At 40.5% G+C, this 72,089-nt stretch overlaps 2 protein-coding genes, 1 long non-coding RNA gene and 2 pseudogenes across 4 annotated transcripts; 2 read left to right on the forward strand and 3 right to left on the reverse strand.

The window, feature by feature from the left end:
* Positions 1 to 614: 614 nt before the first annotated feature.
* Positions 615 to 5,388, reverse strand: LOC143621771 (conserved oligomeric Golgi complex subunit 4-like). Its single transcript, XM_077093094.1, has 3 exons — positions 4,693 to 5,388; positions 2,196 to 3,113; positions 615 to 1,412 (listed from the first exon to the last, which is right to left on the reverse strand). The coding sequence occupies exons 1-3, from the start codon at positions 5,338 to 5,340 to the stop codon at positions 783 to 785; spliced, it is 2,196 nt and encodes a 731-aa protein (XP_076949209.1). The 5' UTR covers positions 5,341 to 5,388; the 3' UTR covers positions 615 to 782.
* A 1,414-nt stretch (positions 5,389 to 6,802) lies between these two features.
* On the forward strand, positions 6,803 to 7,432 carry LOC143621730 (uncharacterized). The gene is made up of 3 exons (XR_013151589.1): positions 6,803 to 6,968; positions 7,074 to 7,197; positions 7,290 to 7,432. It is a non-coding gene; the product is annotated as an uncharacterized LOC143621730 (long non-coding RNA).
* Positions 7,433 to 8,939: 1,507 nt separating this feature from the next.
* LOC143621773 (transcription termination factor MTERF4, chloroplastic-like) lies at positions 8,940 to 10,605 on the reverse strand (annotated as a pseudogene).
* Positions 10,606 to 13,357: 2,752 nt separating this feature from the next.
* On the reverse strand, positions 13,358 to 54,014 carry LOC143621688 (ent-kaurenoic acid oxidase 2-like; annotated as a pseudogene).
* A 1,577-nt stretch (positions 54,015 to 55,591) lies between these two features.
* Positions 55,592 to 60,618, forward strand: LOC143621774 (serine/threonine-protein kinase BSK2-like). Of its 2 annotated transcripts, none has more exons than XM_077093095.1 (10): positions 55,592 to 55,742; positions 55,842 to 56,107; positions 57,521 to 57,656; positions 57,748 to 57,881; positions 57,976 to 58,081; positions 58,162 to 58,247; positions 58,382 to 58,570; positions 59,071 to 59,229; positions 60,066 to 60,179; positions 60,254 to 60,618. In XM_077093095.1, exons 1-10 carry the CDS (start codon positions 55,670 to 55,672, stop codon positions 60,506 to 60,508), a joined length of 1,518 nt encoding a protein of 505 aa, XP_076949210.1. In that variant the 5' UTR covers positions 55,592 to 55,669; the 3' UTR covers positions 60,509 to 60,618. The 2 variants fall into 2 exon arrangements, with proteins under 2 accessions (XP_076949210.1, XP_076949211.1); XM_077093096.1 differs by having other exon boundaries at positions 60,249 to 60,442.
* Positions 60,619 to 72,089: the final 11,471 nt, after the last annotated feature.

Consider the following 72,089-nt stretch of genomic DNA (forward strand, 5'->3'; position numbering starts at 1 on the left):
TATAATAATTAATATAAACAAAAACAAAAACGAAAAACATAAACAATTGTAAATGAAATAAGGAATAATATGATAATCGAACATTAGAGTAGCAAATAAAACCTTACCAGAAAATCGTAATAACTTCAAAATAGCAATTCAATCTTGGATTTTGATATACAACCTAAGAGACTATAACAAAATCATATAATAATTAAAATAAATATAAAATCTTACCGGAAAAAGATATAACATTACCGGAAAATCATATAACACTGTTGGCCATTAGAGTATAAAATATAACATTACCGGAAAACGATTAATCCTCATCTACATTACCGGAATATAGGAGATGGTGGAGGTAATAAGTCGAGAGAGAGAGAGAGATTAAAATGATTATGGTTGGAAAATCTTAAGGTTTAAATAAGGTGTATAAGATGATTTGACAATAATAGAAAAGGAAATTGGTGAGTTGACAATAATATGGCATTGATGTGGACACCCTAGCTGAACGACATGTGGAGCAAATTAAATGCTTTAATAGTATTGTTAGATTAATCGAGACAGGAAGATTAATAAACGAACGTTTTGAAAGCCGTTTAACTGCTTAGGCTGCCGGCATGGAGACTGGTCCGGGTTTCAAAACACTAAAATGTAGCCAAGAGATGTAAACTAGCTACATAAGGTAAAACAAAGTACAAGTAAGGTTTATCATAGTAAAACGTACTACAAGCATAGATAATGGCATATGAACAATGTACTTGTTACAAATTGAATAGAATCTCTTTTTAAGAAACCGAAAATCACAACTTAATAGCAGCAATGGCCTCGGGTTTAAAATCAACCCGCATACCTAAAACCCGCCTCACCTCTGCTGGAGTCAGTCTCCAAGTCATGGGCCCCGCATTCTCACCCCAGAAGTCCAAAATCTCAGACACCTTCTCCAAGTTAAGAATCGTTGCCATTTGGGTTAGCCGAGCAAACTTATCTCTAACAGTCCGTTGAGTCATGCTTGAAAAATGGCTAACCAGCGCCCTCACGTCTCGGTCCAGTTGCAGACCACCAAGCTGACTGAACCGTTTTTGCATCATGATAACTTCGAGCCGTTTTACAATGAAGTCGATAACCAGATGAACAAACGAGTCATAGTTGTTGGCGGTCATTAACGGTTGGAGCCAGCCTGTGTTGGTTTCAACAGTGTGAAGAAGCCTCTGGACCCACGGGTCGTTTACCTCGTTTTCTGCGTATTCTGTTTCTGAAAGCTCGTAACTGACGGTTGCAACGCTGTCTAACATGGGTCGGATTCGGTGCGTGACGGTTCCTACAAGCTGTTCTAACCCGGAAACTAACGCTTTCTTGAACGTGTTGCTCATTTCTCCTAATTCAGATAAACATGACTTGATTCTTTCTCTATCGGCTGGAGCAGGAAATACCTGATACAAAGTAATTTTGTTGAAATTATCAAATATATTAATTGTATAATTTAACATCTAATAGGTTATCAACATCAAGATGATTCAATGGGCCAGTAAACGAACAGAACGACACGAAAGGTGCATGTTTATGTTCAACCGTTACCAAACAAAAAAAAAATAAACTAACAGGTTTCTTGTTCGTGTTCGTTCCTTAAGAAAACGCATGTGTTCATGTTAGTTAATGTCCGTTCATTGACGGTATTAAACGAACGGTTCATGAATGTAAACAAACGAACATGAGTGAACATATATGAGCGAACATAACTGAACTAAAAGTAAATGCGAGTGTGTTAGACCTAAATAGTTATTAGAACTATACTAAATTGTAGCAGGCATAAAAAGTTTAAATGAATATATTAGCAAACTTTAACAAATGTAAACTAATGAACAAAATGAGCATAAACGCACGAACTTGTAAATGAACGAACGAGACATGTGGTCATGTTGGTTTGTTTAACTAAATGCTTTTTTGGTCATGCTCGTTCATTTATTAAATAAACAAACATAAACGACTTTCCCACCGAACAGTTCAATGAACGTTCAGTTCGTTTGCAGGCCTACAATTCAACATTGGATTCCAACATGTCAACTCTAAATAAACAAACTAATGAAAAATTCATTAGCTAATCTTTTAACTATTTTCAGTAAATGAAAGCGTTTTCTTATCAAGAAATAACAAATGAAAACCTATATTTCTTAAACGGACATTTATGAGAGACAAAAAAAAACAATACTACTAACCTCAGCACACTGTTCTTCAATTTCATGTCTCAACTTAAGAGCATACTCACTGCTAACATCCATATTATTCAAAGCAGTAGCAATATCAACCCCTGTTTTCTGCACAACGCCACCCAAAAACAGCTTTCCCGCAAGATTTGGCTCCCTCATTTTCTGCGGCAAAGCATCAGTATACTCACCACCAAGCAAACTTACAGCACTGCTCAACGCTGCAATAACCGAATTAATATTGGACGTCGATATCGACCTGCGGCAACAGCTCTGTAACACATAAAACACATCATCAACCATGGAAGTTGTAAGGCTGTCCATCACATGCTCGTCAATCTTTATCGCCTTCCTAACATTTTCAACCATAAAGAAACCCTCCAAGATCACATAATAACTAGTAATATCTTGAACAACTTTGCTGAAATTACCGCTCCTAAAAGCTTTAGTGGCTCGTGGAGTCAACTCGGGGTCAACATGACTCAGCCCTTTGATCTTCGAAACCATGTAACCAGTATAATCCTCGCCTAATTGCGTAAGCGACAATATTTCCTCAAGAAACAACTCAATTTCCCGAGGGTCCGGTCCTTCTTCTTCACCGGAAGAAAGCAGATCATTCTTGTAAGAATTGATTTCCGACGTCAACTTCGACAACTTCCTAAACTCCATATACTTTTTCAATATCAGCGAGCCTCGAGAATCACACTCCTCTTGAAGCTCACAGATTGCATACACAATTCCATCCTCTCCACACAAACTTTTCAAAATCTCTTCATTCTCTTCAATTGCTAACACAATATCTTTAAACAAATTGGTCAAACACGCAACAAAATTAACCTGACTCTGATTCTGTTCCATAAACTCCACTAACTGCTCAAATTCAAGCTTCGACCTTACAGATATCACCTTCTTTAAATAACTAACATATGCCTGCAAACAGGGTGAACAAAAACTGAACCGTTAACCAAACTGAATTGAAAACACAAAACCGAACCGAAATTAACCGAAGACCAAATCAACCAGAAGTCGGTTTCGGTTATTTTTTGTACCCTTGGCTAACCAAATTAACCAAAACTGAACCATTCGTATTTTCATATATTCATAGCATTTAGACCTTAACTTCATGTATTTATGCATCCATTTAACAAAACTGAATAAAAAACCGAAAAATTAACAGAAAACCAAACTAGCCACAAATTTGTTATCGGTTACTCTTTGTACCCACGATTCACCAAACCAAAAACCGACGAAACCAAGTTGAAATTAACGAAATCGAATTAACCAAAAATCGGTTTTCGGTTACTTTTATACCCTTAATTAAACAAACTAACCGAAACTGAACTGTTCGCATTTTCATATATTTATATCCCCATTTCATCATCATCGTACTCAGTATATCCCACCAATAGCAATGCTATGGTAGGGTCTGAGGAGGGTAAGATGTAGACAGCCTTACCTCTATCCCATAGGGATAGAGAGGCTGCTTCCGGTGAGACCCCCGGCTCGATAGTAGTTTTGCATCAAGCCTTGGACATAAGGCACATAGCACTCAATCATCGGGACACCGGCTGATCGGTGCATGTGCCCTTGTCTTTCGGCTATCAACGCCACCACATGATGCCTGATTAACCTTCCGCCACTTTTAACGTTATTTTCACGAGATTAGTAAAATAACGTCAAAATTAGTGCAATTTTACTTTTGCCCACCCGAGGGTTCACACATATATACATTATAATGGTATTTCCCTTACATATTATATTATTATTATTAGCTTTTATATTGCGGTTAAACTGTGACCTTATTATTAATATTATTATAATTAGTAGTAGTTTTTTATATAACTGTTAAACTTTGATTTCCTTCTTTTGCTTCATACACATGTTCTTAGAGCCGAGGGTCTCTCTGGAAGCCACCTCTTTATTCCTTTGGATAGAGGTACGGTGTGCCTACATCCCACCCTCCCAAGACCCTACCTATAGCTCTGCTGTCGGTGGGATTTTACTGGGTATGATTGATTGATTGATTGATATATCCCCATTTCATGCATTTACACATCCATTTGCCCGAACTGAACCGAAAACCAAATTAACCACAAATCAGTTATTGGTTAGCTTTTGTACACTCAATTAACCGAACCGAAAACCGACGAAACCAAATTGAATCTAAACGAAACCGAATTAACCAAAATATCAGTTTTCAGTTACTTTTTGTGCCCTTGATTAACCAAATTAATCGAACCATTCGTATTTTCATATATTTGCATCTCCATTTCATGTATTAGACCTTAATCTCATGTACTTATGCATACATTTAACCGAACTGAACCATAAACCAAAACCCAAATTAACCACAAATTGGTTATCAGTTACTTTCTGTACCCTCGATAAACCAAATCAACCGACCCGAATCATTCATATTTTCATATATTTACATCTCTCCATTTCATGTACTTAAACCTTAATTCTATGCATTTACACACCGAACTAAAAACAAACCGAATAACCTGACCTGCAATCCTTCTTCCTCCAAACCCAACGGGGAGTAAATCCGAATAAACCTAATAACCGCCCCATGATCCCTCTGATCCACCGCAGCCGCCAACCGCCTCCTAACGATCGACTCAAGCTGCCTCTTGGCCGCAACCAGCATCTCCCTTTGATCCGATCCCGAATCCTTATACTTGGCATCAATCTGCAGAAACCTCTGGACACAATCCGCAGCCGACTCAAAATCCTCAGTCTCCAGCGCCTTCTGGACGCCCGAGATACAATCGGAGCGTTCGACAATGGCATCGATGCGGTTCAGCGTCTCGTGGACCCTGGACTGGGCGAGATCGAGTTCCCGGACCTTTCCGGAGACCTGGTCGGCGAGGAGGCAGGTGGAGGTGACGTTGGAGAGCATGAGGTTGGATTCGGATTTGACGAGGTCGAGGACGTCGGAGGATTTCTGGAGGGAGATGAGGTGTCTGTCGAGATCTGGTCGGAGTACGAGGATGTTTTCGAGTTGGAGGTCGAGGTTGCGTTGGTAGGCGATGCATTCGTGGAGGAGGCGGGTCATCGTGCTCACGTCGGTCAGGGTTTGGACCAGGGTTAGGGATTCGTGTGACCCGAATTTTATGGGTTGGTGGTGTGAGTCGTCTGGTGGTGATGACGTCATCGGAGGTGGTTGTGTTACCGCCGGGAAGTGGAGATCGGAAATGATAATAATAATCGGAGTTGGAGAAGAGAAGATTATTATTATTATTATTATTATTATTATTATTATTATTATTATTATTATTATTATTATTGTTATTGGTATCAAGTGTCAAGTTAAGTTTTAGTGAGTATAAGTTTAGAATTGAAAAATTAACAAAGGAATATCGAGTAGTATCTTGTTGTATAGTTACTCCGCTTCTAACGTTTCGAAATGAACCGAGGTTATATCCAACTGTTTACGAGTCGAGCTCAAACTTGAATTACGCTCGGCTACACAAATGAATCAATTCGGCATATGTTGTTTCAAATCAAGTGTTTTTAGTTAATTTTATTCGAGCTTTTATCGAGCGAGTCACAAGTTTTTTAAACAACCCTATATATATTCAAGCTACAAAACATAGATAAACTCGTTAAAGAGGACCACGGCCGAAGCATGAGGAATGTTCTATGATAGCCAAGTTAATAATGTATAACAGTATAAATAAATAGAATATGTATAATGTAATGTCGTGTAAGTAAATAAGTATATGATTTGAGGTGGTGAGTGAGAGAGTTGATCCCGCCTTAATGTGCAAGTCGGTAGTAGGTTAGGTTCGGTTCGACGGAGTTAACATTGTATTATCAGGTCTAAGTATTAATATAATTAATGATCTTAAAATGTCATATAAATTAGCTTTTAACAAAATTTGTGTTAGATGGTGAACGACGAAATTGAATGAGCGTGAACCTTTTGTTTTGTTGCCTCTGTCTTATCTCATATTAAGTTGGAAGCGTGAATTTTTATTATCCGGGTAACAAACAATTGTCTAACTATGTTTATGAGTGAAACTTGTTGTTTAAACAACTATTTAGAATTCCTAGAGCTCCTTGTAAGGCTTGTTGGAAAACTTGTATTTAGACTTGATTCGGAATGTGATATGGTTCTGAATGATAACCAAATGTAAAAATCCCAACAAGAGTTCATTCTTGCTCAAAATCTTATGCTAAAGAGCAAGAAGGTTCTAAAAGTAAAACATCAACGATGCTCATTGAATCAATAATTCAACAAGACAGCTCGGTTAGCAATATAGATTCAATTCTAGCTTTAGTCAGAGCTTAAACGTGCTCTAGTCAGAGCTCAAGCTTAAAAATAATCTTGCTTAATAAACAAGCCCGAGTTTCACTTATCCCCCACAAGCCTATTATTTTTATAAATGTTATCATAAAATTATCATTGTTATATATAAAATTATCATAAAAACACTAAATAATACTATATATTGTGTTATAGTTAGATAGTTATATTAAAATAATTATAAATATATATAATTTAATTAACAAATAGTAAACGGCCTGAGCACGAGCTTGAAAAATTACTCACGTGCCGAGCTCGAGCTCTCTATAAGTTAAACGAGCCGAGTTCGAGCCTAGTCGAGCTCAGGCTTAGCTCGGCTCATTTGCAGCCCTTGCCAAGATCATTTAGTTATGAAATGTGTCAAATTTACAGCTTGTTCATCTTAAGTGGGAAGACGAAAAACCAGTGGTTGGTGCTTCACTTACATTGTATGACTCAGATACTTGCATTATCAGTGATCATCAAGCACTCAGGTTTGAAGTGACAGTTGTCATTTTTTTAATTTTGAGCTCTGTAAACTTAATGAGTACTTACTTATGGCTGCCCTTTAACTTATTGGAATATATGTTTGTAAACAGCATAATAAACACAGAACAGAAGAAATTATTGGCAGATGACATAAACCAAGTGGGATGGTTACAGGGTCTAACAAACGAAGACTACATGGAGAAGATAATGGAGGTCAATGATAAACTTGATATGGTATAAACATTAATCACTATGTAATTTTATTCCAAACAAATTAAAATTATTTTAAATGTAACACAAAATACTTAATTTTCTGTTATTTGCAGGTGAAGGATATAGTGAGACCAGGTTGTTCTTATGAGGTATTGAACACCGCCTTACGTTGCATGTCATCGATTGCCACAATTCTCTCCAAAATGCCACAAAAACTTCAAGCGTCACTTTGATCGTGTTCTGGTGTGTTTTGATTCACTGTGTGATATGTAAAGACATAACCCTGGTTGATTTGTTGTACCATGTGTAATTTTAAAGTTGAGGTAGCTGTTTCAAATGGTCAATATAGTGTGTTGACATTGACTTTTACTGATTGTTCATAGTTTGTTGACTTTTTCCAAACAAATTATGACCCAACCTTTTTCCATGTGTAGTCTGCTAAAAAGTAATAGTTCATACCAGTATACCAATACAATGGTTGACTAATATCTGACCAATCCGACACGAACCCAAATATTTGCCCAGAACCTAGACATATGAACCATATACGTCATGGATATTCACATGTTGACACAAACATGACTCGTTTAACCTTATTTTCCATTGATAACCAAAGGAGATGAGTGAGATAGATAGATACCTGAGCGTCACCACCGATGGACCCCAAATATCCACCGTCAATCGATCCTTTCTGTCACATACCATCGTCTTCGCTATGTGTTTTCCTCCACCCACCGCCATCATTTGATTGCTTTACTCTGCTACAGTTAAAATTTATTTATTGTCAGCTTATAACAAGTTCGGTTAGGTACTCTAACAGATTTGGTTAACTATTCATCAATAAGTATGTTTTACGTGAGAACAGCTTAAAGTGTAGTGTTGAACGAAAGTGATACGCATTCGCAATAATCACTTTCGAAATTTATAATAGGTACGTTCTCATGTGGATGCAGGAATGGCAACCGATGAAGATACATATATATCGTCTCAGGTCAACAAGGCCTGCAATGTCGAACCCCTCCCGCAGTCAAAACATTTGTGCTCGATACACAAACAAGAAATTGACAATTATTTACCCCATTGCTAGAACCAAGATGTACATTTTGCTTTTATAATATTGCTTATAAAAGAATAAAAATGAACAAATGAAACAATTCAAAATGTATAGACTGTACGTTTCTTTATTTTCATATATTTAGTACACTTTATGTTTGTTGGTGCTTCAAGTTTTTTATAATTATCCTCATCTGTAGTCAACAGTCAATATAATACCATCTTCAGAATTATTTAATAGTTTTACATTAATGCAAGATTTTGCAGGTTGCTTGTGATATATGGCTATTTTGATTTATTACCAAATATAGTGAATGTACATCAATTGTTGCAGCTTATTGAGCTACAACTAGGTGCCAGACGAATAATAAACTTTACGTAACTACTTCTTTAACAACACTTTTGTTGCGGCAGGGTATATAAACTAGTTACATATAATTTCATAATAAAACACATTTTACAAAAAATAAAGAACAAACCTGCAAGTGTGCTAGATTGTAATGGACCCGATTCATATACCTAAATGTGTTCGCAGTCTCGACCTGAAACTGACCTGAAACCGTTAATACTACCCAAACTCACGAATTCCATATTAATTCCATACATAATCAACCCAGAAAAAAAAACAAAGAACATATCATATCTCAAAATTAATAACTTTAAAAGAAACACTTAACAAAATCTCAATACAATTGTATATCAGTTACACATATAACTAAAGAGAAACAGTTCGCCTATAAAGTATTTCATCATCACTTTCATCTTCATCATCCGACACCATTTGACCACCCGGTAAATCCAAGTTCCCGCCCATAACAAACCTCGGCCCGTCAAGCTCACTTTCAACATAATCCGCATACAATCTTTCTTCAAATCTTTGATCACTACAATTAAGAAACCAAGATAAAGAACATCTAATCCCCTTATGCTGCAATCTTTGATACCGCGGTTTAATTCTTGATTCAAGCCCGTAAGTAAAATACTCAGGAAACTCAACCAACTCCTTCAATGGTCTTCCCATTTCACTTTTAAAAAGGTAAAAACTATTCTTCATCAAACTAACTTGCAAAGCAAGTAACTGCGGGCACTTAACTACCATCTAAGCAACATCTTCACCCGACAAACCTCGTGCAACAAGAAAGTCAACGGGCTTCATTATCACATTTTGACCAAGAGAAACCACTTGCGGCATTCTTTCGATCACACGCGCGAACCCTTCTGGGTCGATCTTTAACTTCAAGTTAAAAAAATATTGTTGTGTCGATAACTTAGCTTTCAAAGGAAGCCCTAGCATTTGTGGATATTGAGCGATAACAGAACCTAACACCTCTTTTCGCACACCAAAACTAACTAAACAGTCAACATTCGGTTTGACCAACTCGTCAAGGTCGTAACCAATAACATACGCGCGCTTTTCAAACATTCTAGCCAAACACCTTTTTTGGTAAACCTAACGAAACTAAATACTCAACCAACGGTTTTATCATCGTCCCGACTCGCATCCCCAAAAAGTACGGATATTGTGTCACCATGGGCCCGATATCTCTCGGGTTAACACCAATACTAACCAAATACGCAACCGAAGTACTCATCGTTCCTTCCAACTTAAACCCTAACAACTCGGGATACTTCATCAACACATACCCGATATCTTGTTTCTCAACATCTAACCCGCGAAGGAACCTAATAACCGGCACGAGCTCAACAACGACACTAGCATGAAGCACTTGCGGGTACTTTTTCACAAACTCTCCCATTTTCGACCGTTGAATCCCAACTTTTTCCAAATATCCCAATACCGGAATAATATTCTTCCTCACACTGCACCCGAGCATTAACGGGTACTCATTAATATCGTCAATCGTCAACCCGATTTTCTGCAAAAACTCTACGCGTTCACGCATCACATCGATCGTCGAGGGTAACTCGACTTCCTCTAACTCATCCGGAATAATTCCTATCGATTTCAAGTAATCGGAAACAATTACCCGCGAAACGAGCTTTTCTTTTCGGCCGTGGACGACGCCCCAGGTGACCGTTGGCATTTCATATTCTGGGAATTTTGAAGTGGAATAGGGGTTAACTGATAAAACCCTAAAGAGGCTAAATTGGGGGTTTTTGATAGGGTTTAAGGGGATCAAATGGAATAAAGTTAACACCTTTGGATTGATTGGATAAAAACTGAAGTGGGTTTATGATAAAAGATTGAATTGGGTGTTTTCTTCGGAAAAGAAAGATCATTTTGAATGAAGTAAATGGAAATTAGGGTTTGTAATTAGAAATTTGGGGGGTGATTGAATTAGAAATAGAATTAGTGTGTGTAATTGGTGTAATTAGAGTTGTGAACAGAGGCTTACCGGCGTGAAGAGGTTTCACAATGGCTGCTATCGAATCTGTGAAGACTTCACAGAATTGGAGTGTGTGTTTGTGAATTAAAATGGGAAGACAACTAAAATTATTTTTCTTTTTTATTTTTATTAAAGTATTTTTTTTTTCTTAACAACAATTAAAATCACTGATCCAGAGTGTCCGGTACGGTTCGATGCGGTTTTAGGCTTAAACCAAAATATCGGTTTTTGGATTTTTGAAATCGTTTGGTTTCAGTTTTACGATTTCGTTTTGGGTTCGGTTTTTGGCATTTAATCTTGAAAATTTTAAGCCGAAAAGAAAGTTGGCCGAAAATAATGAATTTATGTGTAAATAGTTTTGTTAAATGTTAACTAATAAACTATTATTGATTTGGACAAAAATATTTGACTTACATATTTATTAATTACTTATAAATTACTTTAAATAAAAATAAAAATCTAGAAATTCAGTTTGGTTCGGTTTTTATCACATGCAAAACCAAACATGCAAGTCGTCAATTTTTGTTTCGGTTCGGATTTTTGATTTTTCAGTTTCGGATCTGTTTTTTCGGTTTCTTGCACATCCCTGAATCCACATGGTCATCTAAACCAAAAAAGTAATGAGGTTTAAAAATGAGACACAACGCGTAAAAACGTACAGTTTTTCAAATACGAGATGCAATATGGCTATATAATTTTTTGTATATATCTTTTGCGCATCATACCCAACTAGGTATAAACAATCTTTGTATGTTATTTGATAGATAAATTACCTAACTATGCAACCTAAAAAGTTGTATATAAAAAATTCATCATGTATAAAAGGCGCGTGTCTCGGGCCGCTTTTTTGTGAACCACGCCTCAACCTGCACCTGATGGATAGAGCTTGCCTTTTTTAGCCTGAAGGGCAAGCCCTTGCGCCTTGTGTCGCCTCATGTCTAGATTTGCTTTCTTAAAAGCCAATGTTGTTTACATGTTGTGGTCTTCTACTTAAAAAGTTAATGACGAGGCAGATAGAAGTAAAACTAAAAAAGAAAAAACTATTGAAAGAAATTTGATTATTTATTTCCTAAACTATTACACCAAGCATGATTTATAAGTAAAATATAAAAATTTTATGTGTAGTCAAATTTTGAAAAATTAAAATTGCTTGCATAATAATCAAATTTACTATCTAAAGACGGCATTGGTGGTGGAAGGCTTTTATGTTGGTGGATGGTTGATTTGGACGTGGCGGACGACGGTTGTGATGGTGGATAGTCAATTGGTGGTTCATTCTAGGGCTGTGCAACGGTTCGGAACCGCGAGAACCGAACCGAACCGGAACCGAAAATGAGTGAAAAATAGAACCGGAACCTATTATAGTAAACCGGTTCGGTTCCAGAACCGCTAAAGCCGGTTCTCGCTAAGCGGTTCTGGCTAGAACCGGTTCGATCATTTATTTATCAAATGAGTTATGGAAACTTTGCAAATTACAAAACAAGTTTATACAATTGTATGTCTTCTTTCACGGTAAAACTAATTTAGATTACAACATGAACATCTGTTATTAAAACCTAAGTGTTGAAGTTAAAAAAAATCATTAGCAACGATAGATTAATAGAAGATCATATCATTTTATATTAAATTACCTTGATAGCTTAAATAAAAATTGATCATGGTTGTTAGTTCTTGAACGTAAAGAAAGAAGATTTGAATTAAAAATGATTGAATGGATGCCGGTTAATAAGTTACTCTATAAAAATGGTGATTGGTAAACTTATTTAAAACGTTTTGAATATTCCGGTTATTCGGTTCTAAGTTTAGAACCGCCGGTTTTACCCGGAATCGAACCGGGAACCGTTTAATGCAAATTCTGAGAACCGAGAACCGAACCGGTACACACATTAGCGGTTCTGAGGCACCGGTTCGGTTCCGGTTCCTCGGTTCTGACGGTTCCGAACAGTTTTTTGCTTACCCCTAGTTCATTCCATATATAAATGAGTTTACTGTATTTGGTTACTTTGTTAACAATAGAACGTAAACCTTTTTTGAAACGAAACACGTACAAACCTTTTTTGGTTTTTTAAAATAAAAATCTTTATTTTGATTTTTTTAGTTTTCGACTTCTTTCATAGCGGGTCTGGTTTAGTTTTTGTTTTTTTGGTTTTGCCATTTATGCTTAGAATTTTTGAAAAAAAAAATGAACCAAAATAATGTATTTGTCTCTAAAACTTCTATTCTATTTTTTTTTTGTTAAATAATGATTAATTAATTATCACACATTTTGGGTCTAAAGAGTTTGGGCTACACCATCTATATATCATAAATTCAATAACAAAAGTCGGTTTTGTTTATTTTTATAGGTTCTGTTCGATTCGGTTTTTTGGGTACATGCAAAATCAAAACTGATAACAAAATTCGGTTTTTGGAATATCATTACCAAACCATCTGTTTTTATTATGTTCAGTGTTTTCAATTTTATCATGTTGATCATTTTGGTTTCGGATCGGTTTTTTCGATTTCATGCATGCACACCCGAGATATGCATCACTATTCGAAACCTTAACACACCATGTTTCATCGGATTACCAATAATTTAGATACAGATTTTATGGTACTAAAATAGAATGTAAAAACAACCATGCATAATGTTCTTTATCTTGCAATTGGTTTAACAAATAGCAGGATAGCAAATGAAGCGGAAACAAAGCATGTTGTACACACGACATTATCCAAGTCCGTCATGCATACAACGTTATTTATATATATAGTCTCCAAACCTAGTGATCTACTCTCCTTCAGTTGGATGCTTTAACTACCATTCCCACACAGTTGTCTTTGGGCCTTGGATGAGGCAGGTACCTCACTGGACAGCTTGGATTCTCCATTTCAAGTCTACAATACAAATCAAATATATTTATCAATATTTCATCATAAATATATATAACAAAAAGAGACGGTCATTTATGAACCAATAATATGTTAAGAAACGAGAGCACAGCATAATGAATTTGAATGTGACGAATAAGGCACCAGTGTAACTACATGTTTTTCTTTCACACTAGCTCTGGTTTATATAAATGCACTATCTACTTCTCAGTTTATTATTGGTTCTGAAAATAACACATCCATGTAAATTTAAATAAATATATGAAGAAACGTGGATCTACTCACTAGTAGCAGATCTACTTTCCTCGGGTGTGATTAAACTATTTCACCGATGGTTCTTCTGGATCCGAGTTCTTCCACCTACAAAATGAACAGCGCCGTTACTTACCCCTCAGAAAGGGACAGAGGGGTCCTCTTTGGGGTAACCCTCCGGCGTGAGAATCAGTATCTTTTTGAGAAGATAATAATGTTGTATGTAAGTGAATCTCAAGAGTATTGCTGAATCGCTGAATACCCTTGATGATGTGACTGTGTGTCTTTCTGTAACTGACTGTGAGTGAGTATGATTCAATATGATTGAATGTGATATCACTGCTTGTAACTGTCAATGATTGAGTGTGAATGAATGTGTCATCAAAGTGGAGTTGATGCTGTATTTATAGTGCTAGGGTTTCCACTGGTTGGGCTCAGCCTCGTTGGCCTCCTCCAACCGCACTGCGCCATGTGTCCTCTGGGACACCTGGCGCTTTCTCGTTGGTTGTAATCATGTGGTAGCACATGTGTCATGCTGAGTTGTCGACCTTTCATTTGGCAGCTGTCAACATCAGCATATTCTTACTCCTTAAAAAGATGCCTTCTAGAAGATTGTCTGACGTGCACAATCAAGGTTGCCCTAACCCTGATTTGGATAAGGACGAGGTTGATTATGTGCACGTGTGATATGCGCCCATCCTGAGGATGCGCGAAGTCTTCTTTTTATTCTCACGCGCAGATATTTCATGCGCAGGTGTGATATGCACGAGCGTGTGATATGCGCCGCGCGCTGGTGCGCCACGCGCATATGTGACGCGCGAGCATATGTGATGTGCAAGAGCATGCGATATGCGCCGCGCGCATATGTGATGCGCGAGCATATGATGCCTGAGCATGTTTTGTATGCGCCATGCGCCTGGGTTTTGGCTTTGTGCCTTCATAATGTCTTTATCTTGCGGGTTGACCCGCCTTGATTGGTGTTGAGGCGGGTACATACCTCTTCAAGCCCCCCCAGTCTAATGTGTGTCTTATCTCGCGCGAGCGCGGTAAGATAGATATTAGACTCACTGAATTGTCCTTTTGTAGGGGGTTTTGTCGTTTTCTTGGTTGTTTCCATCGTCGCGCGAAGTTCTATCCATTTGGTTGAAAACGAAAGGTCCAAACACGTGGTTGGTTGGTGATGACGTGCGCCGTAAACGTGTCAGACTTTTCGTGTGCTCGAGGTGCTACAGTTGCCTTTCACGTCCCCTCACAGCTGTCTTGAACACGTGTCGCACTCGCATTGGTTTGTACCTGCGAGTGAGGGCGCGTGTCTGTTCCGTGGCAGGTCGGTTACATCTTTTTGTTCCCTCACACAGCTGTTAGGGACACGTGTCGCGCCTTCCTTGGGTTGCCCCTGCGAGTGGGGGCGCGTGGAATCCGATCAGCTGCCACTTTTCTCTCTCCTGGTCCTATAAAAGCAGGCCCTTAGGAAATTTTTATCTTCATCTTCATTGTTTCTAAAATTCAAATTTCTGCTTTCAATTTCTGATTTGAGTGTTTACATCGATTGGAATCCTCGATTATCGGCTATTATAGTTGTATGTCTGATAGTTCATACTCGTCTAGCCCTTCAATCACCTCCGTTGCCTCTCGAAGACGCCGTGTGAAATCTGTGGTGATGTCGACATTGAAGCAAAAAGGAAAGGGGAAGAAGGTTGTTGAAACCACATCGGAGGAAGTAGGGAGGACCAAGGCCACCAAAAGGTGGAATGAAATCCCCTGCAAATTGAAGCAGGCCGATCTCGACAACCTCATCGCCTCTCAGGGGTTTCCCACCCTGTTTGGCTGCATGTTGCCTAGGTCCGGGCAAACGGCGGCGGACCCGCCTGCCGGCTATATATCCCTATATAGCCACTTTTTCACCCACTGCAACCTTCGTCTCCCGATGACAAGGTTTGTGGGTGCACTGTTGAAGTTCTATGGGATTCACATATCCCAAGTCCATCCGTTTGGACTCGTGCGCGTGACTCACTTTGAGTTCATGTGCAAATCCCAGCGCGAGGAACCCACTCCTCGGCGCTTTCAATATTTTTATAAGGCCAAGATCCAAGACAATTGGATCTCTTTTATTCCTCGCAGTCAGAAGGTGAAGTGCTCCACTGTTTCATTCAAGAGCCTTCATGACTGGTCTGAGAGGTTTTTTTACATTAAGGCCGGTGTGATCCCCATCCGTATGACCATGCGCTCTATCACTTCTGCGCCTGCGGATGAGGATGTCCTCAAGAACCCAACTGGCGCATGGGTTAAAAAGCTGACCGCCGAACCATCCCCCGCGAAGAAAATTTGCGAGGAGGCGCTGGTTGGGGTCGGGATGAGCAGGCTCTGGGCCGACAGCGCGCTTGAGCCCGTTATCCAAGTCGACGGGTTGTGTAAGTGTTTTTGTTATTTTTTTTTTTTTTTTTTTTTGTTTTTTGTTGTTGCGCGAACATCGTTCTTTTGCTGATATCATTTAACTTGTCTTTGCGCAGTCACCAAGGATTACATCCTTGCCGCTTATGATGAACATGTGGAGGGCGGCTCCGTCGAACTTGGCGTTGGGGAGGTTGGTTTCCCGGATCGCTTCGATGACATGTTCATCCCAGTGGATCTGGATTTTGACTTTGACGGTGACGCGCCTGGTAAGCCTTCGCAATCCTGCTCATTCCTTTAGAATACCCAAGTTTATTAACAGTTCTGTCGCTTGTTTTTGTAGATGCGCTTGAAAACTACGAGCTAGAGCTCGCGGAAGAGGAGGAGGAGGAAGAGGAGGTGCCTCTACTAAAGCGCAAAGCTAAGGGGAAATCTGGCGCAGGGGCCAGTAAGAAACAGAAGAAAGAGGACACCCCTGTCGCTCATCCCCATGCTCAAACGAAAAGACCTAAGGAAACCACAAAGGTTTCTTTAAGTTCTCTGCCTGTGAGAGTGGGCAGACCTCCTGTCCACTTGAGGTATGGTGCCGTCGCCTCCTCCGTTCGCGCTGCTGAAGAGAGAAGCCGCGCCGCGCCTGCAACAGGTATACTTTGCTTATCTTCATCTGACTGAGTTATTATTAAACCGTTGGTTATTTGAATGATTGCAGAGCCGGCGACGGTAACAGATCAGCCGCAGGCGCCACAAGGTGCTACGGCTGCGCCGGGGACTCCATCGAAGTCCCCTGTTCTACCCTCTGAAAAGGGTAGGATGAATTTTATGGCGATGTTCGACGCGCGAACAGAGTTGCGCCAAGGTAAGTGTTGCACATTTGTCTTCTGAATTTTTCCTTTTGGACTTAGTCATAAACCCTTCCTTGTTTATTTGTTCATAGGAGTTGTAGCTGGTACAACAGTTGCTGATGATACTCCTGGCGCAGCTGCCGGCGCCGCTGGTTCTGGTCCTGCTCCTGCTAGTGCTGAGTCTCCCCTTGTTGGGATAACCAAGGAGCAGGAAACGGTGTTGCGCGCCGAACTGGCGGCGTCGAGACCTCCTTCGCCTCCTCCTGCACGTAGCCCTCCCCGCGAGGCTGGTTTGGAGCCTTCCAGGTCGCAGCAGAAGAGGCCTGTTGAAGGAGACGAGGAGGACGAGGGGGTTCAAGGTGAAGACTCCTTAGGAGATCGCGCCAGCCCTGCGATGCCGCAAGTGTTCGCAGCGCAGACCTCTGGTGGGGCTGGCGCTGACTTTCCTGCTTCATCCCCGCAGGTATGTATTGATTTGTTGGTCCGCTGCGCGTATCTCCCTATAAGTATGTTTTATGACTTAGAACTTTTCTTACATTTTTGCAGGAAGGTGACCACGTTTACCGCCCGAGATGGAATATTAATGAAGAAAGTTCCTTTCAATCCATGGGCGTATGCGAGGACTTCTGGGCTCATGCCGTGCCTCCTACTGAAAGGAGGTATCAAGAGGAGCGCACTCGCGCGGACTTGCTGAACGACCATGTTTTCGCTGGGTCGGCTTTTTTCGCTGCTTCCCAAGAGCTTCGTCGTGATTATATTAAAGTACGCGACGCTCTTGTGGAAGCCCAGCGAGAGGCTAAGGTGGCCGCCTGGAACCTGTCTGATGCTCGCGCGCGAGCTGAGAAACTCCAGGCGGAACTCAGTGAAAACCGAGCAAGTGCCAACACCGCATACATCAAGCGCGGGCATGAGCTCCAGGCTGCGCGGGAGAAGCAGCAGTTGGCGGAGGCCGAAGTTGCCAAGTACGCGCGCAGAGTGCGTGTCTTGGAACAGCAGGCCGAGGCGCGTGACCAAGCTATCATCAAGAGTATTACTGAGAAATCATCGTTGGAGAGCGAGGTTGCGCGCCTGAAAAGGGATTTGGCGGCCGCGCAGGCCGATAGAGATGAGGCCTTGGCCACGGCGGCGTCCAGCCAGGAAGCACTTGGTGCTGCGCAGGCGGAGAAAGAAAAATTTTTGGCAGCAGCAGCGTCTGACAAGGAGGAACTAAAAAAGGCTAAGGAAACTGTTGAGTTATTAAACTCTCAGGTTCCTGCCCTCGAGACGTCTGTTGCTGGCCTCGCGCAGGATCGCCAATGGCTGGTGTCACAGGGCATGGCTCGCTGCGCTTTGGCGATGAAATATTCCGCCGAGTTTCAAGCCCTTGTGATGGACTGCAATGCCGCCGCGCGTTTGGTGGGCCGAGCTGAAGGGTTTACGGATGGGTATGAATATGGCATGTTGAGGAAGAACCCATCCGAGTACCCTTACAAGTTCGATGCGGCCTGCGCGGACATGGCCGCGGTGGGGGAAAAGTATATGAATACTCCCATCCCCATCCTTATGCAGGTACCTTGATCTTAATGAGTTTTACTTTACTAACATTTCTAAGTGTTTGTACTCATTACTTTTCTAATGATTTACAGATAGCTGCGCTTGCTGACCAGCCCGACCTCGGCGCACTAAAGAAGTTGCTTGATGATTGCGAGAGGGCTGGTGGCGATGATGGTGGCGCGGGGGATGTTGCCCCTGCCAGCGGCTCTGGCGCGGCGAAAGAATCTGCTCGTGACACCGTTGTGATCGAAGACTCCAATGAGGAGGAAGAACTTGACTATGGTCAGTTCGGAGATGAAGAGCAGACCGCGCCAGATGCTGCGCGAGATGATGAGGATGATGAAGCGGCTGACGTCGACGTGGAGACTTGAGAAGCCCTTCATCAAATTTTGTATATTTATCTTTTATACTTGTAGTTTGTAACTCATCATACTTGTAAATTTCGATCCAATGAAATGAAACTTGTTATCTCCTTTTCGTATCTTGCGCATTTCCATTCATCTCTTCATGTTTGGTTGTATAGATATAAGATATGCTTGAACGTTAAAATAAGAACAAGGTTGTAAGGAAATTATTCACTTAACCTCTGTTCTATTTTGTTTGTGGCTCTCGCAGTATCTTGCTCATGCTGACATGCACGCTAATTTTTCGTTATTTCTTTTTCGCGCGTTGGTGTCACGCGGTATGGAAGTATGAGTTTAGCCATTACATGTCAGCTTGTGTTACTCAGATATCCACTATGGTTCCGCGCGCGGCGTCGACCTGAGACCTTAACATGATATGGCATGTACTTTGCCTTAGTTTTGTTTAAGGATTTTTATGATCAGGCTGCGCGGGGTGTAAGATGGATGTATGTGAGTGTTTTGAGCTAAGGCTCTTTGTTTTGGGCTAAGGCCCTGACGATTTTAGAGTTAAGACTCATTAACGTGTTTGAGCTAAGGCTCGTAATTTTGGGCTAAGGCCCTGACGTTTTAGAGTTAAGACTCTTTAACGCGTTTGAGCTAAGGCTCGCGCATGTATGTTTTACTTCGCTTTATTTTGTTTTGAAGTCAATATAATGTTGTCATATTGTTCCAATTTAATAAAGGAAGTGTGAAACATGTATGCAAAGGTAATAGAACCAATATTGAAAGATAGCGCGAATCAGCATTCATGATGGCTTAAAAGCCTTGATTACAAATTTGAACTTTTTACATGAAGCATTTTCTAAGTTGTGCCGCGTTCCACGCGCGCGGTATCTTTTTTCCGCTCAAATCTTTTAAAGCGTACGCGCCTTTCCCCAGATCTTCTGAAATTTGATAAGGTCCCTCCCAATTGGGGGACATTTTTCCTGGGGGTATTGCGCGACTAGCTTCATTGTTTCGAAGGACAAAATCATTTTTCTTGAAGTGGCACTCTTAAAAAGCGCTGATTATAATACTTTTCCAGCTTTTTCTTGTATCTGGCCTCAGTAATGATAGCCGCTTCTCTGCGCCCTTCAAGCAAGTTAAGGTCCAATCTTCTTTCGCGGTCGTTATCAGTTTTGCTCATCATGAGTACCCTATGGGATGGGCATCCAATTTCCGCTGGGATCATAGCCTCTGTCCCATAGGTTAGGCTGAACGGGGATTCGCCATTGCTAGTTTTGCTTAATGTCCTGTGCGCCCACAAGACATTAGGTAACTCTTCGAGCCAAGAATGGGATTCTCCCTCCAATCTTTTCTTCAGCCCATTTAGCAAACTTTGATTCGCGCGCTCCACTTGGCCATTCCCCTGAGGGTGGTAGACGGACGTGAAGATTTGGTTGATGTGCAATTCTTTGAGCCAGCTTGACATCTTCCTGTCAGTGAATTGTTTGCCATTGTCGCTCACAATTTCCATAGGAAGGCCAAAACGGCAAATGATGTGGCTCCAGATAAATTGCTTCATCGCCTCCGCTGTGATTTTTGCTAGTGGCTTGGCTTCAACCCATTTTGTGAAATAGTCTATCGCCACTACCAAAAATTTCACTCGCCCTTGCGTTTGCGGCAGGGGCCCCACAATATCAATGGCCCATTTGTGGAAAGGCCATGCGGAGGTGACTGGAATCAAGTTGTTCTTTGGACGCATGGTGTTTGGCGCGTGGCTCTGACATGCCTTGCATTTTTGGATTTCTTTTAGCGCATCCAAGTACATGCCTGGCCAATAGTAGCCTGAGCTCATCGCCTTGGCAACCACCATGCGCGGACCAGCGTGAATTCCACAGATTCCTTCATGAATCTCCCTAATCACATAGCTTGCTTCTTCCGCATCCAGGCATTTCATGAGCGGTCCAAGATAAGAGCGCCGATACACTGTACCATCAAGTAGTTCATAGTTCTGTGCCTTGTGTCTTATCTTTCTCGCCTGTGCGCGATCATCCGGTAACTTCCCCTCTTTCAGGAATTCCATTATTGGAGTTATCCAGGATGAAGGAGTTGTATGAATTACCAGGACCGATTGCGTTTGCACTGACGGGCTGCTCATTATTTCCACCCTGACATCTTTGCCAAAGTGATCAAAATTAGTTGATGCCATTTTACTCAACGCGTCTGCGGACTTGTTTTCGCTTCGCGAGATGTGTATGATTCTGAAGAAGTCAAACTGCTCAACGAGCTTTTTTGCCTGCTCTAGATACAGAGGCATTGTGTTCTCCTTGGCGTCATATAGGCCGTTGACCTGAGCAGCTACCAAGTAAGAATCAACATGCGCCTCTAGTCTTTTAACCCCAAACTTGCGCGCGATGCGCAGACCAGCCAGCAGGGCTTCATACTCAGCCTCATTGTTGGTACTCTTGAAGTCCAACCTGATAGCATAAGTATATTCATGATTATCAGGGTCCACCAGTTTGAGACCTGCGCCAGACCCTTCGCTGTTGGAGGCTCCATCAGTGAATAGCCTCCAAACATCTTCTTCATCATTTGGTCGCGGAGGGTCTACCTCGCGCTGAGCTTCTTCAATCTTTCCCTCTGGGATTTCCGTGATGAAATCCGCCAAAACTTGACCCTTTATTGCTGGACGGGGCTTATAAGTGATCGTGTGTTCACCTAATTCCAGCGCCCACTTTGTCAGCCTTCCGGAGAGCGCGGGACGTCGCAAGACTTGCTGGATGTTGTAACCAGTCAGTACTTCAATAGGATGACCATTGAAATATCTATGTAGCTTGCGCGACGCGTGTGTTAGTGACAAAACTAATTTTTCCATGATGGAATAGCGCGTCTCAGGGTCTGTGAGCACTCGACTCACATAGTATATTGGCGTTTGGATCCCCTTGCGATCCACCAATAATACTGCGCCAATGGCGCGATCTCCAGCTGACAAGTACAATGTAAGGGTTTCGCCAGGAAGTGGGGCTGTGAGCGCGGGCAGCTTTATGAGACATTCTTTTATCTCATTGAAAGCTTGCTCAGCCTCAGGCGTCCACTTGAATTGGCTCTTCTTCAAACAGTTCCTCAAGGTGTTAACGAATGGAGTAGATTTGCTGGCGTGGTTCGCTAGGAACCTGTTGATTGACACCAATCTACCATTCAGCTTCTGAACCTCTTTCATGGTGGATGGTGAAGGCATGTCAAGGATGGCTTCCACCTTCTCAGGATTCACCTTGAAACCCTCCTTAGTGACCATTACACCAAGAAATTTCCCCTCTTCCGCGCCAAAAGTACATTTGCTCGGGTTGAGCTTCATGTTAACTTCCGTTAGGCGCTGAAGAGTTTCCTCGATGTCGTTGAGCATTTGTCTCTCCTCCCTGCTCTTGATCACCAAATCATCGACGTAGACTTCTAGATTTCTTCCGATTTGTTCACTGAAAACCGAATCCATAAGTCTCTGATAGGTTGCGCCCGCATTCTTTAAACCAAAGGGCATTTTTGTGTAACAAAAAACACCCTTGTCGGTTCTGAAGGCCGTCTTGTCTTCATCCTGTGGTGCCATTTGAATCTGGTGATAGCCTTTGTAGGCATCCAGGAAACATTTGAGCTTGAAAGGCGCCACGGAGTCCACCTTTGCGTCGATGTTTGGTAGTGGGTAACAGTCTTTCGGACATGCTTTGTTGAGGTCCTTGAAGTCAATACACATCCTCCATGACCCGTTGCTTTTCTTTACCATCACAGGATTGGCTACCCACGTCTGGTATCGGATCGGGCGGATAATGTTTGCGCGCAACAAGTCCTCAACTTGCTCATTCATGGCCTTCGCCTTTTCATCCCCCATGATTCTCTTCTTCTGAGCAATTGGCTCCACCGACTTGAACGTGTTAAGAGAGTGTTGCGCCAAGTCTCGCGGGACCCCAGTCATATCGGAGTGTTGCCACGCGAAGACCGACATGTATTTTGTGAGCAACCTTTTCACTCTCAATCTCGTGTCGTCTGAAATGGTAGCGCCAATTGTGACCGTTTGGTCGGGGAATTTTGGGTTTAAAATCCACTTCTCTGGCGCATTGTCCGCCGTTGGAAGTTTCATTCTCCCTTCCCGCGGCGTGGTTGTCACTGCGCACAAATGATCGCGGTAAACAAATGCTACGCCTGTTGGTGTAGGGATCCCCAATGCGCCGTGCGCTGGCGATGGTACAGCATTAAATTGGGCAATTGTTCCCCTACCCAGGATCATATTGTGGCATGACGTGGTGGGCAAGACCAAGAAGTTAACAACTTCGGCTCGCTTGTGCTCATCATCCCCCATAGTTAGTTCAAATTGAATCTGGCCTAGGGGATGTATGATTTCATTTGAGACACCACAGATTGGTGCGTTCACAATTTCGAGCCGAGCTTGGTCTGCCGGGTCTAACTTTCTGAAACACTGCTCATACATAATGTCAGATTCGCTTCCAGTGTCCACCAGGACCTTTGACACTTCGTAATGAGCAATGTGTGTGGTAATAACGAGAGGACTGCTTATTGAAGGGCCTCCCCTGATTCTTGGGAAGATGACTTGCTGCTCGCGCCAATCTCCGTGAATTTGCGCGCTTCTCTTTCTTGACGTCTGCCCTTGTCGTCCCCCCTCAGCCACACAGATTCTTTTGTACTTCTTGCTGGCAGAGGCTCCCTCCGGTTGCTCATCTTCTATTCTTTGGTTTTTCACCAAGTGAGCCAGCCTGCCAGACTTTACATCCTTCTCGATCGCATCCTTTAAATGATGGCATGCGTCGGTGTTGTGGCCCGGGGACCTGTGAAATTCACAATATTTACCACTGTTTTGCGGCCCCTTGTAGTGTAGTTGCTTGGGAGGCTTGAATTGGACATTCTCAGTACTTAACACCTGTGAAGGTGTTTTAGTGAGAGGAGTCCATATTCTTGGCAGAGGTCTGCTAGGATCTCTGCCGCCCTCCCTCTTGTCACCCTCCCCGTGTTTACGAGCATCCTTTTGGGGCTGGGGTGAGCTTGGTTGCGCTTGTTTTTCCGCGGAAGAAAAACTTGTTGGCTGCAACCTGGACCATACAGAGTTCTGTTTGGCCCTCTTCTCTTTGCTGCGCGGTGATTCAGCCTGATGCGCTCTTTCTCTTGCCCTATCTTGGGCAATCTGTTTCTCATTTCTCGCGAAAACTCGCGATGCCTCCATTAACTTGGCCCACGTGGTGGGCATACCATCTTTGCTTACGAGAGCTCGTCGTAACTGATCACTGCGCGCGCCTTGTATAAAGGCCACGCGCAGGAGCTGCTCAGTTATGCCCCCGATTGCCAGGGACTCCTGATTGAAACGAGTGATGTAATCTTCAATCGTTTCATCATTCCTGCGGATGCAGTGCATGATGTCATCAGGATCGCGCGTGTGCCTGCGCTGCTGTACGAAGTGGGCCTGGAACTTTTCTAATAGTTCCTCGAACCCATCAATTTGCCCTGTCGGCAAGCTCTCGAACCATACTCGCGCTGCGCCCGTGAGGCAGCGGGCAAACATATGACACCACGTTGGCATCGTCCAGCTCTCTAGGTTTCCCGTGTTATAGAAACCTTGCAAAAAGTCATCTGGATCTGTCGTGCCATCATATTTCCCCAGACCACTTGGCATCTTGGTCTTATGCTGGATGGGAGCCTGCGCGATGCGCGCAGTAAACTTTGAGTGTTTTACCAGGATGGCTGGTCTGTAGGGTGTGGTTACGTCCACTTGCCCTCTGACCGGTGGGCTGTATGGCATGTGCAGATCCGGATCTGCTCTGGCTCCTGGCGCCATGTTCACAGGCGCGCGGAGCTGCGAGCCTCCTGCATGAGTATCCCTTGTCTTTCTCATGCTATGCACCTCTTCATCACTGAACTCTGTGTGTGCAGTGTGAACAGAATGCCCTTCTTCCGGCGCGCGCGGCCTTTTTGTGGGCTGCTTCTCCATCGCTTGCCTTTGTGTTTGGTCGGCTAGCTTCTTCTGTTTGATCATTTCAGTGTACTTTTCCATCAGACGCCGTTGCTCATTTATGAGCCATTCATTCGGATCGTCTGCTTCATCTTCTGGACCCATTGGTCCCTTCAGCTTCGCGCCGGCCATATTTTGTAACGTGCGATCGTCTGGAGGAGTTTCAGTCTGGCCGTGAGGGGTTGTGACGAAGGGACGGTTGCTGGTGGTACGCGTAGAATCACGCGGAACCCTCAGAACCTGCTGTCCGTCGTTAACACCCTCACGTTCAATATCCTCCAGAGCTTGATCAACGTTACGAACTCCAGAAACCATGGTGATTGAATTTTTTAGATCTGGATGAGATCTGATTGCCGTTTGTAACAGTGGATGGCGCCAATGAAGAAACGTGGATCTACTCACTAGTAGCAGATCTACTTTCCTCGGGTGTGATTAAACTATTTCACCGATGGTTCTTCTGGATCCGAGTTCTTCCACCTACAAAATGAACAGCGCCGTTACTTACCCCTCAGAAAGGGACAGAGGGGTCCTCTTTGGGGTAACCCTCCGGCGTGAGAATCAGTATCTTTTTGAGAAGATAATAATGTTGTATGTAAGTGAATCTCAAGAGTATTGCTGAATCGCTGAATACCCTTGATGATGTGACTGTGTGTCTTTCTGTAACTGACTGTGAGTGAGTATGATTCAATATGATTGAATGTGATATCACTGCTTGTAACTGTCAATGATTGAGTGTGAATGAATGTGTCATCAAAGTGGAGTTGATGCTGTATTTATAGTGCTAGGGTTTCCACTGGTTGGGCTCAGCCTCGTTGGCCTCCTCCAACCGCACTGCGCCATGTGTCCTCTGGGACACCTGGCGCTTTCTCGTTGGTTGTAATCATGTGGTAGCACATGTGTCATGCTGAGTTGTCGACCTTTCATTTGGCAGCTGTCAACATCAGCATATTCTTACTCCTTAAAAAGATGCCTTCTAGAAGATTGTCTGACGTGCACAATCAAGGTTGCCCTAACCCTGATTTGGATAAGGACGAGGTTGATTATGTGCACGTGTGATATGCGCCCATCCTGAGGATGCGCGAAGTCTTCTTTTTATTCTCACGCGCAGATATTTCATGCGCAGGTGTGATATGCACGAGCGTGTGATATGCGCCGCGCGCTGGTGCGCCACGCGCATATGTGACGCGCGAGCATATGTGATGTGCAAGAGCATGCGATATGCGCCGCGCGCATATGTGATGCGCGAGCATATGATGCCTGAGCATGTTTTGTATGCGCCATGCGCCTGGGTTTTGGCTTTGTGCCTTCATAATGTCTTTATCTTGCGGGTTGACCCGCCTTGATTGGTGTTGAGGCGGGTACATACCTCTTCAATATATATATGAGTGTGGATTGGAGAACTCTTTATTGAGAGAACAAAAATATATATAAAATATAAGATATTTAATTTTCACTCTTAAAATTTTAAATATAAGAAAATCATTTTTAAATATATATTTTAAACAAACTTCATTAACGTATGGAACTTATACATGTGAAAACTGAGGATTTATATAAATTAATTATTATATATTTTTCTAACAATAGTTTAGTGTTAAACAATAATCTTACTTGTATTTTAGGAGAAAATGATGAAGGAAGATGGAAATCTCTAGCTTGGCAAGGGTGTATCCAGGTCAAAGTCTACTTCCTCCTCCAAATGGAACAAAAGTACCTGGTTTTGGTACATACCCCTGGTCAACATGCATGCTCATATTAGTTGTACAACTCACAAAGTCATTAGTATATTGATACAACCCAAAAACTAAAATATATATTTTATTGAAATAAGAAGATAGTTGGCCCGATTCAAAAGGGGCTAGTCTCCGATTTAACCAATTCGAGATGGTAAGTCTCCAATTACATGATGAACTTGATAATCAAAATTAATAAGACAATGAAAACTAAAACAGAAATGAAATACTTATAACATAATTTAGGTAATTAATGTCTCCTAACATTCGGCCTTTGACAGTCAATGATCAACAGTCAACCCCCCACTAATTCAGCCCTAAACCTTTGCTCCTGATTGACTGGGTCAAGGTAACTGACCCAAGACCTTTTGGACCCAGATGGGTTGACCCGCTGATAAGGTGGAGTCTTATCAATACTTCCGGCCCGGAGAAACGACTTGTCCTCAAGTTGTAAAAATGGAATCTGTCTTGGCAGCTTCTGGGAGTGTTTCCAAATCGGTTTGAGTGTGAGATGGTGGAAAGTGGCAGGCCTTTAAAGATTGGGAGGCAGTCCTTGCAACTTGTAGTCTTGACCTTTGATGGTGAATACTTGTGACATCTCGTTCCAATTGGCTTGTATCGTGTTTAGTGTGGCCAGCCATTTAATGCCGAGTACGACGTCAACCCCTCCTAATGCAAACGGGTAAAATTCTTGAGTTATTTGAAGATCATAGAGTTGCAGCGAGACATCCTTGCAAACCTGATTGCACCTGATTATGTCACCGTTCCCGATTTGTACATCGAAAGGAGTAACAAACTGGGTAGTGAGCTTCAACTCGCAAACCAACTTATCCGAAATAAAATTATGTGTTGACCCGCTATCAACCAAAATTAGAACTTTAGTTGTACCTAAAATACCATGAAGTTTCATTGCCTATGTAAGTAACTGGCCAAAAAGTGCGTGAAGGCTAATCTCAGCCAAGTCATCGGTAGAAGTATCGGTGACTGCTCTTCTGCCCATGTTCTGATCATCTACATCATCAGCCATTTCGAGCAGTTTGAAGGTGCCCGTCTTGCATCGGTGACCGGGACTATACTTGTCACCACATCTGTAGCATTCCCCTTTGTCATAACGTGTTTGTTTCTCGGTTTCAGGGAAACGAGGAAGTGTCTTTTGCTGATCAGTGGCTGAAGAGTTAATCGTGGAAGTGGTCTCAACTTCAGACCCTTTGCTGGTTCGGGTGTGTTCTATCTTGGATTCATATTCCAAGGCTAAGCTCATCGCTTTGTAAACGGTCAGTGGTTTATGGATCCTAACATCAACTTTCAACTCTTCCTTTAGGCCATTAAGAAAAACCCCAAGTAAACAATGGTCGGGCCAGTTTGAGACCCGTGCCGATCGGCGTGCAAACTCCTACCGATACTCCTGGACAGAACCTGTTTGCTTGATACCACAAAGGTACTCATCGGAATTTTGAAACTCCGGTGGTCCAAAATATTTCTGCAGTGCTTTTACCAATTCCTCCCAGTAGGTTAACTCCAGCTCGGCTGTTAACCAGGAGTAATAATCCAAAGCATCTCCATCTAAATGCATTGCTGCTACATCAACTTTCTCTTCTTCCATGGTGTTGTAAAAACGGAAATACTTTTCAGCCTTTAATACCCATCCTCTTGGGTCGCCTCCACTGAACGTCGGGAAATCAATCTTATGGTAGGGTCAGTATTGCGGTTGCGATCGCCAAGAACTGTCTCCTTCATCAAATCGGTTTTTGCTCTGGCTGGGCTTATCACGGGGTTGAGACTGCTGTTTAACGGCTGCCATGTCGGAGTCTAATGACTCGAGTTTTGCGGAAATCGCAGCTAACTGGGTGGCGATCGGATCACCCTGACCAGCGCCACTATCTACTGAGTTGTTCTGGGTCTGAACCATCTTCGATTTCCCGGCAATGGAACCAAATGATAGAACCCAAAAACTAAAATATATATTTTATTGAAATAAGAAGATAGTTGGCCTGATTCGAGAGGGGCTAGTCTCCGATTTAACCAATTCGAGATGGTAAGTCTCCAATTACAAGATGAACTTGATAATCAAAATAAACAAGACAATGAAAACTAAAACAGAAATGAAATACTTATAACATAATTTAGGTAATTAATGTCTCCTAACATTCAGCCTTTGACAGTCAATGGTCAACGGTCAGCCCCCCACTAATTCAGCCCTAAACCTTTGCTCCTGATTGACTGGGTCAAGGTAACTGACCCAAGACCTTTTGGACCCAGATGGGTTGACCCGCTGATAAGGTGGAGTCTTATCATATATACAAATACAAGCAAGAAATTAAAGACTTACATCCCATCTTGAAGGATCAAACTCTTTGGGTTGTGGGTAATATTCAGGATTATGGTGAACACTCCTATACCAAAGCAAAATCTTCCATCCCTTAGGAATCACATAACCTAAAACCAAATAACAAATTCATATATAAGGGTTTTGCAATTCAAAAAGGAGTAGCAATATAGCTTGTTGCGCGCTTGACATTCTGTTTCGATGTAATCACTATTTTTTAGTTTAATATCCATGAATAAATATTTATACACAACAATTTTAAAGATTTTTCATGTATAAGTAATTAATAGTAATGAGGTTTATTATATATTTACCGAACCTTTGAACTCGACATCTTCTTTGGTTTCTCGAAAAGTCATGAACGAAAATGATACCACGCGAAGCGTTTCATCAATCACCTTAGATAGATACTCCATTTTCCTATACTCGATTAGGGTCAACCTCTTTTGGTCATATCGCATATTATTCGCAATCTTCTCTTGTTCTTCCTTCGCGGTTTGGAAAACATCAGGGTGTGCTTGGAGAAAGATAGTGGCCCACATTGTGATGTGGCCTGAAGACTCATGGCCCGCGTTTAGGTACGCTATTAATGTATCGATGATCTCTTCGTTTAGTTTTCTTCCGTTGTCGTCTTCACACTCTAGGAGAAGATCGAGCATATCCTTCCGGGTAACCCCTTGAGGCGTCTCTTGCTTCTTCCTGCGTTCGTTTATTATTCCATCCATAATGGTTGCGAGTTTCCTTCTTGCCTATAAATGTGTAGTAATTCAATTGACTCAATTTCTAACATGACATCAAATTCATAGGTTTGGGTTCAGTTGACTCAATTCACGTTTCGCTAATGGGTCATGTTTGGGTTGACCTGATGGATTTGGGTCAGTTTCAAGCCAAGCCCATGAAATGTGTTTTTTTTTTAAATTTATTTTAAAGTATTAATGTTCAAAAAACTTAAATTAAATTTCATGGGTTGGGTTCACGTTTACCATCATAAAAACTTATGATGTGTTCATGTCTATGTGTTTGACACGATTTCCAAATTAGTGTCGTGCTTATGAACATGTCAATTATTCGGGTTCGTGTTGAGTTCAACCCACCGACCCGTAAACATGACCCATTTAAGATAATCATCTTCAAAACAAAACAATCATAGTACAAGTGTATATTACTATTTTGTAGCAAACAAAACACCAACATAACGAACCTTAAGTGCTTCATAGTATGCAAAACCAGGAATATTGATGGCCATGGCTCTAAGGCCACAATTAAGAGTTGTGCACTCTTTCTCCAAGACCTCCATTAAGTGTTCAATCTCCGAGCTTAGAAAAATATACATAATTATCTTAAACGTTAACCTTCGGAGTTCGGTCAGGAACTCGATTCTGCCCATTTTTGACCATTTATCCAACGACGAGACCACATTGGTCTCGATGCAGGGGATGTACATAGACAAGGCTTCATGGCCATTGATCGGTGTTTTAGTCAACTTACGAAGCCTTTTGTGTTCTTCATATGATATTCCAATAAACGATTTTCTTCCCGCGATTTCAACCGCAGAGTCGGGCCACCCTTGCTTGAACCTGTTGTCATCCAACAACACCTGTCTAACTACTTCGGGTACTGTCACGATGATGGCAGGACTACCGAACATCATTGACTTGTAAATACCACTTGACCCGCATCTAAATTTGAAAATTTGAAAAAGAAAACATATTGTTTTGTGAAAATGATAAATAAAAAGATTTTGCTACATCAAATTTATCAAAGATACCACTGACAATCAATACAACTTGCACATATTATGCAATACGGGTCGTGTTAATCTCATTAGTGTTAGTTTGTGTCCGGTGACAAATGAATACAGCTCGTATAGAGTAATACGTGTATAGTCAAATTTTATATTTGTTTTAGTTTTTTTTTGAACGGCATATTTTTATTAGAAACTAAAAAAAGAACTTGACTAGCAAGATACTAGCCAAAAACAACACACCAAAGTGCATATACACCTGTGAAGAGGTAGGTCCCAGCAGAGCCCAGTTGGACCCGCAAGACTCACCTTGAACAGGGACGTCTGCGCAACGACCAATTGCTCCAGCAGGACCCACCATGCTCAGAGAACCTTACGCGCAGTACGCCAGCTGTACCCGCAGGGAAAGCCTCCCAATGGTGAAGTACCCCGCCTGTTCCCGCAGCTGCGGATACAAGCCATCAGGGAAGGCTACCCGCACTAACAGCAAAGCTACACGCACAAGGCACTAGCTACTTCAGTATTCACATGAAGGAATGAGCAAGGCGGGAATCCCGCCTAAATGAGCCAGTCCGTATGCTTCTGGAAGATCTTTTGTACTATACCTACTAAGGTATGGGCAGAATAGACGATTTGACCAGAACAGCCCATGAACCAATCACAGGGTGACAGCTCACCGACAACAGTACGAGGAGGAGCACCCTCTAGTACTGTTTGTCACTATTAGCCGCTGCCTACTCACCAACCCTTACGATGGGACGTGCGCAGCCTACATTTGGTGGAACAGTGCGCAGCCCGCAGTAAAGGAACAGTGTACAGCCGACCTTATTACTGTCGGCCGTAGCCTATCCACCAACCAGCATGGCCTGTGCATAATCCACTGTTGGTGGAACAGGAATACTATTCAGCCGGCTGTACCTTCTAGGAAACCTACCTTCGGCTATAAATACTCCAACACCTTGGAATGGTAAGGACATCATCTGATATCTCAATCTTATCTAGCAATCTCTTAATATACACTTATATTCAGAGCAATCTAGTCTGATTCTCACGCAGGAGGGTGGTCACAAGGAGGAACCCCCCCCCCCTTCTCAATGACGAGCTTACGGTGTCTGTTTTGCAGGTCCCCTGAAGAACAACCTTCTCTGCTGGACCTCATCCTCGTGGGAAACATTACTTAACCCCCAGATTATCTATAATCTGCCCGTGGGTTCATCTAGTGTTTCTTCATTGGCTCCATCCGTGCATAAAGCTAGAACTAATTCTTAGTTTTTTCAAAATTTCTGAAGAAATGGTTAACGTTACTCCGGTCCAAAGGCCAGTAATCGACCAAGAAACCCCGGTAACCACAACCCCAGCAACTGGGGGGAACACCGGCGGTTATACAAATCTTACGAACACTACCCTGACTACCCAAGCCGGGGCAAGTGCAGTAAATATTCCACTGGGGTTCACTGATGCCCAGTTGGAAAAACGAACGAGGGTCCCTCGCCAAACACTAGATCAAGTGAAGGCGTGGGCCGAAGCACGTCAGAGAGAGTTCCAAGCTGAATTGGATGAACGCTTGCGTTCAGTTCAACAGGCTGACGAATTCGGCAGTACTCGCCAACATCTCAATATGAACAGCGAGTGCGAGTACTCAGACGACGAGAGGGAAGAATCCGATACCGACGCAAACCCTCGCCATAAGGCGAAAGGGAAGCGTAAGGAAACGGACTTCCAACCGAAAAGGAATTTTGGGGAAGCTTTTAAACCAACAAATGCGGAGAGAAACCCGCGTGACTTCTCCAAAACCTTTAGACCAACTGCTACAAATGCAGGAAAGTCAAAGTTCGCAAGGGACATTGCGGAAGCAATCGCCCCGAGAAGTGCCAAACAAATGTCCAACATTGGCACTTATGATGGTCTATCCGACCCAGACGACCACTTGAACAGATTCATTGCGGGGGCAACCGTCAGTAACTGGACGGAACCCACGTGGTGTTATATGTTCCAGATGACTCTGGTTGGAGCGGCCAGGGCATGGTTCGACCGTTTACCGGTCCACCACATTTATGATTGGGCGGACTTTCAGAACAAGTTCAGCCAGCAGAGGAAATATACTGAAGAACAGTGGACGATCCTCAACTGCGTTAGAGAGGAGGATGAATCTTTACTAGACTTCATCACTCGCTTCAACTCCAAAAAGCTAAGTCTCGGCAACATAAGTGAAGATCTTGTTCGCGCCGCTTTCATCCAGGGCGCCGAATACCCAGAGCTTATCCGCACATTGACGGGTAAGGATGGCATGCCATCAACATGGGATGCCATCATGACGGCGGCCAAGCGCTTTGCCGAGACGGAGAAGCAACTGGGAAGGGATCTTCCCCAGAGTACACACCTCTACACGCAGAGGACAAGAGAGAACAATGTTCGGATCGCCCGGCAGAACAAAAAGAGGAAGCTAGGTATCTGGCAGTCAAGGGTAAACTTTGACACCTCATCCAGCTCTCACCCTCTTGTTGGCGGAAGAAATCACACACACCCTTCAAGCCAAAAGCACCGGTGGACGCCACTCACCAAAAGCGTCACGGAGATATTTGCCACTGAAAAGCTACCATGGCCAAAAGCTCCAATGATCCAGCAGCGAACTAATGCGGATCAGAGCAAATCCTGTGACTTCCACGGGACAAAAGGTCATGGTACGGAAGAGTGTACATCCTTGAAGGATATTGTTGAAGCATTCGTCAAGGATGGAAGACTGGCACACCTGGTGGCATCAATCAAGAAGGGAGGACGGAACGACAACCGGTACCGAGGCAACGGACGAAAGCCCGTTGACATCAGCATCAACATGGTTCATGGTAATGTCAGAGGAAGAAAAAGGCGAACGACAGAACCGTGTGCGTGGAAGGAAGCTGAGGTGCGCTTCCCGCGAGTGCCAGGAGGACCCAGCAAAGAAGGCCCTATCGTCATCAAAAGCCAGCTGGGGCACTACATCACTTCCCGCACTCTTGCTGACAACGGCGCCTCGTCAACGGTGATGTACAGGCAGTTCTTCGACAAGCTGGATGACAAAGACAAGGAACGCCTGGAAACGATCTGCGCCTCGATGGAAGGGTTTGATGGCAGCACAAACACCCCCCTGGGTATCCTATCTTTCCCCGTCACTCTTACGGATGGGAAACACTCCCGCACAGAAGATGTGGACTTTGTCGTGATGAGGAAGCCACACCACACATACGACATTCTCTTCGGGAGAGACGGGATGGCAAGATTCAACGCCGTGGTATCCTCAGTCCACGGCATGATGGGATGGCCAACAGCTGAGGGTGTAGCGATGATCACCGGCATTCCCCAGGTATGCATCGCATCTGTCTCATCTAAACCCAAACCAAAGATGGCTAAACCAACCATCACCGAACCAGAAAGATGGGTCTTCAACGGCAAGTACCCTGACCAGGCCGTCTCCATTGGCCCAACAATTGTTGATCCCACAAGCACCTTACTCAAGCGCTTATTACAAAAAAACGCTGACATCTTCGCGTGGACACCAGCTGACATGACTGGTGTACCCCGAAGTAAGGCAGAGCATAAGCTCAAATGCGATCCGGCTGTTACGCCGATCGTACAAAAGCGCAGAGTAATGGGGCCAGAACAAACTAACGCGTGTAGAACCCAAGTTAAGGAACTCCTTGACGCAGGCATCGTACGCGTTAGTAGATATCAAACTTGGGTTGCAAATCCCGTTATGGTACCGAAGAATAACAAACAATGGCGCATGTGCATAGATTTCAAAGACTTGAACAAAGCATGCCCCAAAGATTGTTATCTGTTACCTGAAATTGATCTTAAGGTGGACTCGTTGGCACCATTCCGCCTTAAATGCTTCCTGGACGCGTATAAGGGGTACCATCAAATCCACATGGCCGTTGATGATCAGGACAAAACCGCTTTTCGGACGCCCGATGGCACATTTTGTTACCAAATGATGCCATTCGGACTTAAGAATGCCGGGTCCACATACCAACGCCTGATGGACAACCAGTTTCATGCCCAAATTGGGAGGAACTTGGAAGTCTACATGGATGACTTGGTCATCAAAAGCCCTGACCCAGAAGCGATGTTGAAAGACATCGAAGAAACTTTCAACACGCTCAGGAAGATAAACATGAAGCTCAACCCGAGCAAGTGTGCCTTTGGAATGGAAGAAGGGAAGTTCTTGGGGGTCATCGTCACTAAAGATGGCTTCAGAGCGAACCCTGAAAAGGTCGAAGCCATTATCAAAATGGAATCACCTACTACCATCAAACAGGCTCAGACACTGAATGGACGACTAGTAGCACTTAATCGCTTTTTGGCAAACCACGCGGATAAGTCGTTTCCCTTCGTGTCAACGTTGAGAAACTGTTTAAAGAAAACGCACTTCCCCTGGACACCAGAAGCGGAAGCAGCTTTTCAGGAGATTCGGTCACGCTTGATCGAACTCCCAACGCTCACAGCACCAAAAGCGGGAGAAGAGTTAATCCTATACCTTTCCGCAACAGATAGAGCAACCGGGGCAGTCCTGCTAGTAGAGCGAAAAGGCATCCAGATGCCAATCTATTATGTCAGCCGTATCCTAACAGACGTAGAAACCCGGTACTCTACCCTCGAAAAATTAGTCTTAGCACTTATACACGCTTCACGCAGGTTAAGACGATATTTCCAGGGTCACCCAATCACCATTCTCTCCAACTTCAAACTTACAAACGTTCTAGGCAAACCCGAGTTATCGGGACGCCTAGCCAAATGGGCAATTGAGTTGGGGGAATACGCGATAAAGTATAAGCCAAGACCAGCCATAAAAGGCCAGGTTCTGGCCGACTTTATTGCAGAAGTGCCTGCATCGCGGGAAAAAGAGTGCCAGGAAGAGGCTCAACCCTCTCCAGCACGAGACATCAATGATGTCTGGCGACTCTACACTGATGGAGCAGCCAGTAACGAGGGTTCAGGCGCAGGGCTGAAACTAACCAACCCAGCAGGCCAAGAATACACTTATGCTATTCGACTGGATTTTCCAAGTACGAATAACAAAGCCGAGTATGAGGCATTCTTGGCTGGGTTGAGAATTGCGCGTAAGATGGGAGTGAAAAACTTGGAAGCCCACGTGGATTCCATGTTAGTAGCCAATCAAATCAACGGGACGTACACGACCGTAAACGACACAATGGCCCTGTACCTCGCACAAGCAAAATCCCTTATGCGCGATTTCAACGACTGCAAGGTCATACACGTCAAGCGAAGTGAAAACAAATATGCGGATGCGTTAAGCAAGCTTGCATCGTTAGCCTTCACCCACTTAGGAAAGGACATCCGCATTGAACTCCTCGAGACACCTTCGGTCCCGCACAAGGAAATTTGTGTCATCCAAACCGGCACAGAAACATGGATGACACCAATAATAAAATACCTTGCGGCAGGTACACTACCAGAGTCAAAAACACAGGCAAGAAAACTACGCTGTAAAGCACTGAATTATCAACTCATCGATGACATCCTTTACAGACGTAACTTTCTTGGCCCACTCTTAAGATGCGTGGACAACCAAGATGCTGACTACCTCCTAAGGGAAGTACACGAAGGCATCTGTGGAGTACACGCAGGTCCCCGTGCTGTTGTAGCTAAGCTAAACAACGCGGGATACTTTTGGCCGGGGATGCATACGGATGCGCTGGCATACATCAGAAAATGCAGGTCTTGCCAGCTTTACGCACCCAACACGCACCGCCCGAAGAATGAACTTGTTCCAGTCACCTCTTCATGGCCATTTCAGAAGTGGGCCATCGATGTGACAGGCCCATTTCCTACAGCAGCAGGAAATGTTCAGTTCCTAGTGGTAGCCATCGACTACTTCACCAAGTGGATAGAAGCAAAACCCTTAGCCCAAACAACCGCAAAACATATCAAAAAATTTATTTGGGAATTTATTATTTGTCGTTTTGGACTTCCACAGAATTTGGTGAGCGATAACGGCACCAACTTTGCTGACAAGAAGCTACAACAGTGGCTGAAAGAACTTCAAATCACCCACACCTTTACCTCAGTGGCACACCCGCAAGGTAATGGTGAGGTGGAAAGAGCAAATAAGAGCATCGTCGAAGGCATTAAGAAGAGACTCTTGGAACACAGATCCGGCTGGGTGGACGAGCTTCCGCACGTCCTTTGGGCAAACAGAACGCTGAAGAAGGCCAGTACGGGAGAAACCCCGTTCAGCCTCACTTATGGCACTGAAGCCATGGTCCCGGTCGAAATTGGTTTACCCTCACCAAGGGTCTTGATTCATCCAGAAGACAATGATGCGGAAAGACGGTTGGACCTTATGCTAACCGAGGAGCGCAGAGACTTAGCCGCAGTGCGTGAAGAGAACTACAAGCGACAAATGCAAAAGTACTACAACACGCGGGTAAAACTCTGCAACTTCAAAGTAGGAGACTACATACTGCGTAACAACAAGGCTTCGAACCAAGAACGCCCAGGAAAGCTGGCCCCGGTCTGGGAAGGTCCATACATTGTCAAAGAGGTCCTGGGAAAGGGCGCATACACGCTCGAAAGGCTCGATGGCACTCCCATCCCAAGAACATGGAATGGAGCTCAATTACGCAAATGTTATATGTAGATCAATTCCAAACTTGTAAAGAAAAGGCCTAGAGCCACTTCTAATGGAAATGATTCTCCTTTCACAATGTGTTGATAGCCTTACCTTTATACTTACGAACTTCCCACACTAATGTGCCGGTATTCACCGCATAAATGGGGGAAGAAGTAAGTCGTTACGTGTGGAAGGCGGCAAAACCCGCATAAACACAACGCTAGAAATCTCAAGTTTTAAGAAAAACCTACACGCAGGTCAGATGTAAGTAAAGTTTAGCCATCCTTGTAAGTGCAAGTGACGGTCTTACCCGCACAATCACGAACAAGGAAGCAAAACTTCAACCTATCATCTACCACGTTCAAAGGTTAACTTATTCTGAACACTTAGAAAATTTCAAAGGAAAAGATGAGGAAAACTTCCACGCAGGTCGGATATAAGTAAAGTCAAGCCATCCTAAGTGTAAGTGACGGTCATACTCGCACAATCATGAAAGAGGAAGCGAGACAAACTTATAATCTGCCACGTTAAAAAGTTAACTTATCTAAGTACTAAAGAAATTACTAAGTTAGATCAAAACATGCGTAAAATAAACAAGGCAAAGAACTAACACAATCTTTATTTCATCAAATTCAAATATTACAAAGATAGCTATACAAAAGCAAAAATCTACGCTAATGGTGGAAAGGGATCTTCAGAATCAAGCTTCAGGACCACTTCCACTTGGACCCGCTCCATCAGTAGAGCGTGGTGGTTCAAGGAAAGCTTTAAGAATAGCTAGCCCATCATCAGCAGCAGCGACTTCGTTCACCTTCTCCACCACCGGATGCGGGAAGGCGGCATACTGGTTCACTGCTTGGTCGTAAATAGCTTCAGTATCCACATCATACAAAGGGAAGTTGGAAGGCGGGATGCCTTTCTCAACGAACCCAAGACCAAGCAGGAAACCGGCCTTTTCCCCATCCTCATGAGAAGCGTTGAGGGCTGCGCTCATAGCATCGTCATAAGATGTCTCTGAAAAGACCCGATGCACAACCTACAAAGAAAAAAAAATAATACAAGTATCAGAACCTTTTCTATTTACAAAGGAAAGCGTAAAGACATGAAAAGCTTACCCGAGACAACGCTTCTCGAAGAAGCCATTCCTTGGCAACCAGAGCTTCTTGGAGGGCGGCTTGAGCTTGGGTACAGGCGCGTTCGGCTTCACTTTTATTAAGGTTGGCAAGCAACACTTCCTTTGCAGCAGCCTCTTCGACGCCCTTTAGCTTCCGCTCAGTGTGGTCAAGCACGCCCCTCTGGTCCAGGATCTCTTGGAGCTTCTTCGCGTCCTCCATCGCCAAGGCATCATGAGCCTGCTGGAGAGCCTCTAATTTGGCTTTAAGCTCTTCATTCTCCACGCGTAGAGGCTCGGCAACAGCTTCAGCCTTGGTGGCCCTCTCAGTTGCGTTCCTAGCAGTCTCCTTAGCCAGCCGAAGCTGTTCATTAACAGCTTGGGCAGCCTTGGAGCGAGCCTCGAGACGGGCCTGAACCTCAACTTCAAGGGCCTTGAACGCCTTCTCCTTCTCCGCAGCCGCGGCGGAGAGCCTCCTATTCTCCTCCCGGACAGCCCGCGCCTGAGCTACTTCCTGAATGCGAGCTGCTTTTAACTTGTCGTTTTCACGACAAAGCAGCTCGACGCGCGGCTGCATTCGGGCCAGGAGAACCCGAAGCTCATTGCTTAGCCTACCCTCCTGGTAGCTAGCCATGGCTTCCCCCAACGCACCACTAGGAGCAGCGTGACGAGCCCACTCCACGCACTCCACAGGGGTGCGAAGGGTTGTTCCTCGGCGAATGTTCCATCGTGGAACATACACTTCATTGGAATCCGACACTGCAAAAAACAAAGAGCAGTTAGAAAAAGATGATTGAAAAATATAAAATAGGCCAAAAGAACCCTACGCACCTGTAGGGTCAATAACAGGCCGATAGCCGCCGAACCCATCACCTGAACCCAAGGGAAATCCATCCAAGAGGTCAGGCAGATGGGAAGGTGGCAGAGGTTGGTGATACGTCCCATGCATACCTGAAGGATCGGCCGTCGTTGCCGATGACGGAGGAGGCATGGTAGCGGCCGCCGCGGTCGCCGCTGCGGAATCCGCAGCAATAGTAACCGCCGGCTCGGTGAAAGATGCTGTAAAAATAGCACTCACAGCCGGCGGTGACGTTATCACAGCTGGAACAGTCGGCTCAAAGGAGTGAGCAACTGAACTAGCGGAAGCAGGCGCAGGCGCCTGGGTCGTCGCCTCAGGTAGCCTGACCAAGCCTACCGTCATTGGCGGAGAGGTACCCCTCTGCGCTCCACCCTGGAATGCGTCAACATCCACGCCTGCGTAAAGAAGATAAGTATTAATGATGGAAAACTATGAAGTTAAAAGATAAAGGAAGTTTGTACTTACGGGTTTTCTTGAGCCTAAAGGTACGGAGAGGCGGGGACGAACCCGATGGAGCCGGCCTCTTTGCTCCGCTCACCGTCGTCTTCTTGGGCTCTCCGGAGGTGACAGTCGCAGCCTCCGGAGCGGTGGTCTTATCACCACCGGGATTCCCCGCCACCTCTTCGCTCTCGGTCTCCGAATCAGACCGAGGCGCCGGATCGGCAGTGGAGGCCACCTTCTCCTTCCCCTTCCCGCCGGCAGCCTTCTTCTTCCGCACCAACGGAGGACCATCTGCGGATTCCTCATCAGAACATACGATTAAAGGAATTCCAGCAGAGGTTTCAACATTGAGGGGTCGAGGGTCGAATAGCGCCTTACCTGGCCGCCTGGCGCTCAGGATCTCATGGCCTAGCGGGTAGACCTCCACGAACCGATCCGCCGTTTGTTCTAGGATGGGCAACTCGTTCTCGTCTAGAGCGCGAGTACCCATCCGAGCGGGACCGTCAGCCTCCCGCGGGTTCAGGAGCGACTGCAAGTCGTTCCCCTCTGAAATAAACAGGAAAAAAGTTAGAAGAAATTCAGAATCAACAAAAAGAAACAAAGCATACCGTAAGGGACAGAGTTCGAACCGTATTCGAGGACGATCGGAATCTTTCGCGCATCCGCCTCCTTCCACACCCGGCTCATCCCCAGCATCACCATCCCGGACTCCGCAAACCGGTAAACCGGAGATTGGACTCGGGATATCTTCGAAAACCATTCCGCCTCCTCGTAGTTGGAGGCGTGAAGGCTGAGAAGTGCTTGCCCGTTCTTGAATTTCATGGCAATGGGGATGGCGCGAGCAGATATGAAGAAGAACTCCCGCTTCCACGAGCGAAGACTGCGCTCAGTCGCACAGATCTTTAAACCCTTAATCCGGGTTATCAATGTATACCACCCCTGGATGCACCTCCAAGTGTAGAAGGTTATCAGGCGGTCAACATAGGGCTCAATGCCCAGAATCCGGCACACCCACTCGAAGTGCCGGATCTTGGTAATCGCCATCGGGTGCACCTCGGTTAGGTGCACACCGTGCCTCTCAAGGACACGGTAAACAAACTTTGTCAATGGGAACCTAAGATTCCCATAAACAAAGAATGCAGCATAAACCCCGATCTTGCCTCTGGGGGCATCATACACCGTCTGGTGGGGTTCAGGAAACTCAGGCTCGAGAGACTCGAGCATGAACTTCCTGACGATGTACTGATACAGATCGCCAGGCAGAGCACACTGGCACTCGCCAGCAGTACTCTTGTCATCGACTGTAGATTCGAGATCACGAGACATCTTGCAAAAAGAGAAGAAAACGATTTCAAGAGAATGCTCGACTGAAAGATGAGTATTCGCCGGAAATCGTTCTTAAGATGAAGAGAAGAAGTGAAAGTGTGGATTACAAAGAACCCTCTCCCCCTTTATATACTAATCGCAATTAATGCGATGAATTTAATGCGGAGGAGAGAGAAATCGAAGGTGCAATGAAACTATGACACGTGGCAAAAAGCAAGCTGGCAACAGCTGTTGAAAGGACGCGTACCATTAATTTCGCGGCCACGCGCCCGAAAACTCGCGCCCACGCGCCTGAAAAAAAAAGCGTCTGGAATGACCATGTACTGTCACGTCACCATGACTTCCTGCACGTCCTGACACAGTCAGAAGAAACCGTCGCACGACGTTTCAGAGGTTTGGACTGTTCTTATCCTTTCACCAACTCTTCGAATTTCAAAAAAATTCAAAAAGATTCAAAAGTATGCGGGAAAATACCCCTTACCTTGGTAACCAAGTAACCATAAGACGGGTGCGGGTACAGTGTCAAGGCAAAACCCTTCACATACTTAGCACCCGCAGGGAATTGGTACCAGGAATACCTTGGTAACCAAGTAACCATAAGACGGGTGCGGGTACAGTGTCAAGGCAAAACCCTTCACATACTTAGCAACCGCAGGGAATTGGTACCAGGAATACCTTGGTAACCAAGTAACCATAAGACGGGTGCGGGTACAGTGTCAAGGAAAAACCCTTCACATACTTAGCACCCGCAGGGAATTGGCACCAGGAATACCTTGGGAACAAAGTAACCGTAAGACGAGTGCGGGTACAGTGTCAAGGCAAAACCCTTCACATACTTAGCACTCTGCAGGGAATTCAAACCAAGAAGGATCTTCTGGGCCATGCTTGCGGAAACGGGAATAACATCCCCGCATGACGGGAACGTCGAGAACTATATTGTTTGAAACTCCAAGATGGAATTGGTGGTTTTAGCATAATTGATCACTATGTTGAAAACTATCAAAACCCCATGGAGAATCCACACAAGTGGGACTCAACGCTCCTGACTTGCGAGAAGGTTACAAACCTACCCGCTTCATACCCTAAGATCAAGCAGAAAAGTCGGGAATTTCTGCGTGACATCGGGAAAACCGCGGGGAGAATCACCACGGAAAACCTAAGATCTAAACCCTTTTCAAAACCCCTTGCTAAGTCCAAAAGTTCACCTCACTTATTAATAATTCATGAGAAGAACATTGGACTGGGGGGACTTGAAGAGGTAGGTCCCAGCAGAGCCCAGTTGGACCCGCAAGACTCACCTTGAACAGGGACGTCTGCGCAACGACCAACTGCTCCAGCAGGACCCACCATGCTCAGAGAACCTTACGCGCAGTACGCCAGCTGTACCCGCAGGGAAAGCCTCCCAATGGTGAAGTACCCCGCCTGTTCCCGCAGCTGCGGATACAAGCCATCAGGGAAGGCTACCCGCACTAACAGCAAAGCTACACGCACAAGGCACTAGCTACTTCAGTAGTCACATGAAGGAATGAGCAAGGCGGGAATACTCCCGCCTAAATGAGCCAGTCCGTATGCTTCTGGAAGATCTTTTGTACTATACCTACTAAGGTATGGGCAGAATAGACGATTTGACCAGAACAGCCCATGAACCAATCACAGGGTGACAGCTCACCGACAACAGTACGAGGAGGAGCACCCTCTAGTACTGTTTGTCACTATTAGCCGCTGCCTACTCACCAACCCTTACGATGGGACGTGCGCAGCCTACAGTTGGTGGAACAGTGCGCAGCCGGCAGTAAAGGAACAGTGTACAGCCGACCTTATTACTGTCGGCCGTAGCCTATCCACCAACCAGCATGGCCTGTGCATAATCCACTGTTGGTGGAACAGGAATACTATTCAGCCGGCTGTACCTTCTAGGAAACCTACCTTCGGCTATAAATACTCCAACACATTGGAATGGTAAGGACATCATCTGATATCTCAATCTTATCTAGCAATCTCTTAATATACACTTATATTCAGAGCAATCTAGTCTGATTCTCACGCCGGAGGGTGGTCACAAGGAGGAACCCCCCCCCCCCTTCTCAGTGACGAGCTTACGGTGTCTGTTTTGCAGGTCCCCTGAAGAACAACCTTCTCTGCTGGACCTCATCCTCGTGGGAAACATTACTTAACCCCCAGATTATCTATAATCTGCCCGTGGGTTCATCTAGTGTTTCTTCAACCTGATTATCACTCTTGATTACACTACATACTCAAAAGCTAAACGAACACCATGTTCCCCATTCAACCCCTTCTATTTTCACCCTATATTTTACCCAATGTAAACTATATCTTCTTATGTCCTCCTTTAGTCTATTAATTGAGACTCGTTTATTGTTGAAGAGGGCCTTATTTCTAGTTCTCCATATACATCAACATGCCGTAAATATTACCACTTCATTATCTTTTGTTTCATGTTATGGAATCCAACAACTCGATGAAAATTTAGGAGATCTCGCACCTCAAACGCATTCACTGAAGGAATACAACACTGATCTATAAATTTACATCTATATTACTATATGAGAGGCCGATTCATTCACATGATTCAATACCAATTTTGTAGCCATTAGAATTAGATAGATCTTTTTAAAACATATGGATCACCCAACAAAACATCATGAAATAATAAAATATGAATCAGTTTCCACTTAACAAGTTTTATTTTTTTGTTTTTTTATTCTACTTTATTATTATTATTTTGATTGGTTTGTCTGTTTCTTATATAATATTAAATATTTTTGAATGTTATATATAATTTGTTTAAATAAATATTATATAATCTTACATTAATGCTAATTTAATTTAATTATATTATATAATATTATATAAATATTGTATAAATAAATTAACTTATGTTATATAAATATTTATATAACTTATATTTTCTTATAACACAAATTATGACTTAATAAAATTAAATATTCTATAATATAACTACTATATATAATACTCTATAAAAATTAAATAATTTATAATCAATGTTATACTTTAATGCATGTTAGGAGGTTCTAGAGTTGTTCTTAGTTAACCTGAACTCGAAAATAGTTATAGTAGTTGGATGAACACAACACAAACCAGATGGTAACACAAATTTTCACAGTTGACACCAAAATGAGTCGTTAAATACTCTAAAATCCAAATCAATTACTAAAAAAAAATATATATATATACAAATCTATATAAACTTTCGATATACAAAATACTAATCTTCCGCTTTGACATAAAATACCTGATTAATTTAAGTTACGATATGTTAAAATATTTTTATCAGTTTTAGTTATTTAATAGCTTTGTTAGTCACTTACTAAATATTTTAAATTTCATAACTTCAAAAAGAAACAAAACATGCATGCATGCATGAATAGAAAATTGAAACAAGTACAAAAGGGGGAATACGTAATGACCTTTGAACCAAAGCCGAGATGAACGAATCAGGATCGCTAGACTTGAAAGCTCGAAGGAAATACCACATATTTCCGATGAGCGGCCAACCCAAATCACCCGGTGGCAAACGCTCCCTCTTATTCTTCTCCATGTTCGTCTCGTAAATCCATATATTTACACTCTTTAATCCCCATATAATAACCAATTTCCATTTTCAAATTGACAATCAAGCTATACGTTTATTGATATATATATATATATACACTTGTATAGAGAGTGAAAGATAAGGATGAGGTTGGAGTGTCATGATTTATATAATCGTATTATGTAGACACCTATGATCATATATAAGATATGTACGTGTTGCTGTCACATTTGTTTTTATGTTAATTAAACGAGAATTATATTATACCATAAGATATGTATATTGTTGAAATTGTATCTACTTTTGTTATCTGATAAGTATTTTAGGAAAATTATCAACCACACCTTAAGATAAACATCAACTAATAAAATTATCAAGATATAAATACGCGGTTAGTCCAGTGGCGGACATAGCTTAGGGGCAGGGGTAACCCGGGTTACCCCTTAACTTCCATTCCGTAGTGCAATTTTTTTTATAAATAGTTGTTTTATATATCGGGTTACCCCTAAACGAAAATTAGGATATCCCTCAAATATTTTAAGAAGCCCAACACCTCATCTCAAAATTTTATTTACAACCCAAATTAAGTTAAAGCCCGACCATTAGCTAAAATGCCACGCTAGTTAAAATAAAAATAAAATTTCAAAAACATAAAATACAATTATATAAAATAAATAACACAGGCAATCCAACATCAATGCATCACGCTTCAGCCTTCAACACCTAAGTTGATTGGCCATGCAAATACTTTGTCAAAACATCTTAAAAAAATCAAGACTTATTAGAAGCGGCTAAGTTAATAAACGAAACAAAAGAAACACTGAATGATAAGTGATTTGAGACAAAAATGGGTTTGCTGCAATATTAGTAAAAGTTACTTCTTTTTGCGTAAAAAACAATATAAAAACATTAGATATGACATAAACTTATGGTAAGCCTTGAAACAAAAATAATATCATTACTTTTTTTAAACAACTTTCATTAAAAACAAACGAACTCGAGCCCCTCCTACTGAGAAGCTAGCAAGGGCTGAGATATAACCATGACGCAAGGTTACAAAGTTAAACCAATCTATTTCCAAACACCTCTCTCTATTTTTTATACACAAAAAAGTTAACACCTTTATCTTGTCGAGGTTGATTTGGATCTTCATTGGCTCGTTCCCGAATATAAGTTTTTTATGAGATTTCCAAATGCTCCATATCGCAACCATCATTATCAACTTCACAATTGGCCACTAATGTTCATTACTAATCAACATCATTTTGAAGTTGGGATTTTTAATATGGTTTTAGATATGCAAATTCAAGAATTTGGAAATTAATTGGATAAGGTAACAACTAATTTTCTAGAAAATATGTTGGATTTAAATTCTTGTGACCGGATTTCTACGTGACATATCTAAGATAGTAACAATTTTTTTTAGATATATCTAACTGATTTTAGTACAAAATAAAGGGGGCACCCTTTTGATGATTGTAAAGTCTTTTACCACTCTATAAAGCAAGATGTAAAATTTGCAAAATTTGATGAAATATGTGACACTGCTCGTCTAATAGTGGAAACCGGAAAAGATCCTTCTTTTACGTTGGTTAATCGGATATTGAAGCTAGCTTTTGTTTTACCGGTCGTAACTGCAACCGTTGAAAGATGTTTTTCTAAAGTGAAGCGTATTAAGACGGATTTACGCAATCGAATGGATGATGATTATTTGAATAATTCTCTAGTTTATGTGATCGGAAGAGTATCATTTGATAAAATAACGGAAGACGATGTAATAACTCGATTCCCATCTTTCAAATGCCGAAGAGGAGAGATCGTATATTATGTAGTCGTTTAACTTTATTGGTTATCGCCCTTTTTTTATTATTACATGAATCTACGATATAAAAAAAATTAGGTTACCCCTGCAATTTTGTTCTAGATCCGCCACTGGGTTAGTCCATGTTAATTTTATAAAGTAATATGATTGGGAACTAAGGCTTAAAAGTCACGTGTTTGAGAATTAATGTTTTAATTTTATAACAGTGTTAACTACCTAACTTTAATTATCATTAAATATTAACAAAAATGATAGACATGTGCAAAAAATGAGGACATTATTGTCGTTACACCTTCTCACGTATTATTTAGAACGTGAAATTGTCATACTATATATGTTTACGATCGATATGGCGTGCACTTAAATGAGAACGTATTATTGTAAAGTAAGAATGATTTTTATCCGTTTGTCTTATAAATATGATATATTTTGTATCGTACAATGCATCGATTAACGGTAACGTATTGGTACCATGACGAACATACTTCGTGCTGACCTATCAACACTGTACCATTATTGTTATTATCGAAAACGGTACTAGTATTCGTTTTAATAGTTTTTGATCAAATTAAAACACATTTTTATGGGTTCATACTTATATCAGACAATGCTTATTCAATTATTTACCGAGTACATGTATCGTAACCCACCGAGTTATGTTCAGAACAATGTATTATTTTTATCTCGTAAACTATGTTGATTGCCCCTATAGTGAATCGAACATAATCGATACCGAGATCTAACAATAATGTTGATATCGGTAATATTGGAACCAGTGCCACATTCGTTCTAATGACTTTCGATATAAGGTTTTTTCCAAAACCTAACCGACGTAATGTATGGGCATAACTCGCTCGTTTAGAGTGCATGTTTAAATTAGTTTTTTCTTATTTCTAAAATAAGAGCCAAATTAATATATCTAAATTACTATTTACGCAAGTCATTTTCATTAGAGGTGTTCAAAAAAACCGGTTACGGAACCGGTTTGGCCGGTTCAACCGGAAACCGGTTTTTTAAAAACCGGTTTTTTTAAAAACCGGTTTGACCGGTTTACGTAACCGGTTTACGTATCGGTTATACGTTTTGGAGCCAAAACCGGTTTTATAACCGGTTTTTTTTATAACCGGTTTTTTTTAATAACCGGTTATTAAAAAACCGGTTAACCGGTTTTTAAAATAACCGGTTTATTACCGTTATAAAAAAAACCGGTTAACCGGTTTTTTAATAACCGGTTAACCGGTTAAACCGGTTTTCGAACGTTACCAAACGGCTTTATAGCCGTTTTTTTTTTTTTTTGACCGTTTTTTAGCCGTTTTTTTTTTGTTTTTTTACCATTTTACCCCCACAAACATCTATATATAGTTTAGGTTGGGTATTGGTTAGATCACACTTGATTATACAACTCCAAACGCTCTAAACGTTTATTTCATACGCGATTATACAACTCCAAACGCTCTTCTTTCGTAGTCGTTTATTTCATACTCGAGTATACCACTCTTAATTCGTAGTCGATTATCATGGCCTCCCAAAGTGCTGCTTCATCGGTCAACATGGGTGCCTCGAACACGGGAGAAACCGTCGTTCGGGTCATCCCCACGAAACGAAACCAAGATATTTGGCAACATTTCGACCTATGCGAAATGTCTAACGGAACCCAAAAAGCTAGATGCAAACATTGTTTGAAGTTTTATAACAAAGAAGCAAACTCCAGTTTAAGAGCTCATGTAGAAAAGCCCTCTTGCAAGGTCTTGAAGGACGAATCCGGAAGTAGTTCGCAGCCGGAGATGACGAATCAAGGAACGGTGTTTACGTACGACCTTGAAGCGGTACGTCAACAGTTTGGCAACTTTGTGATTCAACAATCACTTCCTTTCAACCACTTCGACAACCCTCAATTCACGGAGATGATGCAAAAGTATGTTCAACCACGCTACCAACACGTAAGTCGTTCGACCCTTAGAAGAGATTGTCTTAAAGCATGGAAAAACGCTAAATCCGAACTAATTTCATACTTTTCAAACTTACAAACTGGTGTGAACTTAACAACGGATGTGTGGTCGGTACCTAATGGTTCGCCCGACTCATACATTTGTGTGACGGCTCATTGGGTTGACCCCCGGTCGTGGCAAATGATGAAACGAACCGTTGCGTTTCAATTGTTTGATTACCCGCACACGGGTAGAAATATTTTTAAACTCTTGGATAAAGTCATTCGACAATACAAGATTGAAGATAAAATCTTTTCAATATCGTTTGATAACGCGTCCAACAATACGGCCGCGGTTGGCCATTTAAAATTAAAGTATAAACCTATCTGTGATGGAGCGTTTTTTCATAGCCGATGCATTGCACATATTATCAACTTGGCCGTGCAAGATGGGTTAAACGTGATCGAAACGCAAAGAAACAATTTTAAAAGAATGTTACGAGATGTTTTTAGCAACAATTCAACATTTTCAAGATACAAAAAATTTTGTGAAGAAGCTAACTGTCAATGGTTGGGGCCTAATTGGGATTGTCCAACAAGATGGAACTCGACTTGTGAAATGTTTGAGAAAGCCATCCAACAAAAACAATCGTTAATTGCGTTTCATCAAATTTTGTCAAATAGGGGTAAATGTGCACCGTACGATCCTAGAAACTGGTTATTGATTGAGATCGTTACGGAGGTTCTTCAAATTTTTAAATCTTGCACAACTAGTTTATCCGGGGTTTACTATCCAACAAGCCCCATTGCTTTACCAAAAATTGTTGTCATGTGCACAAAGTTGACTGAAATTCATTGTAGGGGTGCACCTTATTTTGATATGGGTGCAAAAATGAAAGAAAAATTTAGAAAATATTTTCAACAACTACCCGCTGTTTTGACCTGTGCGGCTGCGTTAAACCCTTGCATCAATGTTGGTGGTGTTGAAGCTTTAATAGAAAAAATTTGTGATGAGCTAGAGTTAAACGACGATCAAAACCCCCATTATAACCAAACTTTAAAGAATGCTTTCAACACCACCTTGGCAAACATGTATGATGTTTACCTTACAAAACACGGGTCGTCTTCCCAAATTCATGACTCGTTAAGAGCTGTTGCCCAATCCCAATCCCAAACCGACCTTGAAATGGGGATGTACTACATGATTTGGGAAGACGCCGGTAAACGTCAAAGGGTAAACACCCCAAGCAGTGAACTTGGAAGGTATGGTGGTACCAACTTTGTGAAACACATGACTCCGGATGAATTTAGAAGTCTTGATATGCTGGCTTGGTGGAGAGGTAAGGAGGATGAGTTTCCGATCCTCGCCGCCATGGCCAAAGATTTACTAACGGTCCAAGCTTCCACGGTAGCTTCGGAGTCTGCTTTTTCTGTTTCTGGCAGGGTTATATCGATTAGGAGGACTCGACTCACTCCACCAGCTGTAGAGATGTCGATTTGCTACAAGGATTACTTGGACTCTTTAGATAGGGCACAACATCAACGCTCACTCGAGGGGGAAATGGAGTATGAGGCGGCCTTGTATGAAGACGAGGTCAATCAAGGACACACTCAACCAATGACCGATGAAGAAGCCGCGTACGACGATTACCTAAGGAATAGCTCGGGATCGGGTAGCGAAGAAAATGAGTAACAAACATCAACTTGTTAATGTAATCGTGTCTAAGCATTCTTTAATGTTTGTATTTTTGAGTTACGAATATGCGATAACGATTTAATGTTTGTATTTTTAATGTAAAAGCTATAAATGAAAGTTATGTGTTTTTAATCTTCCAAGCAAAGAATGCTAACAACGAAACCCTAAACCCTAAACCCTAAAGCAAAAAAAAAAAAAAAAAAAAAAAAAAAAAAAAAAAAAACCGGTTAACCGGTTAGACCGGTTATTAAAAACCGGTTGTAAAAAAACCGGTTTAATAACCGGTTCTAACCGGTTTCTAAACCGGTCCAAACCGGTTTGGCCGGTTTGAGTTTTCATTGACAAAAACCGGTTAATAACCGGTCCGGTTATTAACCGAACCGGTTTTTTCAAAAAAACCGATTTGTGCACCTCTAATTTTCATTGCAAAATAAAAATCCCAAATATATCTTATTAAAAAAGGGTTTTCAATAGATAAACAAAAATATGTTTAATGCAATTTTTTTTAACTTTTAAAACTAAGATGCATTGTTTTAAGTTTCGTGATATTTTTTCATTTATGTTTTGAAATCTTATGTCATACTAGAGTATAAATATTATATACAATCATATTTGAGTGAGAATGTGTAAAAGCATTTTCAACCCGTTCTTTATTCCTATCTCTATAATTACACTAAAATATATTACATTTCTCTCTTATGTTCAATTAAATAATATTTTTATACCTTTATTATTACAGTTTTCTCTCTCCTATGCTCACAACCAATCCAACAAATATTAAAAAATAAATAGGGACAAACAATGTTTCCTCAAATTTACAAAAACAAAAAATCACTACATTTCTCTCTCCACTCTATAATTTACACCCACAATCACTCACAACCTCACCCTATAATTACAAACTCCTCTCACATAATTATAGAAAATGGGATGAGAATGCTCTAATGATAATAATGCCCTCAACTTTTTTGCACATGCGTATCATTTTGTTAACATTTAGCGTAAGTTAAATTAAAGTTAATATCTAACATTGTTAAAAAAGTCAAAACCTTAGTACCAATACCTATAACTTTTAAACTTAGTACCCAATTTTGTTACTTTGTGTAAACGTTAACGACTAATTGCGTAATTTTGTCTATTATCAAAAATATTTATTAACCAGCCATGTCAACAATGAGTCAAGTTATTCTACAAAGGAGAACAAAATAAGAATGATGAGAAGAATTTTTAGCCACATAAAAAAATCCATAAAAAAATAATAAAATCATAACTCAAAATTTAATAAAAAAATGCAAAAAGTAAAAACACAAAAATATTCCCACCGCATTTCTCGTTCTCATAAAAAAACAAAATGATAAGTGAAGTCGTTGTGTCTTTTTATTTATGATTGTGTTTATTTTCGTTATTAATTTTGTTTTTTCCCTTGACATTGTGTCTTTTTTTCTTTATATTGTGTTATATTATTCAACATTGTGCTATATTTTATTCGGCATTCTATTATATTTTGTGATAATATTGTGTCCTTTTTAGCTATAACTGTGTTTTTTTGTTTATTTTCATCATTGTGTCTTTGATCTCGGCAACATGTTTTTTCGTCATTTTTGCATTTTTTTTATTTGTTTATTTGAACGGGAATGATGGCGGAAACATTTTAGTTTTTTAATTTTTTTCGTTTTATATTTATATTTTGAGTTATGATTTTTTAATTATTTTTTTATGAATTTATTTTTAAATGGTTTTTTTTAATCCAAGTGCAGTATTCGCTTTAGGCCTCCAGATGTTTTAATGTTTTAAGAGAATGATTATGATCGTACAAGGCCGACCATAAGATGTGGCCGGGTGGTCGACGACCACATGCCCGACACCCCGTAGGCCCGAATTTTTTTTATTTTTTTTATTTTATTTTTGTAAATTATATGTCTTTTTATTAAAACAATATGTATATTTAGTGTTTAAACTTTAAACTCAATTACATAACAATTAGTTTGGTCTAGCGGCAAAAAGGTATTACTCCCAACCCAAATGTTGTGAGTTCTACTCTCATTTGAGGCATGTTTAATCATATTTTTATACAAAAGCTTTTTTATACAACCAGATTATAACCAAATAAACCCATATAAAAATTAAATTGTTTAAATCCAACAAAATACTCCTTTTACTTAAGGCCAAAAATTTTTTTGCCTTCGGGCCATTTTTTTTTCTTTCTCGAAGCCGGCTTTGGTATACATTACACGATTTAAGCCTCCGGGCTTCGAGTTTATATTGTTAGCTCGATAGTAACAAGGCCGAAGTCCACTATATGGGCTAATCAAGCCCAAACATAAATTTACAAACCCACACCAAATAAGTGAAGCGACTTAGAGATTGATTTATAATTCAAAAAACATAAACCAAACTTGTAATGGTCAAAGAAAAGATTGACTGCAAAACATTTACATTTGTTTTGCTATGATGGTGACTGCAACCCAAAGTTTTCATCATGAGTTAGAAAATAAACATTAAAAATATTAAAAGCTAGTGAACCCCAATGGTTCAAAAGATCTAACCGTTGGTTTTTGTAGGTGTAACCGGTGAACCCTTGGTGGTGGGTGAGTCAACATATGATATTGAGATCAACTCGGACCTAACTTTATATTTTCGTCTGTATTTACAGCTTTTGTAACACTTTGTACACTTTTATATACATCTGTTGAAAAAATATATGTTTCTAGTAAAGAATAAGATGGAGCAATTAATGACTATGTTGCCATGTCAGCAGAAACTTCACTTCCAACTTCTTTTTCAGCCATAAAAATATATAATAGCGCTAACTCTTGTAATATAATTATAATCACGTATGTTTAAGCCAAAACCGAAACTTTGATACACATTTTAAAGTGAACTAGCACAACAAAAACCGAGAATCCATCCAAGTTCACAACAGTGTTTTGGGCTATAGTTAAACTTGAAACATCAAAAGTCAACCACATACATCGACTACAATACACTAAAAAGTAAACAATTACAAACTTAATCGTTCAAACTTCTAAAAGCAATACATAACATGTTCAAATCAAATAACAACCTACCCGTCATAATTTAATATTAAAAGGTCCTAAAACAACATAAACTAATGAGCAAGCGAAATACATCAACTTCATCGTCATAATATTTTATAGGAATATGAACAAACAAGAACATAACGAGACTAAAACACCTTTGTTAGAGCATCAAAGTCCATAGGGCGGCTTCACAAAATTTTACCTAGAGGTGTTGCAAAATGGGTAGGTCATGTAACATGTCAAAATGAATTCGAATCCATGAAGGATAATTTTACGGTCAAAATTGATCAATTTGAGTTTAAGATTGAGAGTAGCGTGCTCGATATGATTACAAAAAAAATATATCACTAGAAAAATGATTTTAACTTTCTTTAACAAAGCACTCATTATGTTTAACGCATTTCATAACAGTTTAAAGGACTTCCATTTTGTGTTATAGATCAAACACAACCTAAATTGACTCATGTATCCACTTTAACAACAAAATTATAGTCAATAAACCTAAATTGATCTCATACAAATCGCTCGTAATCGTCTAGGAAGAGTAATAGGTACCTTTTGTGTGCTGCTACTTTTTGTGGAAAATGGAAACTTGTAACTTGTACAAAAGTAGTGTTGGTTAAGAGTTACATGTTTAGCATGTGTGTAAATAAATAGAAGATATTTATTTGATAATTAATATAATATTATTAGTGTGGAGAAAAGGATAGTCGGGATAGGTGACGTGGTCATTTGGTTACCAACGGGAACATTGCCCCGTCCTTTTTGGTACCGAGTGAGTTTGATCCCAATCAAAATATTTGTCTAGCGGTTTAAATAAAAATTTAAGTTTTTTTAAGCAATACAAAAACTACACATGCTTGGTCTATACAAACCAAAACGGTAGATGCACCAACTTAATTTAGCGATTTCAGGTCTGTTCATTAAAAAAAAATAAAATAGTATTAAGTGTTAGCAGGGGTGTAACCTTGAGCATGATCCGGTTAAATTAACAAAGCTGGACATTGCGATAGGTTCGTTATGCTGGCTAACACAAGATTTTAGTTTTATGTGATCTTGTTTGCCTTATTAAGAAGTCAAGGTCTTAAAGAAAAAAGATCACAGCGTCAAGGCGAGTTCCTGGGTCCTACAACTCTCAAACATCAAAATTCCGTGACATTAATCGTACACGATCTTATTTGGCGATACTTAAATGAATGTGGTATTCTTTGTGTAAGTTAATTTGCATGGTGTTAATATAATAGATATGTGAAACATGTCTTGATTTGAATTAGATGATATGTTCTTACCTTGTGACTTGTGAGGCATGTATATGGTGTAAATTGGCGTTGTCGTGGGTGAAACATGGAGTGTTCTTGATGTAAGAAGAATACTACTTGAAACCTTAACCTTCAATTGAAATCAATAAAATTTAAAAGGGTGCTTAAGGTAATAAACGGGTGAAACATGGCGGGTGTTAATAATAAGGTGTTTAATACGGTGTATAAACATTCAATTTGAATGTAAAGGTGTTAATGTAAGCATATGCATTTGATGATGAAATCTGATAGTATGAATGATTATTTAACGTTATATGCTTTGTATAAGTATGGGGTTATGATGTAAACGTATGTAATGGTAGAAGGTTGAAAATGAGTCAAAATGTTAGTGTTTAGACCTTAGATGCTTTTAGTGGTAATATTGAAATATATATAACCGGGGGATGATCACGAAACAATACCGAATTAAGATTCAATGTTTAAAAAATTACGAACCCAAGACTTTTAGTCTAAGATATGAATCACATTTATTAAAGTCGTTCAAAATTAAGATGTTAATATTAATTCCATACTCAAAATTTGGTCGTTAGTGGAGGGCCCTGTTTTCTGGTATGTTGAAGGGCCGTATAGGTGGACCCACATCTTTTCAACTACCTCCACATCGGTGGCGTTTGCTGCATCATCCGTCCGTTCCTTGCCACACGTATTCAGACATTAGGTTCTGGAGCTTGATGTAAGTGATCTTAAATGACGTCCATAAGAACCATAAATCAACATTGACCTTTTAAGAACTTAGACCATCCGTAGTGGACTTTTTGAGAGTCATTTTAGGTCCAAAATGTCTGGGAACACCACCCCCTAGGTATTATGGATAGCATTTTGGTGAAAAACTTTGTGGAGAAAACGCGGGAGAGAGGAAGTTTATCCAATCATTTTTTTCTTTTCTAATTTATATGTTTGTTTATATTAAATAGTTAAAAAAGTAATAAATGTGTAATGATTGTCAGAAAGTTTTGACTACGCTCATTTTTTACAAGATGTTGAAACACTAACCAGACCCCACATACGTAAAATTTCCGGATTGCTTAGTTTTAATTACGAATGATTTTATAATGGAGTACCAAAATTTACAAGATGAAAAATGTCATCATGATTTTCTTCACATAATAAGTCAACAAAAAGTTGACCTGGTGCGTGCAGGTCACGTGCTCACATCATCAACTAATCATGTGATGTGCCTTCTCCATCTCCCCCAATCATACATACCTGTATATATATATATATATATATATATATATATTATTATTATTAACTCTAGGGTTTGGGTTTGGGTTTTCATTCATCATCATCACTTCAAATTCATGTAACAATTATATTATTTAAAACAAAAACCCACTTCCAATGGGGTGTTTTCAGTCCAAAACCGCCAATGTCCAATCCCCTGATCAACTCCCTCAATCCAAACCAGATCCAAGTAAGCTAATAATAATAATAATAATAATAATAATAATATTTGTTGTTGATTCATTTAATTAGTATTAGTTAACATTATTAGTTGTTGAATATTATTAAGGTGATGGAGAACAACAACAACAACAACAACAACAATTGGGTCAACAGGAACATGCGCTGGATCATCAGTCAGTACCTGCATTTAAAGAGTTTGAGCTTAATGAGCTTCGGGCGGCTACCAACGGGTTTAGTACCGACCTCATTGTGTCGGAAAGCGGAGAGAAAGCCCCAAATGTCGTCTTTAGAGGAAAGCTTCGGAGTAGTAATAAAATTGTGGCAATTAAACGGTTCTCCAAGCTCTCGTGGCCCGACCCGCAGCAATTCGTGGTATGTGAGGTTCGGTGAGGTTTTGGGCCAAAACCGAACTGAAACTAAAGTTTCGGTTTTTTCGATTTTCGGGTTCAAATGGGATTTTTTGGTTTTGCCGTTCGGGTTAGTGATTCCCATGATATTTTGAAATTGAGCCTAATATTTTTTTTTAAAAACTAATAATTAATAGAATATTGTACATTTTAGCTTTGGCTTAGAATGTTTAGAGCTAATAAATGATTCTTATATTTAAATTGATGATTTACTGTCATCCAAATCGACAAAACATAATCGATTAACATTAAAAATAAGACAAATAAAGTTTATAAAATATAAACGATTCAACAAACCCGTTTTTCAGTTTTTCACAAAACCGAACAATTGGGTTGTAATTCGGTGGTTTTTTCAGTTTCGTGCACACCCCTAGTGGTATGTATCAGTAATTGTTTAAATATATAATCAATGAATCATATATATATATATATGTATATATATTTACATATTGTTGTGTATTAAATTTAGGGATTGTTTTTTTGTGTTTGTTTTTTGTTTGATATAAAATGATATGAATTTACCAACAAAAAGATGTTTGAGGAAAGTGATGTGTTGATTAATTTTCTAATTGAAAGGGAAAAAAGTGATAAATGAAGTTAGATTCACTTGGAAAGTTGCTACTTTAGGGACATTAGGTGGCTTTAGGTTAGGACAACCCTTTCTAACTAAACTTATTTTAACAATAATTAATCTAAGTGAAAGAGGTTTATTTATTTCGTACTCATCGTACTCAGTATATCCCACCAATTGCAAAGCTATGGTAGGGTCTGAGGAGGGTAAGATGTAGACAGCCTTACCTCTACCCCATAAGGATAGAGAGGCTGCTTCCGGTGAGACCCCCGGCTCGATAGTAGTTTTGCATCAAGCCTTGGACATAAGGCACATAGCACTCAATCATCGGGACACCGGCTGATCGGTGCATGTAACCTTGTCTTTCGGCTATCAACGCCACTACATGATGCCTGATTAACCGTCCGTCACTTTTAACGTTATTTTCACGAGATTAGTAAAATAACGTCAAAATTAGTGCAATTTCACTTTTGCCCACCCGAGGGTTCACACATATATACATCATATGTGCGCACCGCAAGCAGGGTTGAAAGAGGTTTATTTATTTAAAATTGCTTATTGTTAAATTAAGTTTGACCTAAGAAGTTGCTATTTTGACTTTTGAAGTATCTTGAGCATGTAAAAAATTATTTTGACTGATAGCCACCTTCCACCTGCCCTATAGGTTTGTTAAATTAATATTGTTATGATTATTTTAGACATTGCTAAGTTAGCTGTTCTTTTTTCTTCCATGTTATATATATTGAGTTGTTGTCATGATCTATATTTTTTATATGCCATGTGATTTATTATTATGTTGTTTTTTAGGCAGAAGCTGCTGGAGTTGGAAAGGTTCGGCATAATAGATTAGTTAACTTAATCGGCTGTTGTGCTGAGGGAGACGAGCGTCTTTTAGTGGCTGAATATATGCCCAATGACACGCTCTCAAAGCATCTATTTCATTGTATGAATTCATGGCGCTTGTTTATTGTATTTATATATAATTATGCATGGTGTATGCTATTTTTGTTTAATAAGCTGTGACTTTTGTACAGGGGATAAACAACCGTTACCATGGGAAATGCGTGTTAGAGTTGCATACCATATTGCACAAGCACTCGAGTATTGCAATTCTGAAAATCGGAAAATATATCATGATTTGAACGCCTACAGGGTTCTCTTTGACGAGGTACATGTTTAGTAGTTAATTTAACATAAAGAATCTTAATATTCATGCTGTGTTTCTTTAAATATACTCTTTTCTCGTTAATTTTGTGCATTAGGATGGTGACCCACGATTATCTAGTTTTGGTTTGATGAAAAATAGTCGAGACGGGAAAAGTTATAGCACTAATCTTGCTTACACTCCTCCCGAGTTTCTGCGCACGGGTATACTTAAAATCCTAAATAACTTCCATTTGTGTATGTTACTATATATACTTTGAGTTCTCATGCTAAACATATTGCAGGCAGAGTAATTCCAGAGAGTGTGGTTTATAGTTATGGAACAGTCCTGCTTGATCTTTTGAGCGGGAAGCATATCCCTCCGAGTCATGTAATATACACATTTTATATGTATATATTCCAAATCTATAGTTTTTATATATTTTTCTTTAGTGACTTTTGTCTGTTTATATTCCTGCTATTTGATGTAAAAAGAGAATGTTATAGTTTACTGTTTCTTTTCAGGCTTTGGATTTAATACGAGGGAAAAACGTTTTGTTGCTGATGGATTCATCCTTGGAAGGACAATACACTGACGAGGATGCAACCGTGATGATTGAACTGGCTTCAAAGTGTCTTCAATACGAGGGTAGAGATCGTCCAGATGTCAAGTCTCTTCTTACAGCAGTCGCACCCCTTCAAAAGCAGAAAGAGGTGAAAACATTTCTCTTTTTTCATTTAAAAAACGGGTCTTGTTCGGGTTGACGTGTCTAATTAAACGGGCTGTGTTCTTGTTGACTTGTTTAGCCCCAGGTGGACCTACTAACCCGTTTAATCCATTTAATTTACAATCCACTAGCTTGATTAACACGTTTACAACATGATAATCACTCAACCTGTTTGACACATTTAGATAAATGAGACGTGCTCGCGTTATATAGTTTTTAAGTGTGCGTCGGTTAGGGTTAGTGTTTTATACACAAATAAACTTATGGGTCGTATTCGGGTTGAACAACTCAACCCGCAATCTGTCAACTAACCAACCCGTCGCAATTGACACTCCTAGTTATATAAAAATCTTAGTTGACTTGTTTCGATCTTAACCTGTTGACTTTTTTTTTCTAACCGGTTTGACATGTTGCAACTTTTGTGTATGTATGTTTAACATATGTGACCCAAATTCAAGTTGTTTTGGTGGTCATGTACATCAACAGGTTGCATCCCATGTGTTAATGGGCCTGACAAAAACCCCGGTGGCGGTTCCAACTTTACTTTCCCCTCTTGGTAAAGCATGTGCACGAATGGACCTTACTGCAGTACACGACATTTTGTTAAAAACCGGATATAGAGACGAAGAGGGTGTTGAAAACGAGGTAATAATTGCACATTTTTTTCCCTGTATTTTACCTAGGCCTGTAAATGAACTGAACAAACATGAATGGAGCGTGTTCATTTTTCGTTTTATTTTAACCTAACTAACGATCGAGCATGAACAAAATACTGAACATGGTTTTCTTGTTCGTGTTTGTTCATTAAGAAAATGAGCGTGTTCACGACTTCACATTCTTTTATATTTGTTCATTTGTCGTATAAACGAACTGTTACAAATGTAACCTGATGACCATACCTGAAGGAGCATGTTGTGTTCGTTCGTTTAACTTTAACAGAACATGTGATCGAACATTATCAATTGACCAAATGTGGTTTTCATGTGCCTGTTCATTCATTAAGAAAACGGGTGTGTTCGTCTTTGTTTATGTTCATTTGTTAACAGTATAAACAAATGGTTCACGAACGTAAACGGACAAACATGGCTGAAGATAGATGAAAGAACATAACTTAACGAGCACCAATTAAAAGTAAACAAGAATCTGTTGGGCCTAAAAAATTGATTACAATTACAATTATAAAACTAGACTAAATTGTAATGGTCCTAAATATTTTATGTGAATTTGTAAATGAAAAAAAGTTAAACAAACATAAATGAACGAACTAAATGATTGTTCACGAACATAAATGAACGATTGAGACATGTGTCTATGTTCGTTCATTTGATAAATAAACATTAATGAACTTCCCGCCTAACGGACTAACGGTTCACGAAGAGTTCATTGACTGTTCGGTTCGTTTACGAGCCTATTTGCCCAAGGTTTCCACTTTTTATTAATGATGTTGCGTTTGTTTGTTGCATTGGTTTGACCTTATGAAGCTATCATTTCAAGAATGGACTCAGCAAGTGCAAGATATGCTAAATACAAAAAAGTTTGGAGATATCGCGTTTAGGGACAAAGATTTCAATGGCGCGGTTGAATATTATTCAAAGGTAATTTTATTTCTTCATGTCTATAAAGTTCACACTACTTAGTTTTTTACTCAAATTATTCTTTGAAAGTGCAGTTGGTTTTAATGATGTCGGTCCCATCGGGTACTATCTTCGTGAGGCGGGCCCTGTCTTATTTAATGATTGAACAACCGGAACCGGCATTAAGGGATGCCATGCAAGCACAAGTATGTTTGCCAGAGTGGCCAACTGCTTTTTACATGCAGGCTTTAGCTCTCTCAAAGCTTGGTATGGAAACCGATGCTCAAGATATGCTTAATGATGGGTCGTCGTATGAAGCGAAGAGGCAAAACAGCTGGCGTAATATGTGATTAAGGGTTGTTTAATGAGGTAATGTTAATGAAATTACTGTTTTACCCTTGTGTTGTAAACTACAGTTTTCGATATTAGTGATGTATAAATCACTTCTAAGTTGCTGAAAAATCTACCATGAGTTGAGGTAGTATGTTTTAATCTTTTTCTTTGGAGTATTTTTAAACTTTTTAGTAGTCACACTTTTGATACTTTTTATTTATAGAAAAATTTCACATATTTTTACATTTAGGATTTATATATAGTAGTTATATAGTTATGTTTCTTTTAGTAGTATATATTTATGGTTTTTAAAAAACCACCATAATAAAATCAAGCAAGCTTAAAACTAGAAAATATTGGACAACTTTTGGTTATAGGATTTGTTTTAGAATATTTCACGAGATTGGGGCAGGTCTAGTGCCAAGTAATACCCGACCAGATTACTTAGACTATTCGAAACAAACATACCCATTTGCCTGAACCTTATATGTAAACATTTTTATTCTAACAGTCGTAACAGTCCTCGATTGGTTGAATTTGTTGCATCACTTGTCGTGGTGTTTGGAATGTTGGATGTGCCAGTGATAGGTGGTGTTTCATGATGGTGATAAGAGTTTGATTTTCTAGATTTTATGGTGTTAGGTACTTGTATTTGGTGGTGAAAGAGTTTGATTGTGTAGTTTTTATGGGGGAAGGATTTCGGGTTGTTATTTGTTAATGTTAGCAGTAGGAGGTGGTTTATGATGCTGGTAGGGTGGTGATCGGTGGTGAAGATCCTCAGGAACACCTTTATTATCAGTTGAGAAATATGCAATTTGCCTCCCTGGGTAATATCGGCGGGAGATGGATTGATCACTGAAAAAGAATTTGTGCATTATGTAACAGTATGTTTGTTATGATGGTCAGAATGCTTCCTGCGGTGTTAATAATTGTTAAATGACCATCATACCCTTCATTTTCATCTTCATCATCAACATGCAAACACATCAAGAACACAAACCCAGAAAATCAAAAACGCAAACCCAGAAAATCAAGAACATCAAGAACCCTAACACAAACACAAACCCAGAAAATCAAGAACATCAAGAACATCATCTCTGTCTAAGAACCCTAACCCATAAATCTTATGCAAACACATAAATTAACATCATCATTCAAACACAAACTTATATCTTCATCATTCATCTTCATCTTCTTCACCCGCAACCCATCACCGCCACCGTCACCACCATTCCGTCGCCACACCACCACCACCGTAACCGGAAAATCACGAACATGTTACCGGAAATCAACATACCCACTACTCGTATCTTTATCTTCATCACCACCACCTATCTTCTTCACCCGCAACCCGTCACCCCCGCCGTGTCGCCGTAGCTTCTAATCCCTTAGATCTATGTTTTTTTTAATTCTTGTATAAAACTCATGTGGTTAGGGGTTGAAATCTGGATGAGGATGATAAATATGTTGGTTAATGTTTGTTCGTGTTTGGGTTTGGTGGTGGAGTTCATTTTACGGCGGCGACGGTGACGACGGAGGGTTTGGAGGTTATGAGATGATGATGATAATATGGAGTTCCTGGAGTTCTTATTGTTATTATTGTTATAGATTATTGTTATTATTATTAGAGAAAACTCTTATTAACAGATATTATTATTATTATTATTATTATTATTATTTATCGAATTACTAAAGTGCCCTTGACGTAAACGGTAAACTACCAGTCAACTAACGGTCAACAAATAACAGGGGCTCAATATGCGTAACCAGGGGCTCATGTGACCATTATAACAAACATATTGTTACATAATGCGCAAATTCTTTTTCAGTGGTCAATCCATCTCCTGTTGATATTACCCAGGGAGGCAAATTGCAGATTTCTCTTATCATTTTTTGTGTTTGCATAAGTAATAAATACAAACCAAATAACTATATACTCCATTCTCACTTTGGAATCCCTATAGCTGTTAAAAAAATAATCATATATACTAATAGATTCATTAGGTTTTATAAACAATAGTTTGAGAATCTGAAAAAACTACAAGGCATATGAAAAGATTTTAAAAGGTTAAAGTTGCCAAAAGGATTATAATTTTTTTTATAAAAGTGAGATGCACAAGAAAGTATTTAAAACTGAAATGATGTTAAAAATTCCTTTCAAAGGTTTATGTGAAAACATTAAATAGGATGTATATAAGCGCTTACAATTACAAGCGATTTTACAAAGTTTGTTATCAGCTTTTGTGTTTGCATGTGAATTATGATAAACAAAGATATGAGCAAAGAGAGAAAGATATCATCGTCACATGAACAAGAGGTATATACTTATTGCCCACTTCTTGGTCTTCAATGAGTTGCTCTTTAGTAGACTTCTATTTAAATGGTAAATATCATCTATGTATAAACTATAAACGTATTTTCGAATGTCTCTCCAAGAGAGTAAAAATCGTCACAGCTTCTCCTAATAACATGAAAGGGATTTTATCACATTTTCTCAACTGTTAAAAATATAACTACTTTGTCTTCAATTTAATTGCTATTGTTGGCTCTATGTTGGTGCTCTATTTCAACACGTTCTCTTTTGGTAAGGAGCGTTCTCCTTGTGCCTGTTTTGGAATCACCGGAATATCCAAGTTTATTTTTGGAATTATGCATCACGGGTGGTACTTAAGGGTATTTGGGTCTTTTTGATACCCTACCTCTATAGTACAAATATACAACAGCTCTTGATGGAATGACATACAACAATCAAACAATGTAGTCACATGAACAGAGTTTCATTCCATTGTCTTCTTCAATTTATAATTTGTATGATTTTGTTTTAGTTTGATTATTGGAAATAAAGAGCCTTTGATTATATGTTTCTACAATTGTGGATGAATATTACAGTTTCTTTTGGTTTTCTTGTTCTTGTGTCTATTTCATTCATGAGAGATTGATTACAAGGTATATATCAGTCAGTCATTTGATAATGTATTTGTGCTATTATGAAGTTAGTAGCATGTGAGAGTTGAATCAAAGCGTAGGAATGGTTGATGTTTATGTACATGAGCGGTTAAATTTAAATTCATTAGTGGTTGGATTATTTGTGTCATGTGTCGGCCGTGCTTGATCTGTTGCAACGAGTCCTAACTAAATTTTAATATTTCGTATCATGTTTGAAATAATGAATAAAATAAGGTATCGTTTTGTATGCAGTAATGACAAAGGGAATGGAATAATTCATTGCGTGAGAATGAAAAAAAATGGTGTTTGGTTGATCAATAGAATGAAGTCATCAATTACACATGGATTCCCATTACATCAAAACTATTCCTTCCCAACTCCCTCCATCCCTTTTTTCCCATTTCATTCATCTTTCACCATACTTTCTCAATAACACCACCACTTAATAACCACCACAACCACTACCGTTGCCACCACCACCACCAACATCGTCACCACCCTCGCCACCATCACCACCTTACCACCAGCGCTACCACCACCACCTTACCACCAACGCTACCACCGCCACCGCCACTGCCACCACCATTGTCGCTGCCTAACCACCACTGTCATACCCCGACTTAGGGCCTAGGTGTAATACCCGTTAGTTGGTATCTGTTTTGAGAATATATCAGTGTTGCGGGTTTGTTTTATCGTAAGTCTTTAAGATAAAACATTCTCTTATAAAATGCCTGGTTAAAATACCCGTTTAATGTTTACAAAGCATGTTTGAGAAAACATGTACTTTTCAGCGGAAGTCCTTTGAATAAAATATTTTTATATTGCAAATTTGGGATTTAATACCTGTTTAATAATTAAAATACTTGTCTTTAGAAAACATATGATTCTTTAATATACTAAAATAAAATACCTGAGCCATCAGCTAGCATCTAATGACTACATCTCCAATCCTTTAACAGGTATTTCTTATCTGTTCTAACTTTTTTGAATTCCTGTAAAATGGATTGGAAAATACGTTAGTACACTGCTGGTGAATGATGCTGACTCCGTTATAAAATCTTTTTTAATATCTTTGAGAAATCAACAATAATACCTTTGCAACCACTCATTAGACACTCAACTCAATTGGGATAAAATTACCCTAAGTACATGCACACTTAATCATATACACAATATCATTTCTCTGAACAGTCTTGTAGACTTCCAGAGACATGTTGATGATATGCATGCCACGGGGAAATCCGAGTCATCATGCATGAGTGGATCCACACACATGCATACTTTTAATTAGAGTGTCAGTTTTTTATTATTGTATCACAAGGTTTTAAAGATTCGTAGATCCTATACAAACATTCTGACACTAAAAGAGTTTGTAAGAGTTTAGAGCATATTCACCTTTTATGTTTATGATCAGTTTCTGTTACTGACTCTGTTTCTGATTGTTACCTTGAACATATAGTACGAGAATAACCTTTGTATAATTATCTAGATCAACTATCTAGCTTCAGATCTTTTAGTCTGTTTTGTATAGCTTTAACCTTGATAAAATATTTGTTCATATAAATCATTTGGACCCTTAGTCCCTTTATTTATTTGAAGAAACATGTATACTGAGTTTCTTTCAAGAAGAAACATTAAATTAATTATAACCCGTATATATAAAATATTGTATTTCTTAATCATCAAAGATATCACTTTAACTATACCTCTTGTATATAAATGCTTATGTTTCTTAATGAAAAGTTATATTATGCTTAACTGTGATCAAGGTTCGGGCTATACCCCCGACTATGGTCTAAGCCTTTACAATAATAATGATAATAACTTAAGCGAAACCCCTACCTTACACATGTATTCAGAGTTAGACCCCTAAGACTGATCAAGCAGCACTTCTACTCCCTATCGCGTTCTAGCGTATAAACCGTCAGAACTTCGGAGATTGACACGTAGTTCGAGAATCGGCACGCTTCTCGAGAAAACTATGCGAAAATAATGGGTTTTGATGTGTGAAATTAACATGCCGTGAGCCTTCCTATTTATAGCAACTTTTTTGTTACTTCGCGTCGCGCGAAGGAACAAGCATAGTGATGTACATAGAAATATACATCTTTTCGGCATCAAATAATTTCTAAAAACTGCAATTTCTATCAAATAAAATAGCATAAAAGGCTACTTATCATAATAAAATGTAATTTCAGGTGAAACCAATCCTCAAACGAAGAAACAAGAAAAAAGACGAAGAAAAACAGAAGAAAACACAAGAAAACACAAAAACACGCCCCCATGCTTCTGAACACCAGAAAAGACAAAGATCTACAAGAAAAGACAAAATCTGGAAAAAAAAGCACGGGGTCGTGCCTCTCAACCACGGGGCCATGGACGTCTACCAGAAAAGACAAAAAAAATTAGCACATGTCACTAAAATGCACGGGGCCGTGCATCAGTAAGCACGGGGCCGTGGTCAACTTTCAGAAAAGACAAAACAAATCTGACACATGTCACAAAAATGCACGGGGGCGTGCCTACGTAAGCACGGGGCCGTGCTTCACACTCCAGATTTCCTATAAATAGTGGCTCATGTTGCATTCATTTGGTGTTCCTTGAAAAGAGTTCTATCCGGTTTTCACTTATAAAAACACACACTAACACTCACATTGAAGATCTAGTGAAGAGTTTGAAGGCTGGGAGGTCATCATCATCATTCATCATCATCAACCATCATCATCATCCATCATCATCACCATTAAGAAGGAAGATTCATCTACATTTGGTTAGATTGTTCCAAGTTTAATCATGTATTTGTTATCATCATTCATCTTAATGTTTATCATCATGCTCATTACGAGCTAAACTCCATTTACCATCTAAAATATATGAAGAAGCTTTGTTTTACTTGATAATTATACAAAACATGTGGTGTAGTCTAGTAAAGTACATGGTTATATTACAATTATCTTTTGATGAGAAATGTTTCACCATCTTAAATCACTAATTCAATTTGTGGTTGTCAATTCTATTGGCAATCGTTCATGATCGACTCATGTTCTTAAAAGATAGAAATACTTTGATACATTACCGAAACATGGATCCTTATATTGTACTTAGAAATGATGAGATATAAGTTATGATGTATTTTTCTAAGTCTTGGTAATCCTAAAATGGCTTTGCTTAGGATATCATTTTAGTCAAAGAAATCATATGTTAATGGAATGTGTAATTATAACCTACATAAATCAACCAAGGGGAGGTTGTGTGACTAAACTACAACCACCCGAAGTTGTTAGAATTGGTATTTGAGATATCGGAGTCAATCCTAATCTTTCTACTTTACGAAACTACTTGCCAACTTAAATTGACATCATTGAGGTGGCGTGACATAAGGAAAGGGTGGACTTTAAAATGCGCACGCTACCTCCTTAGTGCCAAAGATGCTCACTTAAGGTTTAAGGAGCTATCTATCATATATTGCTACGGCAAGTTTACCACATGTTTAAATATTAATTATCAATGCTAAAATGGAGTGGATTCTTGATCTTAGATGGTAACCTTCGCATAATTGAATTACTCGTCTAGAATCTCTTGTCTTGGTCACCTATATATTATATATAAGTATTTATATTTTATAAAAGTTCAAAATTAACCCCAAAATGATTAAAACCTCCGATTAAAGTAAAACAACGATTTATTATTAGAAACATTTTTGTCCACGGATCGATACTTGGTTCTTATCAATACTATTCTACATATACGATAGGTACACTTGCCTATTTTGTGTGTGTTTAGTCTTTGTAGAAATCACTTTTATAAATTTAAAACACGATCTTGTGCAAAAGCAAATCATTCCATCCTTTTATATTTTACGACGCGCACGCACGACATCACATAGATCAGTTCGCGTGTCGCGAACCAACTTGATTTCGGTGAGTTATCGCTAGATCGCCACGTGGTGCCACGCGGTCTGACACGTGATGCCATGTATCCACACGTGTCACACATGCATGACTGTTACTTCGCGTAGCGAGAAGTAATCCTGAGTTGATTCTTCGCGTATCGCGAACCAGAAAATCCTCGTTTTTACCCCAGCTCCTTCACGTAGCGCGAAGAGCTAGATTCTTGTCCGTTCGCGTAGCACGAAGGATCAAGAATTCAAACTTTTCATTTTTAGTCCTTTGTCTTTGATAACTTGTACGTCTTGGTCCTTCTTCCATCTTTCTAAAATACTAAGGCAGCTCTTAAGCGGCGATGCGAAGTGCAAAGTGCGTCATCAAAGCTCCACATTGCACCCCTCGCTCGTGCATGTGCACGTCAGGTGATTCGCTCCATCTGCTAGGACCACTGGGTGCATTTTTGGCTTGTAAGAATATTATTATGGTCTCCTCGACGAAGACCCTCTTTCTCACATATCTCGATTCCTACGATTCTGCGGAACCTTTAAAATTCAAAACTGTTCAGACGATCAAATCAAGCTTAAACTCTTTCCTTTCTCTTTAAGGGGCCAAGCACTAGAATGGATAGAATATATTTCCTCTGGTTCCATCACCACTTGGGACCAGATGGTTGAACAATTTCTTCTCAAATATTTTCCGCCCGATAAAACTGCCAAATACCGAGCCAGCATTGCCGGATTCCGGACCGATGATGATGAAACGTTACACGCAGCATGAGAAAGATACAAAAGTCTTCTATGAAGATGCCCACACCATGGACTGAGCGTATGGTTACAAGTACAAACTTTCTTTGACGCCCAATCCAGTCAAAACAAACAGGCCATCGACCAGATCGCTGGTGGAGACTTGGAATCCAAATCACCTAACAAAGCATTTGAAGTCATGGAGAAGGCCGCAAAGAAGAGTTTCGCTTACAACCCACCAAGATCTACACCTACCCATAAAGGAATACACTATGTTGATTCCAACACTCTTGTCACAACACATCTTGAAGCTCTTTCTAAAAAATTTGAACAACTTCAAGCCAAGCTATCAACAACCAGACTCACCTGTGACACTTGTGGAGGAAATCATAAGACAAGTGACTGTAAACAAGTCATCATGGCCATGGAAGAAGTCGATTTCATCGTTCGACAAAAAAACGCTTTCAGCAACAACTACAATCCAGGATGGAGAAACCACCAGAATTTCAGCTGGAAAGACGGAGGTAACACTCAACCCTTACCCGGATTCGAAAAAAGACCGATGAATCAACCTTTCCAACCTAAACCTCAATTTCAAGATCAAAGTTCTAGTAGCCATCAAAACCCAAGCTACTCAAAGATCGAAGAAATGTTAATCCAACTCATGACCAAAACAAACGAAGCAGAGAAGAGGGACGACTCAAGAGCCGCTGATATCAGCGGAGTACTACTAAAACATGAAGCCGATCTTAAAAGTCAACAAGCATCACTTTAGAATATAGAAATTCAAATCGAACAAATTGCCCGACAGTTATCCGAAAGACCACCTGGCACTCTTCCAAGCAACACAATCACCAACCCGAATGCGACAGCTAACGTTGTTACACTCAGAAGTGGTACGACCACTGTTGTCTCACCAACTTCAGAATCAGTTATAGAGAAGAAGTCTCCTGATGAAACACATGAGAGACTGACCCCAACAAGCACCGTACAGCCCAAGGAACCAATCCGAACTTATGTTCCACCTATTCCATACCCTGGAAGACTGAAGCAGGAAAGATTGGAAGCTTAGTACGGGAAGTTTCTAGAACTCTTTAAACAACTCCATATCAACATCCTTTTTGTCGAAGCCATTGCTCAGATGCCAAAATATTCCAAGTTTCTCAAAGAAGTGCTGACAAACAAAAGGAAGCTGGAGGAGCTCTCGCATGTCACCCTAAGTGAAGAATAATCATCAGTCCTCCAAAGCAAGCTGCCAACAAAGATGACCGATCCAGGGAGCTTTACTATCCCTTGTCTTATAGGAACTTTGTCTGTTAGCAATGCCCTTGCTGACCTAGGAGCTTGTATTAATTTAATGCCTTATGCGGTTTTTGCAAAACTACGGATAGGAGAACCAAAGCCCACCTGCATGAGCATTCAATTAGCTGACCGATCTGTTAAATATTCTCGGGGCATTGTTGAAAACATGCTTGTCAATATTGACAAGTTTGTTTTCCCAGTAGATTTTGTAATTCTAGACATGGAGGAAGACAAAAGTGTACATTTGATTTTAGGAAGACCCTTTTTTTCCACCGCAAAGTTTATTGAAGTTTTCACCGACAAGCTCACTCTCAGGGTCAATGACGAGGCAATCACTTTTGACTTAGGAAAATCTATGCAATATCCGCAACAACACGACGACACATTATACTGTGTTGACATCATAGATTCCATCGTAAGTTGCTATATGCGAGATTCCTCCATCAATACACCACTAGAAACACAAGTCTTAGACAAAACACTCAACAAACCCATTTTAGAAAACGAAAATCTCAAAAATGATTATCAGGAAACATCAGAAGTAATATATGAAATCACTGAACACAATGAAAAATCAAAACCATCAATCGAAGAACCACCAGCCTTAGAGTTAAAAGAACTACCAAAACATCTCGAATATGCCTTCCTAAAAAAATATTCTCAACTCCCAGTAATTATTTCATCTCACCTTTCTAAAGAAGAGAAAGACAAACTTCTTAAGGTTCTCAAGAACCATAAGAAGGCTATCTCATGGAAGATCATAGATATCAAGGGCATCAGTCCCTCTTTTTGTACTCACAAAAACCTCATGGAGGAAGAATACAAACCCGTGGTCCAACATCAAAGACGTCTTAATCCCAACATGCAAGACGTGGTGAAAAAGGAAGTAATCAAACTACTTGATGCCAGATTAATCTACCCGATCTCGGATTCACCTTGGGTTAGCCCCGTTCAAGTAGTACCCAAGAAGGGAGGAATGACGGTCGTAATGAACGAGAAGGACGAGCTGATACCAATGAGAACCATCACAGGCTTGTGAGTTTGCATTGATTACCGGAAGCTTAATGACGCCACAAGAAAAGATCATTTTCCACTTCCTTTCATCGATCAAATGCTTGAGTGATTATCTGGAAAAATGTTCTACTGTTTTCTTGACGGATTTTCCGGATATTTCCAAATTGCCATTGCTCCTTAAGATCAGGAGAAAACCACCTTTACATGTCCGTATGGAACCTTCGCCTACCGAAGAATGCCATTTGGATTGTGTAATGCTCCAGCCACCTTCCAACGTTGCATGGTGGCCATCTTTCATGAAATGATCAAAAACTCTATGGAAGTCTTCATGGACGACTTCTCAGTATTTGGAGATTCCTTCGATCATTGTTTAAACAATCTCGACAAAATGTTAACCAGATGTGAAGAAGTAAATCTAGTACTCAACTGGGAAAAATGCCACTTTATGGTAAAGGAAGGCATTGTTCTCGGTCACAAGATTTCTCAAGCAGGACTAGAAGTTGATAGAGCCAAAATAGAAACCATATCCAAACTTCCACCGCCAACTTCAGTCAAAGCCATTAGAATTTTTCTAGGTCACGCAGGTTTCTACCTCTGCTTCATAAAAGACTTCTAAAAAATCGCTAGACCTATGACCAAACTTCTGGAGAAAGACGCACCATTCGTCTTTTCTGAAGAATGTGTTGAATCATTCAACACATTAAAAGACAAACTTGTCAACGCACCAATCATGACTACACCCGATTGGACCCTTCCATTCGAAATCATGTGCGATGCAAGTGACTTTGCGGTTGGAGCCGTACTCGGACAACGCAAGGAAAAACATTTTCACCCAATTTACTATGCTAGTAAAACTCTTAACGATGCACAAGAAAATTATACCACAACAGAAAAAGAGTTACTAGCAGTAGTTTTTGCCTTTGAAAAGTTTAGATCCTACCTAGTCCTATAAAAAACCATAGTCTACACCGACCATGCCGCGATACGTTACCTCTTAAACAAACAAGATGCCAAACCCAGACTTATCAGATGGATCCTACTACTCCAAGAATTCGACATTGAAGTTAAAGACAAAAAGGGAGCAGAGAATTTCGCCGCAGACCACCTTTTACGCTTAGAATGCCCAGCTCCTGAAGAACTTCACAAAGAAATTATCAATGATAATTTCTCACATGAAATCCTCATGCACATTCAAGCCTTCATGCAGGAAGAGGACGAAAGTCCATGGTATGCCGACCTCGCAAACTACCTAGCCTGTAGAATCCTAAGAAAAGGACTTACTCATCAACAGCGGAAGAAATTCTTCTCCGACCTTAAGTTTTACTTATGGGAAGATCCATACTTGTTTAGGATAGACGCTGATCAAGTTATTTGTAGGTGCGTAGCAGGCAAGGAGGCCTTAGACATTCTCAAACACTGCCATCAAGGACCAACTGGTGGACACCACGGTACCGCCACTACGGTCAGAAAAGTGTTTGATGAAGGAATTTTTCTGGCCCACCATATACAAAGATACACATACTTTGATCCAAGCATGCGATGCTTGTCAAAGAGCCGGGAACATCTCATCCAAAAATGAGATGGCTTAAAAGGGAATTCAAATTTGTGAGATCTTTGATGTATGGGGAATAGATTTCATGAGCCCATTTCCTAACTCATTCAGAAATAAATACATCCTTGTAGAAGTCGATTACGTATCTAAATGG

The sequence above is a fragment of the Bidens hawaiensis genome, unplaced genomic scaffold (assembly GCF_021521415.1).
Source record: "Bidens hawaiensis isolate Kalapana, Puna unplaced genomic scaffold, B.hawaiensis_p1.1 tig00002935_1, whole genome shotgun sequence".
Taxonomy (NCBI): Eukaryota; Viridiplantae; Streptophyta; class Magnoliopsida; order Asterales; family Asteraceae; genus Bidens; species Bidens hawaiensis.

Coding starts and splice junctions, on each gene's coding strand:
- LOC143621771 (XM_077093094.1), bottom strand. CDS start 5,340: ATGACGTCATCACCACCAGACGACTCACACCACCAACCCATAAAATTC. Junction 3,114..4,692: donor TGGAGGAAGAAGGATTGCAG/GTCAGGTTATTC, acceptor CCCTGTTTGCAG/GCATATGTTAGTTATTTAAA. Junction 1,413..2,195: donor TTGAAGAACAGTGTGCTGAG/GTTAGTAGTATT, acceptor ACTTTGTATCAG/GTATTTCCTGCTCCAGCCGA.
- LOC143621774 (XM_077093095.1), top strand. CDS start 55,670: ATGGGGTGTTTTCAGTCCAAAACCGCCAATGTCCAATCCCCTGATCAA. Junction 59,230..60,065: donor AAGAGGGTGTTGAAAACGAG/GTAATAATTGCA, acceptor GACCTTATGAAG/CTATCATTTCAAGAATGGAC. Junction 60,180..60,253: donor CGGTTGAATATTATTCAAAG/GTAATTTTATTT, acceptor TTGAAAGTGCAG/TTGGTTTTAATGATGTCGGT.